We start from the raw sequence: 59,233 nt of genomic DNA, 5'->3' as shown, positions 1-59,233 counted from the left end.
TCGCAGGAATTCTGGAATTAATGTAAACCATGGGCTATCTGTTCATATGATCGGTACACAGAGTGTACATACATACATATGTATGTATGTACATATGTATTAGAGTACCCAATCATACAGATTACTTGATAACTTTGCATTGGCTTGACTTCGGTGGAGTTCACATAGATTGGGAGTAGTCGGTAGTCAGTTTTTGGTAGGTATAGAAGCCTATTCAAATACCATAGGGGCTGCTCGATTGTTGTCGCTTCTGTACTCGTACTTATACTCGTACCCACACTCATACTCGTACTCATACTCGTATTCGTATTCGAATGAAAGCGAATAATTAAATATTGGCATAGTCACACCTTGTTGACAATTATTGACAGGCTGATTGGCAAACAAATGAATACTTTGCCATTGCCGTTTGGAGCTGTCTGTCGTTAGAGGGGCGCGGCCCTGTGGGCGCGTCCATTCTGCGGCACGACAGTTCTCCAGGTGACTGTATAAGAGTGGGCCTGTGTGTGTGTGTGTGTGTGTGTGTGGGGAAGGTGGTTTAAAAGGTGGGTGGGTGTGGCAGCTACCGAAAGCGTGCGCCACAACCACAGAGGCACAGAGCCACAGAGCCATACAGCCTCAGCGGAAAAGAGATCCCAATCTCACATCATCCATCATGGGATACCCATCTGGCTAGGTTCAAGCACTCGGCGGCAACTGGCGTTGGCGTGGCGTCGACAGTATCTCCGTGGCTATCGCATACCATCAGACGTCGGGTATCAGCCATCATCTTATAGTCTATTGAGTCAGAGTCTATAGCCATTTGCATTTGCATTCGGATTCGGATTCTCATTCTCATTTGCAGTGAGTGCCATCAATTAATTGAGTTGGCCAAACCTTTGGCAAGGGGGCACCACCACTGGCACTGGCACTGGCACCCACATTCGACTCTAAGCCCGACATAAGCCCCCACTGCCAACTACCAACTACCAACTACCAACTGGGGCTATCAGCCAGATGATATCTTTAGTGGCGTTTTTATGTGTCACACCGAACACGCTCACGACATTTAAGCGGAGATGGAGATGCAGACAGAGCCGCTGTCTCAGTCTCAGTCTCAGTCCCAGCTACAGTCAAAGTCACAGCTCCAGTCAGCCAGCCACACTCATAATCATCAATTATCCGGAGCTTGCTGTGCCTCCTGAGTCTGAGGCTGAGTCTGCGTCTGCGTCTAGCTCTGGGTCTAGGTCTGAGTCTGAGTCTGAGTCTAAGTCCAAGTCCAAGTCTAGCTCTGGGTCTGGGTCTCACTCTCTGGTAATTGCAGCAAATATGCAAAGCATGTGTAAACTTTATTGATATACAATGTGAATAAACGTTTGCCTAACTTTGTTGTGATTGCAGCTGTCACTGCACGGCACTCACCGACATCAATTCCACTTTGAGTGCCAGACACGCGACTACGTGATACACTCTCGAAGCACTACGCAGCACCAGCAGCAACATTGATCCGAGCTTTCGTTCAAGCACAACTTCAATTCGATCACGAAATACCCAACATCCAATACCCAATCGAGTTGCAGATCCAAGTCGGGGTCTATACTTGAAGGATGGAACACGCAAAGCGCTACTTCTGAGTCCAATCGGTCTTGTATCTTATGTAGATCAACACTTCTCAACTGTTTGACAGGGTCTGAGCTTCAGTACGAGCCGATCACTTGGCTGTCAGCAAAGGAGAAATGTAGCAGAGACTTGTACGAGTACTCAATAATTGTAATTCGTGCCAGGTTGGTCGATGATTTCATCTTTCAACACTCGAATCGATTTACAGCTTGATCTATTTACTTTTATCACGTAAACAAACGTTGAGGGAACCAACTGTAAGTGAGATTTCTTAGAGCAGATCTGGCTCTATAACCTAGACAATATACAGAGCCATCCCACAGTCTCTCTGATATCTTTCAGAGGGAATTTGTATGTCCCTGAAATCTTTCTTTCGCAGCTATGAGTTGAAAATCTACAGACATTTCCTGGCTGTCTGTGTCACAGCCGATTTGCATTTTCTTCACTTTGTATTTGCGTCACCTTCCAGTGCACCCACCCACTGTCTCTACACTCCCACTTGGTTCGGCTGGGCTCTTCGCTGATTGTTAACTGATTGCATACAAATATGCCTGAGAAGGGGTCAAATCATGTTGACACTCGTGTCGCCGGCTAATTGCCACAACATGCTCTCCACAACACACTCAACGGGGCAGAGCTGGAGCGCCATTCGCCAAATGCTGATAATCAGCGCACAGAGGGAGGACACGACTGCGGATAAGGATAACGATAAGGATACGGATGCTCTGAGCCGTTAAGGATCACTTGTGACTTTCAAATTAAGTAGAAACATATCATTATCGATCACCATTTACCATGGGTATGATTTAAATAAAGAATGAATGAAACGATGAAATAGAATTCACTTTCACTACAACCAAAATTGCATTGTCAAATTTTGAATGTAACTAAAAAAAGAGTTCTCCTAAAACATCTTTTATATTAATTTATATACTAAATATATTTCCATCATGCATTTTCATGTAAATGTTAAAGTTTAACTATGCAGAAAACTTTGATTATTGAAAGGAGAAAACCATGAAAATGTCTTTTTAAGTTTATAGGAAATCTCCACCAGAGACTACTCCCATTGTATTTATCGTTGATTGTGGAACCAAACCATTTAGCATCCCACCCCACAGATTTCTACGTAAAATTAACACAAAAACCCAAATTCTCGATATTCCACGCTCCAATTTTGTTGTTTTTGTTTTTGTTTTTGTTTATGATTATTGGTCCACGCGATCTGACATAATAATACTCGAACTGTACTCTTGATGCAGGGAAAAAAAACAAACAAACAACAGATTGGGTAAAAAAACCAGACTAAATTTCAGTTTTATGAATTGAAAGCGAATATGGTGCGTTGAATCTGGAGCTGGAACGCGGCGGAGAGGGGCATGTCCAACCTGGACATGGGCATGGACGGGGACCTGGCTCTCAACCTAACCATACTCGTGGCGTAGACAAATTTGTAACTAATTATAAATGCAGGCGGCACAGCCAAAAATGGGATACGGTCCGTTCCAGTTCCAGTTTCAGTTTCAGTTGTACTCCCAACTTTACTTCGTTGGTGACTGAGGAAGGCGGGCGGCGGGGCAAAGGTGGGCGGACAGTTTCAAATGCCGAACGAAGCGGAATAAAATGAACCGAACTGAACCGAACCGGCATGGAGTGGTCATGAATGAAATCTTAGCACGCTGGATGTCGTATACTGGATACTGGATACTGGATACTGGATGGTGGATGGATGTCTGGTTGGTTTGTGGGACGGATGGTTGTATGGATGGATGGGTGAGTGGGCGTCTGTAGCTTCAGCTTTAGCTTTGGGCGTTGGCGTTGGCGTTGCCGGCAAAGTGTGAAACTAATTTGTCAGCATGACAATAGCAGCCAAAAGCCATAAACATCATAATAATATTCAATAAACATCAGCCAAATGCGCAAATTAACATTAACCGCCACCGATTTGGCCATGGAACGCAGCAGTCATGGAATGGCATGAAATGCAATCAAAGACCAAAACCCATAGACACGGAAGGGATGCAGAGATTACGAATGGAAGGTGTATAATACACCTTCGTTAATGGACATCAAATGATAATAATAATGACGGATAATGCTATTAAGCGCATGAGGCAATTCTGAATGAATGGATCGGATGTGGAGAGTACCACCCTTAGAGTGCACGCAAAAAGGGTATCGGACAGAGTGCAATACTTGGAATAACCGAAGAACGGAAGAGGGTATCGCACTGTCGGGATACTGGCCTAATGGATTTGAATGGCGACAGAGGCATGCCAATTGTATATTTAACCTTAATTGAATTATAAACGTTGCAGGCTAATAAAAACGATGATGTAAATTGCACTCGCTTGCATTTAACACCTTCAGCGCTGGAATTCCATCTATTTCGATGCCCTCTCCAGCCAGCCATCCATCATGCAGGTATTGTATGCTTCCGGAAAATAAATTAATTTAAATACAAATATGATGGGTAATAAATCTGGGAATATCCATATCCATGCAAATTAGATCAGGGCATTAAATCACTTCTCTTCCATCCATACATCTCTACATACATACATACATACATACATATGTACATACATACATATGTACATGTAACAACAGACACTCCATTCATGTATCCATCCATTCACCGACGTTGAGTCCCAGTGCTTACAGAGTATCTATTGCTTCGCCTACTGTTTGTATCAGCCAGCTATCGATTCTTGATTTATTTATGATACCAGGGAAACATGTTTCACTGCCAATTGCATGCAAATCGTATGCGATTTGAGCCAAACCAAAGAACAGAGCGCAAAGCCCCTGAACGGGGATCGAGTCCGATCCGATCTTGTCTGGCTGGGCCTCCACATGTCTCTGCTCTGCTCTGCTCTCCTCTCCTCTCCACTCCATCTCTATTCGCTCCCTCTCTATATACATACATACATACATACATATCTATGTGTATCCGAATCTGTCTCTGTGTGTGCCTCTGTTTCTGTTTCTGTTTCTGAACGATAGCCGCGGGGCTGTGCAATTGTAACGCAACAATCAAAATCAATTGCTATGTAAATAAAATTGCAAATTAAATTACAAATTGATTACCTCACTGAGTCATTAATTAAAAACTGAACAAAAAGAAGAGATAGCAACCGAAGGAGAGGGAGATGAAATGACATATATTGTGTGTACATATGTACACACATGTATGTACATGTATGTACATATGTACATACATATATGTATGTGATTCCGAAGTGAGGATCAAGGAAGTGATCGATTCGTGACGCTGAAAGCCAACAAGGACGAATGAAGATCCTGATGGGTCTGCATACATTTGCATGTATTCTGAACCATTCTCAGATGGCGATGTGTCATAGATATCTCCTACTTAAGTGGAAGAAATCACTTACCCTTTCTAGGACCTTTCCCAACCATCCTTAGGCTCTGATCGGATAGATCGTATAAAGTACCAATAGAGAATCAAAATGATTAGAACCGTTGTTGGAGAAATTACAGATCCAGGGAAACGGCTATTTGAAATGATAAAATATAAGAACAAATGCTGCCAGTGGCCAATGGCAGTGCGCAAGCCAACCAATGGTAAGAAATCCATTTAACAAATGCTCCAATTAGCATTGTGGGCGGCTATGAGGCTATAGGGTGGGGCCCCAGGGCAGGTGACCGGGCGGGTGGGGTTGGTCGTTTGGCTGTTTGGCTCTCGGTAATGGATAATGGATAATGGATAATAGGTAATGGATGTCAGGGGCACTGTGGCCCCAAGCCGATAAAACAAATGTCGCTCCCGGCCGAAGCCAATGTCAGGAAGGAAACTCTGATCTTTGGTCCATCGACGTGTGGATTCTCTGAAAGACCCATACACGAATCTGATGTAAAGGAGTTGTGGCCACTCCAAGTGAAATGCCTTGCTGTAGTTCCTCCTCTTCATGCACTTATGTATATTTAATATTTATCTCTCACAATCAATCAAACCCTCCAAGCGATTTTTGGATCCATTCAGAACCAAAGTTGTTAGCTCCCCGGAACAATTTTGAATGGTTAATGGTTGAAGGGTGATGACCTGGCCGCCAAGGGTATTACTGATCGCATCGAAACCTGAGCGTGATCAGTCGACTGGCCATGTCGACGTCATTGTTGTTTGCACGACATTTGGTTAAATTATGGCCAGCGCCGGGTGACCAAACGGGGACAGTTGCTTGCTCTGTATCTGTATCTGGCTCTTGCTCTGGCTTTTGCTCTGTCTCTGGCTCCGGCTCCGACTTCGGCTTTGGATCTGGCTGGGGCTGGGGCTGGGGCTGGTGCTGACTTTGGGGTTCAGATTGAAGCGGCTTCGATTGTGTTGCAGCCGTGCCCAGACGCTCTGTCAATCACCAGATGTGGGGGCGGTCTCTCCCTCTCCCTCTCGCTCTCTCTTACTCTCTGCATGTATGAGAAGGCGTGGTCGACCCCAAAAGCCATGCCGCGCATTCAGCTACTTGATGTTGTTGCTGTGGTTGTCTTTCATTAGTCGTGATTAGTTTCGAAAAGGAGCACAAAATGCACAAAAATTGGCAATTTGAGTCTGATGTTTGTTTTTTCAGTGTCTACCCTACACGGCAACGATTGCCTAAGGGGTATAATAGGCTGTTACACCCGGATGCCTCTTTTTGTTGCAACCATCCATGCGACAGGTGCCCCTACAATAAGTTGGAGAACTTTCGACTCACAATTTGGTTGGCCTTTCCACTAGACTACGCACTGGAAACGCTTAATCGTTGCACTAACAGCACTCAGTATCGCTCGGCCGCACCCCTGTTGGCTGCTGCACTCTTTTGCACACATTTTTGTTGTTGTCTCTTAATTCGAAGTCGCGCCACGCGCCACGCGCCACAAGCAACAAGCAACAACTGCAACACAAACACGCCACTTGGACTTGACAAATTGCGAGCAACGTTTACAATTGAAACAATTTAATCAAACAACAAGCCGGAGGAGCGGACAACGGTGGCAAATCAACTGAAATGCGACGCTGAGTTGCACATTTTGTTGTCCCATGGTACAGAGCAACCAGCGGAGCAGCGGAGCAGCGGCAGCAGAGTGGAAAAGAGTGCAAAATGCTGACAAATTATGTGGATCGAAAAATAGTTACTTAACCAACGTAGTCATTGCTTTTGCTTTAAAGACAAGTAGGAATATTAAGGATCAGAATGAACTAAACACGGGCCACAGCTTGCAGGTTAGAAACATTGGAGTCGGGTCACAATAATGAATGCCTCTGGCGCACCACAAAATATCAGCATTGAATATAGAAAGGAAGAGATTAGGAAGATGTACTCCTATGAGAGCACCACCAAGTGTAAAGACCAATAAACACCAATTGGAAGAAGCTAAAACGATCAAGCACGAAGTTACACGGATACATTCGGCATCGATGGGCACGGAACTTTTCGGGGTATTTTGGACCCCAGACTGTTAGCCAGAAGTACTCAGAAGTTTACTCATATTCAAGAACAGATTGCCTCCCTAATATATTAAAAGTGGTTTTACCTCACGAATCTCGGCACATTTTGCTCATGCATTATTTATGTTTCTTATATCGGTATACATGTACATATGTATGTAGATATTATCAGATTATTTGAGTTAACTAATTAAGTTAAGTAGTTAGGTAATTGAGCCATCAAATGAGCTGGTTCATTGTGGAGCAAGGAACTGGTTCAAGCTGCGGGATTAATAGTGGGAAATGTTTATCCGACACTTGACGCTGGCTGATCTCTCTCTTCATCAATTAGCATGAAGTATTGTAAGCCCTTTGATGCTCGTATTTCAAATCGTGAAGTCATGACGCATGTCAGCTGGATTGTCATCGTGTAAATGGAACTACAGATAAGCTATGGATCGTGGCACCTTCGCGGGAACCTGAGTGCGATGAAGAGCATATTTGAAATGCCGATGGCTAAACACATGTCACTGGGGGGTGCAGGCGGGTGCACAGCCAGCTCCTGCCACAGGGAGAGGCAGTGAGCGGCCGAACAGGTAATGATTAATGTGCATTTAATTGGCGGTTGAGCGAACGAGCACGAGCGCGAGGGCGAGGGCGCAGGCGAACCCGATGTCGATAGGGAAGAGGTCGGCGCGATAAATTCGATAAACTAAACTGTGGGCTGCTAAATGTTCCCATTTATTAAAGATGAAATATATAACCGACCGCAGAGCCAACAACGGAATCGTAATCGAGCAAACAATAAGGAAATGCCAGATCATCGAGGGCCGAAGCCTTACATACACTTGCAGATGCAATATTCCAAGGCTGGCCATACTTGATCTGTGTACATTAGCCGTACGAAGTTGAGTTTCTCTCCAACAAAAGCTATTGATACATGTATCTCGATATATATGAATGTATGTACTATGCTTATTCCACAGATCTTTGCTAGTATGCAGTGAGGCAATTTTAAGCGTACGTTTCTGCAACTCCATTCAAAGATATGCATGGAACCTCGGTGATTCGGAACTTCTTCGTTTCTGTGTTGTATGTGCAACGAACAACACTTCCACTCATGGCCGATGCCCCATCGAAAGAGTATAACTAGCAAAACGACAGCAAAATAGATAGATAAATAAATAAATAATAAATAAAGTAAACAGCATCGCAGAGATCGCGGCTCATTTGCATATCAACTTTTCACATTAAATTCAATTGAAAGCTTTTCTCACTTTAGCATCATTTTGAAATTCAATGAGCCACCGCCACAGTCACCGCCCCCAACCGAACCAAACCGAACGGGACAACACGAAACGAAACGAAACGGAACAGAGCGGGACAGAGCCGCGAGCCGCGAGCCGCGAGCCGGGGGCTAATGTATATATTGCCATTCGATTTGAGCACACAATTTATGATGGCATTAAGCTAATGTTATATGCAAAAATCGCTTAAATGTAAAATGCAAAAATATATAGTGTTAGTCGTAATTTACACGAAGCACAACATAACCCTGCCCCCTGCCCCCTGCCCACTGTACCACAGTACCAGTACCTGTACCTGTCCTTCCTTCCGTACAGCCATAAAGCCATGTACATATGTATGTATGTATGTATGTATATTCCTCCAGACATTTGAATAGGTAGATCGCAACGTTTATACGATGCCGTTTTAGAGAAATTTGATGGTAGGGAAACGGAGAACTACTGTTCTCCGAGATAGTATTTTCGAAGTGAGAACTCTCCTACAGATGCGATTTTGATATTCGGCCTTGCGGAGAGTCCGCCAAGTTCCCGACGAGGGTCAATTTCTTAAGGGCCATGGCAGACGGAGAACATTTTAAAACAGGAAGGAGAAAAGGGATGTAGGTACATTCAGAAAGCTACATAACTTAGCAAGGACACACACCTGAAAAATTAGCGTCAGATGGCGTGTTTTGTAGAAAACACATTACACTCAAATATCAAAAGCGTGTAGAGTTTAGCCAAGCTTTTTTTCATCTCGCTCTTTGTTGTCAACCTTTCAATGCTGGCTACTACGAAACTGTTAAGTCACATACTCCTACCGGATGGAGCCAGTATTCTATATAACTTCGATGTGTACTTATATGCATTTCTATGTATCTATCAAGATCCTAATCACCTATTAGATGTGGCCAGGGGCACTTCTCTAAATTGCATTTCTACACATTTTCTGCATAGCTGCATGTGACAAGAGGCGTTTCATGCGCTAAGAAAAATACTGGAAGACAAGAAAATAGTCATAATATTATGGAAAAATGCAAGGTGTGTCGTAGAAGCAAGGCTTATTAGAATACGGTATATAATACCGTTCCCTTTCCCTTTCTGAAAAAATAGAATTTCTGTTCTCTTTTGTGGGGCGCGCTATTTTTCAAATTCTTCAATGTTATCGGTATACATACATGTTAGAGGTGGAGAACTATCGATCGTGGACGATAGTAAATTTTAAACCATCGGTAGTTGTCGATAGTATCGTCGATAGTAGTCAATAGTCGCAATAAAAAAATTGTTTTTTCTTCGGCTGGTTTGTTTTTTGTTTTTGTTCTTGTACCGGTTTTCTCCTGTGTTAAGAAATTAAATTGAGGGAAATAGTTTAATAACAAGTAAATGCCGTTGCGTATTTGCGAGAGTGTGCTCTTTTATTATCTTTTTGTTTCGTGAGTTGTGGAATTGCGTGAATCGTGGATCGACCTTTGCGAACTTATCGTCGTAACAGCCGCAGCAGCAACAAAACCTAATAATAATTAAACCGCGTGTGTGCCCATTCCCCTGCCAATGTATGCGTAATCGTATCTGTGCGCTGTATCTCTGTCGAACCGAGTGTGGCTGTGAGTGTGTTTCTGTGTGCGGCAGGGCATTGCGAGGCCCCTGACGCCAAACGCCAAACGAGACAGATACACGCCGCACCGTCCAAGTGTCAACAGTCGAGTGCCTTGTGGCCAAGTGTGACCCTCCAATCTCCCATCTTCAATTTTCACCAGAGCCCCAAGAACCCACCAGGAAACACCCGATCCATGCATGACCACTGTATGAGGAAAAAAGTGCAAAGTGAGCAATTGGCGGAAACGTGATCGGCGGAAACTGGTGAGCCAAGTGCGCCAACCGTGTGCGACTCCTATTTTAAGTGGTGAAGTGCTTTCTATTAGATCACTCATACATAGTAAAACATTAAAAAGTGAAAAATTTGAGGTCTACAATACTGAAAAAATGTTAATTTACTGCTCGATGATTGATCAATGAAAAAAAGAAATACATTTCACTGTCTATTCGAGATCGAAGTAAGGATAATCCTTCTATAATTCTGATACAAACCAAAGCTGGAAATTCATAATTTTAATTCAAAAAGAGAGATCATTGAACGCAAGCTCAGATTAAAAGCAAAACCACTAAGAACAAAAACAATAATCAAAAACGACCCATTGACGTCTCGAGCCGCTTTCAAGGTCCCACCAAAACACTTGCGACAATCAACTAATCTACGAGCTACTACTTAGCGCCCATTCCATTCCTGCAATGGCTAGAACCTCTCCACGCTGAGGGAGACCTTGTATTTGGATAGAGAGAGAAGAGAGAGAGTGTGTGTGATATTGTGGGGAAACAGTGCGATTATACGAGTGTAAATTAAGTATAAACAGTCCATCGAACTCGATCGATTGCATAATAAAGATGCGCACGGGAGAATCTTCCAAATGAAGGAGAGCACACTGGGTGGGTGGTTGCCATCAGCTGGTGCGTCAGGTCGATCACACAGATCAGAATAGAGTAAAGCAGAGCAGAAGAGAGCACCTGGACAGGTGAATCAGTCTTTGAGTGCGAAAGAGAGAGTATCTCAGGTGAGGGGCAGCGTCAGAGAGAAGGTCGTGCGTCAATACCCATCCAATACAATCCAATCCGATCCGATCTAACTCGAATCCAATAGAACCGATTCTAAATTCTAATGAAGCATTCTGAGGCGGTGGTTGTGTGTGTATGTGTGTGTGCTGCTCCAGTTTACGTTTTGCCGGCCTTTGATTTGTAAACCAAATAGCTTTCCGCGCTGTTTGTTTATTTAATTAGCATTTTGCTGTATTCCGTCCGTAAGAAAACACCAGATTTACGAGAGACGACTCTCACCGCAAGGTGGCTCTCAATTGCCGCACGATCCAATTGTGCGATGTCCAATTTACAGCCGCAACATCGCAGCCACGATGCGATCATACAAACACACATACATACATACATGTGTACATATTTACATACCCATAATCATACTCGTACTCGTATTCGGATTCTTACTTTAGTAAACAGACACCCAAGCCCCCCGCCACTAAATGGCGAACCCAGCGTTTTTTTTTTTAAATCTCGGCTCAATTGTCCCCGTGGGTCTTGGAATATGTGTTTGCCTCAGACGGCCGAGCCAAATGGAAAACAATTCCAAGGAAATGCAAATATTTACGAGTCAGTGAGTATGTGTGTGTGCACATTCAACACTTGCTTAAGAAAATCGAAATTCGTATTGACCTACGCATATGTACATACAAATACATATATGCATGTATGCATGTATGCAGAAACGTTTGCATTTACAAATGTATGTGGTAGAAATGGAATAGAGTTTCACCGTCTCAGAGCAAATGATATTCCAAAATCGGGATAGTTCTATTAGTAGAGTTCTCAAGGGATTGTTCGCCTTTCTATGAATTGATACATTTTCCATAAGAGATCGCTTAAGGCAAAGGGGGTGAACAGTGTACTCTGCCAGATGAGTAATATTTCCTGTTTGCATTAGCGTGGGGCACGCGCCACCGCGGCCACGAGCCATCAGTTTGCCTTTCCCCTTCAAACGAAAATCACTATCAACATTTCCCTCTTTCTCTGGCACAGCGAATCAGAAGCGCATGTGCCCCGCTTGCTGAGGGGCCGAGTATACTCACACCGGAGCCCTCACCATGCTGCAGCATACGATGACCAAGCGTAAAACGCTTATAATTGCCTGCTTTGGTATTGCGCTGGGTCTCTGCATCGGCACCGTGCTGAAAAACTACCGCGCGCTGGAGATTGTGAAGCGGTGCAACCTGCGGCCGACGAACCTGAAGACACCCAACGAGATAATTGGGCTGGAGGATGAGGACACCATACAGAACTCGCAGCGGAATCTCGTGTTCGTGGGTGTGATGACGGCCAAGAGCTTTCTGGAGGGACGCGCGAGAGCCGTGTACGATACGTGGGGCAAGGAGGTGCCGGGCCGGATTGCTTTCTTCAGCTCGGAGGGCAGCTACTCGGAGGAGCTGCCAGTGGTGGGCCTGAAGAACGTCGACGACCGCTATCCACCGCAGAAAAAGTCATTCATGATGCTTTACTACATGTACGAGCACTATATCGACCGATTCGAGTGGTTTATTCGGGCCGACGACGATGTGTACATGGAGCCGGATAAGCTGGAGCGCTTCCTGCGCTCCATCGACAGCTCCAAGCCGCAGTTCATCGGCCAGGCGGGCAAGGGCAACAGCGAGGAGTTCGGCCTGCTCTCCTTGGAGTTTGACGAGAACTTCTGCATGGGCGGCCCGGGCGTGATACTCAGCAGTGAGACACTAAGGCGCGTGGCACCCCACATACCCACCTGCCTTAAGAATCTGTACAGTACGCACGAGGACGTGGAGGTGGGCCGCTGTGTGCAGAAATTTGCCGGCATTCCCTGCACTTGGAACTACGAGGTAGCCGACAACCTGCTATTCCTTCCGTGCTATTCCCGTGCTAACTTCTCTTGCTCCTTTAGATGCAGTACATATTGCGGCACAACTCCAGCGGTCGAAATGCATACACGGGCAAGCTGAAGCGCAAGGAGATCCACAACGCCATCACCCTACATCCCATCAAGCAGGCGCCGCTTATGTATCGCCTTCACTCGTACATACAGGTACGTACGACACAAGTTCCACACGTCACAGAGTGCAGTTTGGAGTTGCAATCCTCAATCCCACATTCTCCCCACCAAGCAGGGCCTGAAGGCGGAGGAGATGCGCCAGGAATCTCTGCTGCTGCATCGGGACATTAAGCGCATGGCCAAGTATCTGGAGGTGCCCGACGACAGCACCTATATGCTACCCAGCGTCTCGCCGGACAGCGATTCGGGCAAGAGACACTTTCAGGATCACAATATACTAGGTAAGTCACCATACTTGTCCGTACGTTCGAACACATGGTTTTGGTTTTGAGTTTCGCCTAGAGTCAGCTTGATTAATGCAAAGTCAAAGTCAAACGAATGCGGGATATGCATTTAGCGGCACACACAGATAGTTATTTGTATTATAACAGTAGGTATTTTGCTGCTCAATATCGATATTCCATGTACGGCAATATGTATCGCCATACTCACTATCGTTAGCAGCATGGGTTACCGCGAAACAGCTGTTTACATTTTCTTCATTACAGACTTTTTTATTATTATTTGAGAACGCCAAAACCAAAAGGAAAAATAAACTTAGAAAGATGTGTCGACGTTTCGCAGTGAATCCAGATCCGCCGCATAGCCCATGAGATGGGGCAGCAGATTCTGTTCCATGATCCCGCCGAAAAGATGCGACTGTGGGCCAATGGCAAAGACGGCCACGTCCTCGCCCGAGTGAACGCCCTTAAAGCCGGGAATGTAGCTGGGCGTTAGGGAAGCTGCAAGGGAGCAAAGAAGCAGAGCTCAATTATAGAAACAACGATAACAGAGAGGATTCAGATTCAGGTGCCACGTACTTTGAGTGAGGGTCTTGCCGGGATTTTCGCGTCTGCCGTCTTTGCCGTGGCTCTGCCACTTGCCGATGGCGTAGTTAAGGGTGCTGTACTGGACACCATTCAAGTCTTTCTGGAGCTGGTCCATTCCCAAGATGGGAGTGCCGCGCCTCGCGTACCCAGACATGGTTAGGGTGTGCGAATGGTCGGAGGTCACCACGATGAGCGTCTCTTTGGGATCGGTCAGGCGGAGGGCCATCTCAATGGCGGCATCAAACTCGAGCGTCTCGTCCAGGGCATACCCGGCGCGTGTCTCATGATGCCCGTGATCGATCCGGCCGGCCTCGATGAACAAAAAGTAACCGTCGGGAGGTTCCGACAGGCGCTCAATGGCCACGGCCGTCATCTCACTGAGGCTTGGCTGCTCCTTGTGGGCCTGGTGGGCCAGGTGAAAGCCCATGTGACTGTCGCTGAACAGTCCCAGTATGCTGCCATTGCAGCTGACGCAGTCGCGCAGCTCGCTGATGGAGCGGGCGTAGCAGCCTTCCGGATTGCCCGACTTCCATTGCTGCACCAGATCCCGGCCGTCGCTTCGCTCGAAATTGAACTTGCCCAGTCCACCGCCCAGGATCACCTTAAAGTGGCGGCCCGGCTGCTCCTCCACCAGCTGGCGGGCGACCTCCAGCTCTTCCCTGCGCTTGGCCACGTGGGCATAGGCCGCCGCCGGACTGGCATCAGTCACGCGCGTCGTCGTCACCAGCCCCGTGGCCTTGCCCGCGCGATGCGCCCACATGCTGAGCGACTCGACTGTCTCGCCGGAGGCGCTTTGGCCAACGGTGCCTTTGCTGGTCTTCACCCCGCACAAGTAGGCGGTTGCCGTGCAGGCCGAGTCAGGGGCCTGCTCATTGGTGCAGTAGGTCTTGCAGAGGCCGGAGTAGGGGAAGTCCTCGACAGCCAGTTTGCTCTCCTCGCCGCTGTGTCCCTGGCGCTGGCCATTCAGTATGCGCGCCGCCGTCAGCGTGGTGATGGACATGCCATCGCCCAGCATCATGATGATGTTCTTGGCCCTACGCCCATTCGTGACCGTGTCCTGGGTGCGCTCCAGTCGAGCCGCCACCTGAGCGCGCCCCTGCCTCAGCCAATACCTGGCTGTCAGCTCCTCCTCGGCTGCTTCTCCCATCGGCTTTGGCGCTGTCTGCTCCCTCCCCTGCATCGATAGCGGTGGGACATTGGCACATAAGGCTACTGGCAGCGACAGGAGCACCAGTAGCGACAGAGGCGAGAGAGGTAGCCGTATCTGGCCCGACTTTTTGGGTGGCATCTTCCAATAATTTTATTCGTGTACACTGTGAATTCAGTACTGACTGACTGCCTGCCAGTCAGACGTCAACCAATATAGTTCCAGGCAGACCCAAAACATCCAAGGCCTCCTGTCTTCCTTTTATACAGCGGCGTCATGTCAAACGTAGTCTGATTAGCATTCGCCCAGCATTCGCATTCAAACCGAACACTTATCATCCCATCGATCACTCGTTTGGGCGTTCGCTTTCCAACAGGAATCAGCCCCGAACTGAACAAATTTGTGCCTGGGAGCACGGACGATCTGCTGGACTGGTCGTTCATAGCACGCAGCCTCTACTCGGCCAGCTCGGCGAATCCAAAGCAGAAAATCGACTCGTCGATGCGCGAGGGACTCGAGGATGTCATCACCGAAGTTATGGAGAACATCAATAACTATTCCAGGCAGCGTGGACGGGTGATTGAGTTCCGGGAGCTGTTGTACGGCTACCACCGACTGGATTCCCTGCATGGGCAGGACCTCATACTGGATCTGCTGCTCATCTACAAGAAGTATCGGGGCAAGAAGATGACTGTGCCGGTCCGCAGACACCTATACGTGCAGCGTGCCTTCACGGGCATCTTTGTGAAGGAGTTCGATGAGGATTTCTACAATGTCACCCTACAGCAGAGTGAGTTTCGTTGTGCACACCCGCAGCCCGCATCTGCGTACGCCAAGCCAATAAATCTTTCTTAATTCGGGACTCCTTTCAGGTCTGCTGGGCAGCATCCTTCACAGTGGCATGGCGCGCCTGAGCAGCCACTTTACGATGGCCAGCGGCCTGCTGCCCCAGGCAGAGGACAAAATTGTGTTCGTGCTGCCGATCTCCGGACGACTGGGTACCTTTGAGCGATTCTTGCGCACCTACGAGCGGATATGCATCAAAGCGGAGCAGCACTGCGACCTGCTGGTGGTGATATTTGGGGCTCCAGAGGAGCTGGGCGATCACCTGCAGTTACTGAGCCATCTGCGAGGCCGTCACGTGTACCAGCAGGTGAACTGGATCCAGCGCAGTGGCTCCTTCTCCCGCGGTGTGGCATTGGATGTTGCCGCCCGCTCCTCCTACATCCAGCCCATGGACATCATTCTGTTCATCGATGTGGACATGGTCTTCGAGGTGGCCACGCTGCAGCGGGTGCGGATGCACACGCAGCGGGGGCGACAGGTCTATCTGCCGATTGTGTTCAGTCAGTACGATCCGCAGCGTCGCTCGGATGGCGGCCCGGGAGACTTGCCCCCGCCCATCGACGATGAGAACGGGTACTTCAGGCAGTTCGGGTTCGGTATATGCGCCATCTACAAGTCGGACATACTGGACGAGGACATCAATGGCTTCGACAAGGACATAACCGGCTGGGGTCTGGAGGATGTCAAGTTTCTCGAGAAGATTGTTCGCGTGGGCACCCGCCAACAAGGCTTCCTTTCCAACACCGCAGAGCTGCCACTGGACTATAACGAAGCCGCGGATCAGTGGCGTCGTCTCAGTGTATTCCGTGCACCGGACCCAACCCTCGTCCACGTCTACCACGACATCAGCTGCGACATCCAGCTGGAGGCCGCTCAGTACAACATGTGTCTGGGCACCAAAGCCAACTCTTTGGGAAGCACCAGGCTGATGGAGCAGCTTTTCTACAACAGCCGCGACAATTTCCGCTTCATCGCAGACTTCAACAGGCAGAAGCAGCAGCAGCAGCAGGCCAGATGATGGATCTCCATCCCTACACCTCCTGCTGCCATACATAGTATTATGTTTTACCTTTTAATCTTAACACCAATCAGATAATGGTTCCCCATCTGTGTTTTTGTGTGTGTGTGTGTGTGTGTGTGAATGTCCCATCATATCCTTGTAAGTGTTTTCCTAGTGTGTCTGTGCATGAGCCACCCACCTGCTGCCAGTGATAAGTCTATAAAGCCAAGACTAAGCAAAGAGCAGCAGCTAGATTCGTAACTAGGATACCGTTGATTCCGATTGACTTTTAGAAGCAGCGAATACCGAATGATTACCAACGATAATAAAATATTTTGTCTAAAAGCGAACAATTTTTATATAAATTAAAAAACCCTTTATAAATTATTTTAAAACAAAACTTTTCCACTTTAATTAAATTGAGAGGCACTCCTCGTGGATGGTACCTTCAAATGCAATAACTAATCCTATTCCCATATATCGAAAGCGAACAGAAGTCAGCAGAAGGTTTCTGGTTTCCATGTTTTTTCACTGTGTCAAAATCTGGATGCTATGAAACCGCAATTCATTTTTCAGTCGCCAAGTAACTAAAATTAATTGCGGTTTAATTTCTTCATTGTGGCTATAATAATGATCCAATCGGATCCCAATTTGGTGTTCTGATAGATATGGTCATTCCCTACGGAATGGCGTTTTTAGTTTTCTGTTATCTTCAAAATGTAGATTTGGGAGGTTTCACCCTTTGCCGGGGCGGAAGGGGGCGGGGCTCATTTTTGAAATACACTGGTTTCAGTGTGAGCATACAGCAGTCTGGTGCCAAAATTTGGTGGCTCTAGCTCTTATAGTCTCTGAGAACTAGCCGACAAACAAGACGGACGGACGGACAGACGGACAGACAGACATGGCTCAATCGACTCGGCTATTGATGCTGATCAAGAATATATATACTTTATGGGGTCGGAAACGTTTCCTTCTGTGCGTTACATACAACCGTTATCCGCACAAATACAATATACCCTATTTACTCTTCGAGTACCGGGTATAAAGAGATACCAAATCAACCTTCTTAGGCTCAGTCAAATGATTGTTCAACAATAAACGCACAGGCAGGAACACAAACAAATGCATATACCACAGTAGAGTTTTATGTCAATACATGAGCAAATGGGGTCAATGGTCAGTGGCGAGCTGTCGCAGCGACTGGTCATTTTGTCAGTGGGCATGTGTGTAAATAGGTGAGTGCTATAACTACTACTTAGATTGTATATCTATATATAAGACACGGGCTCTATGCCGAGCAGTGAGAGGGCCACATTGAGCACTTGACGCACCGCCATGACAAGGTAAATACGGGCATAGAGGACTGGCATCAGATGGTCCCGCATCTGCACGAGGATCCTCTTCTGGCGGTAGTAGCGACTGAAGAGGACGGCCAGGCTGTTGATGTAGCGCACCAACAGGTGCACGTCACACTGGCCCTGTTGAAGCAGATTCATCGTGGACTCGATCACCTCTGGGAAGGGCAGGAGGTGGCCATAGATCAGTTTCCAGTCGAGCTGCAAAACCGTTAGCAAAGTTGCGTTATTGTCATGGTGTCGTTCTCTTCATGGAGATTCAACTCAATACTCACATCGTCCTCCAATAGACTGAGATCGATGTCGGCCAGCGGAGGCAGTGGCTGGTAGATCCCCGCCTCCACCTGGGTATTGAAAGTACGCAGCAGCGTCTCCAAGCGGGCCGAATTGTACAGTATGTACGAAGCCCCCTTGGAGCTGCCCGATCCATTGCGCACCACCGTAGCCGCCGAGGCGTGACGCACCTCGAACAAATCCACAAGCACGGCAGCAGCGCCCAAGCGCTGGATAAGGGAATCAAAGTCGCCGCGCGAACTTCCCAGGCGGACGCCATTACGATGCATGGCCATGAGTATCATGTCCTTGGAGCGCAGTCTGTCCATGGAATAGAAAGAGATAGAAAGGATGGCATGACAGGTGATAGCGAGTAAGACTCACGCAACGTAGCTGTCTCTGTCCATTGTGGTAGCTGCCTTGCCGACTGGCTCCAGTACGGGTCCACAAACCAGGCATACGTGGTCTGTCGGCTGGGTGGGGCAGCGTTGTGTCTCCACGCTCACACGGAGTGTGTCATCAGATTGCTGATCTGGATCCACCAGGCGCCAGGTGGAGTAGGCCATTAGGCGACGAGTAATCCCGCTTAGCTGACGGAGACGATAGTGAGCTAGCTGCTCGGTCCCATCGTCGAGAGAAGAGTCCGAGCTCGGACTCTGATCGAGGCACAAGGTGGGGGCTTTTCCCGACTTCAAGTGGTGCCCATAGCGAGCGCCCTGCTTCAGCACCGTGCTCAGCACGTAAGAAATAATCGGACGACGCTGGAAACTAAACGTGCAACGATCCTTGTAGAGGGGCGTGATCTCCTGAAGGGGGAACACCCAGTCTTTGGAATACTCGATCAGACCCTGCATTGACTCTTCATCGGGCAACACTAGGCCATTCTTCTTGTCCGTGTTCGCGCTCAGCCGCATCTTCCGACCGTGCTTCCGACAGTAGGCTTCCCAATACTTGCTGATGTTAGCGATGCTAAGGTCTCCACGATCGGACACGTCCTCGATGTGAAAGCGAATGAGCACGCCGCATCGTTGGAACAGTACCGGAGAAATATAAGCATCCTTATCCTCTACAGCCGTGAAGAAGTTCATCAGCTGCTTGATGAGCGCGTTTAGAGGATGTTCAAAATGATGTTCCATCGCATACGATCTAGTGGAAGTTGCATAAAAATATGAGTGACCTGGGATAGAGGTACTTACGCTTTATCTTGATCTGATCCGCCGACTTTGTTGCATTTTCTTTTCTTGATTTTCAACGATGGTCGAAATCATCGACGGCTGGGCATATCGGCTTATCGCACTATCGCAATGGGAGGAGAGGTCACATAACAATAAAGCGACTAGTTCCACGGCACTGCTTTTTTAACTTTGTCGGGGTCCGTTTTGTTTGCCGCCATCTTAAATTGCAGCCAGCATAAATTCCGCGTTGACAGTTCCGCATGGGCAGTACACCTCAAAAGTCAGCGCAAAACTGCCTAAACATTGAAGTAATCCACAATAATGAATGATATTGGAATACAGAAAAAGATTCAAGAGGAAACATGTGAACAAAAATCAATACTATATAAAATCCTTCTAAAATATGAGTAATACTTATATTTTATCTCAGATTTTCTGTGCAGAAAAAAGTCCAGGGATTATATTATAACTTTTCAGAAATTGGAATCACAACAGGAACAAAGAGTGATTTGTCGACCGATGCGATACACACTTACCGATATAGACACTTATCGATGCATTGCATCAGGTACACAAATGTGCAAACGCCCATCGCTAAATTAAGAAAAGCAACAGCAGAGGTGTTTTGATTGGAACTGCGTTTTTGTGTAAAATTGCGTTCAGCAACTAATTGTTGCCATAATAAGCAAATGGCAAATAACCTGGAGTCGCGTGTGGTTGATCTCGACTTGGCCTGTCTGATCTGCCTGAACGAGGAGCCCGGCCACAGCTCAATTTACAGCCATGACTTGGAGCCGCCGCACACCTTGATTGCGGACAAGATTCGCTCTTGCACCACCCTGAAACTGGAGAGTTTGCAAATGCAGCGCTGGCCTGACAAGATTTGCGACCAGTGTCATAGCGAACTAACCGTCGCCTACCGCTTTTATGAAAAGTGCGTGCTGATCGAAAAGCTATTCCTCACTGCGACAAACAGCTCGCAATCCGTCGATGCAGACGAATTGGCCAGGAACCAGCAGCTGAAGCTGTATCTGGAACAGCACCACGTCAAGCTTCCCCCAAGTTTAAAAATCAAACGCGTTGACGTGGATGCAGAGACTCCTCTTGCCAGTCGTACCATAGGTCCAGCGTCAGCGGCACAGGGAAATGCAGGAGCCGGTGCCAGTGCGACATCCGCAACGGCGTATGGCCCAACTGCGAATCTGCCAGTGATCAAGGTGGAGTATTGTCAGGAGGGTGAGGAGAACACAGACTCCATGCCCCAGATACCAGAAGCATCTAGATCAATGGTCATGTCCTTAGACACCCTCATAGAAACGGTGCCCATGAAAGAGCAGCCGGGGGATACATCAGATCAGGAGGGTGGAAAAATGATCATCCCAAGTCATTGGGATTACGACAATGCCCCAGAACATTTCTATGAAATTACAATGGAGGAGACGGTGGTGGAACAGACACCGGTGTCGCCTCCTCCTCCACCAGCACCACCACCGCCGCCATCTCGGGCTTTCAACACGATCCAACGATCCAATATAAGCAAAGTAAGAAGGCGCACAGTCAACCGGGGCGTGCGCCAAAGATCTGCACCCACAGCTACTATCAGTACGCCCTCAACGCGCACTTGAAGCACCTCAAGACATCTCCGCTCATAAAGCAGCATGAAGCAGATCTGGATGGACAAAGGTGGTGGGGTGGAGCCCCACTCCTCCACGCCATCTACCATGAATGAGTATTATATATTTATATTTATATGTGTATGTCTGTTAAATGTATTGTATGTTTGTCTAAGCATTTATCTATGTCTGAATGTACTCAAGTTATTGCCCGTCGATTAGCCAAATGAGGAAAGAGTAAGCCAGGTTCGTAGATTGAAGAATTTTTTCGGTGCGAGAGCTGAAGGAAAGGATTATGGTTAGTGGTACCATCGACCATGGACCACCAGCAGTGCTCCCTCCAATTCCCAATTGAAGCAGCTCTAATATTACCGATTCTATTGGATATTCGTTTAGAAATACATATGTGTATATATAGTCTTATCTGATAAATACCTTCATATTGAAGAATAAAAGTATCGAAAAAAAACACCCGCCTTTCTCGACAGCTGACTGGGTGGGCCTTATCCAGTCTGTTCTTATCACTCGGACATATCACCATCGGATTCCATAGCTGATTAAGCTTCACAGTCGATCATTTTTCGGATTGAGCTCGACAGAAACGAAAGAAAATGTTATGGCATAAATACCGCTTGGAGAGTTCCGCATGGGCAGTACAGCTCAAAAACCAAAGGGAAGGATTCCCCAGGCTCCCAACAGCGCAGGCCGCAAGCAACTACTTCGCCCCTTTTTGTGTGAGAGATACCAACATTTATATAGTGAAAACTATAAGGTGAATTCGATTTGTTTGATTCAGTAATTTCAAGAGATATAAGAGATTAAATAAAATACACTTAGCTTGTTTGCGAGAATACCTCTTAAGTTTGAACATGCTCACGCCGGCGCACCGTCTGGCATACATTTCCATACATATGTATGTATACATGTACGTGAAAGGACGACCAGTGCGATACACACTTATCGATGTAGACACTTATCGATGCATGGCATCGAGACCATCGAGTAGCAGGCACATAGGTGCAAACGCCCATCGCTAAGTCAGAAAAAAGCAACAGCAGAGGTGTTTTGATTGGAACTGCGTCTTTGTGTAAAATTGCGTTCAGCAACTAATTGTTGCTATAATAAGCAAATGGCGAACAACCTGGCGTCACGTGTGGTGGATCTGGACGTGGCCTGCCTGATCTGCCTGAATGAGGAGACCGGTCACAGCTCCATATACAGCCATGACTTGGAGCCGCCGCATACCCTGATTGCGGACAAGATCCGCTGTTGCACTAACCTGCAATTGGAGAATCTCAAATTGCAGCGCTGGCCGGACAAGATCTGCGAGCAGTGCCACAGTGAGCTGACTGTCGCGTACCGCTTATATGAAAAGTGTGTGCTGATCGACAAGCTATTCCTCAGTGCGACGAACAGCGGTCTTCTCGTCGACGTCGATGAATTGGACAAGAACCAGCAGCTGAAACTTGATTTGGAGCAGCATCATGTCAAGCTGCCATCCAGCTTGAAAATCAAACGCGTTGAATTTGATTCAGACATTCCTCCTGCAAGTCGCACCGTGGTGGGAGCAGTCTCGGCAGCGCCTAGGGCAATTGCAGTACCAACTACAGGGTCTGGCTCGACATTAACTACAGCAGCTTTAACTGTAGCGGCAGCGACCAAAACGGCTGGTCCGAATCTTCCCGTCACCAAAATGGAGTACTTTCAGGGGGACAGGGAGGACTCAGACTCACTGGGCCTGTTGCCAGATGCCTCCGATTCACTGGTCATGTCGCTGGACAACCTCATAGAGACGGTGCCCATGAAGGAGCAGCCAGTAGACGCAGTTTTGTCGGATGAGGAGAATAAAAAGATGATCGTCTCACAACCCTGGGACGAGGACCCCCCGACCCCAGAGCATGCTTATGAAATCGAAACGCCACTATCTAAGGAGACTCAGGAGGAGCCACAGGATGAGCTGCCGCCACCGCCTCCGCCACCAGCTCCGCGGACATCACGCGCCCTCAACACGATCCAGCGATGCAATATAAGCAAACGCACATACAAACGCGTCACACCCATCTTTAAGAGGGAGGTCGACAACGATGACGACTACGTGCTGTTCGATAGCCAACAGATAGTCATTCCGGAGTCGCGTCTCCATGCGGAGCGTGCGCGCAAGATCTGTCATGTGTGCGGGAACACCTACAAGTATCAGCATGCCCTAAACGCACACATGCGGCGCCACAACAACGAGCGTCCCTATCCGTGCGAGGTCTGCCAGAAGGCCTTCATATCGAACGTGGAGCTGCGCCGGCATATGCGCGTACACACAGGTCAGAAGCCCTATGGGTGTCGCTACTGTGACCGCCGCTTCTCGGACTTTGGCAGCAGCAAAAAGCACGAGCGCATCCACACCGGCGAGCGTCCGTATGTGTGCGAGGTGTGCCATAAGGGCTTTGCCTACGCCCACGTGCTGACCGTGCATCGGCGCACACACACTGGCAAGAAGCAGTTCCAGTGTACGCAGTGCGACAAGGGATTCACCAAAAAGAGCTACCTGGCCGCCCACCTGGACCAGCACAACGGCGCCACTACTGCCGCACCAACAGCCAAGCGTCCGGCCGCCCGCAAGCTGCAAAAGAGCCATGTCCCGGAGACACTGTCTATCGGCCAGTTGATGCTTGGGGCCGAGCCGACCAAGGTGCTGGAGGAATGTATTGTCACCCACGATTTCATGTTCAATGAGGAGGACGATGGCGATGCCGACGATCACGATCTAGAGGCTGCCGGCGAAGAAGAGGCAATGGAGCTGGACGATGCAGATCCAGAACCGGAGCACGATGACTTTGACGATGTCGATGTCGATGTCGAGGTTTATCACCAGAGTGTGCGTTCCGTCAAGGATGACCCCTATGCGCTTGTCGGGGATCTGCTGGACTCCGAGGAGTTTGCTGACGATTCCAAATATCTGATTGACTAGTATTAGTATACGGCCTCGATCCCACCCCGCCCACTCTCACCCTAGTCGTTTTGAGGAAGTGGAAGGAGAAGTGAATGCGAATGCGAATGATGGAGATTTCTCTCTAGCAGCAGCTGTTTAAACACCAGCCCCAACTTTATGCCACATGAAGAATGAAGAATATGTGCCACGGCATCCAATTTTGGGGGGCCGCGTCAGCGGCGGAGAAAAACAACTGTGCAAACCTAGAAGAGTGCCTGCCGTAGGCCCCCCAGCAGTACGATTATGTGGTAGCAACTTCTCTATCTATTGTAGTTTTATTACATTCTCACATTCACATTTTAACATTCAGCGTAGATTTGCTATAAGTATAAGAGATGAGAAGACGTACGGGGCAGGGGTCTCCGTGCCGGAGATAGGTTAATTGTTCTAGAATAGTAGTATAGTTGCTGTGCTCGTCGTAGCCGCCCTTCACTGTAGTACCGCGCTGAGATGGCACAAAACTGAAGTTTTTGGCCACGTTCTTGAACCGGTTTGAATGTGTCCGTGGTTTGTTTTTGTTTTATGCTGCGGCTCTGCTGTGTCGCCTGGGGCGGCGGGGTCAACGCCACAAACTATGGAACGATACTTTAAGTTATTTGTTAGGCTAATGCAAAATCGAATTTTTTCTCGCCCTAGACATTGAAAATGTTCGTAAAAAAAATAGATCTATATATATATATATATATATATGTATGTGTATGCATGTATGTAAAAACGAGTGTTGCCTAACGAGGAATGGGGGGCAAGGGAAGTCTAAGGAAGGGAGAAGTCGGTTGGATTACAGATGGAACAATAAAACTTGAACATCGGTGTGTGTGTGGGGAGCTCTCAGGGCTGGGCTCTGGCTAATCCTCGAAGGTGATACGCCCGGGACCATGGTTCTTCATGTAGCGCCTGTAGGCCTTGTAGCGTGGATTCTCCGCCAGCTTCTTCTTCATCTCCTCGTCCTGTTCGGCCTTCCACGCTTCGAAATTGTCACGCTTCCACAGCTCCAGATGTAGATACTCTTCGATCTGTTTGTCGTCCTGCGCGTTGAACTGATGCTGGCCCATCTTCAGATAGCGCCGCACCAGATACAGCTTCTGCTCGCGTCCGTACGGCTGCTTGAGGATCGTATAGCGCCATAACCACTGGCCATGCCACACGATGAACGAGATCAGAGTGTAGGGGCAAATGAGCAGCTGAACCCAGAGCACGTCCCACAGCGTTGGCTTCGCATAGCCGCCCTGAACGTCCATCTTCTCCTCGATGACCTTGCGTATGATGCGCTCCAGCTCCTCCTTCTGGTCCGTTTTGGACATGCGATTCTTGCCCTTCTTCTGGATGCGCTCCTGGATCTCGTCGCGAGCAATGTCCAGCGCCTGGTTGCGGTACTTGGGCACCGTGGCAAAGTACTTGATGGCCGAGTCATAACGCTGCCAGCCGGAGTAGTATTGTATCACCGAGATGATCGACAGCACCACCACGATTACAATGCGCACATCCACCTTGGGCGCCACGCGGCGGCGGTAGTAACGATAGTAATGGGCATAGTATGCATCCGGGTTGTCCAGCATGTAGTCGTAATCATTGCGCGACTCCTCGTCGCGAAGGATCTCGTAGGCAGTGGCCAGGAGCTTAAACTGCTCCTCTGCTAGGGCCTTGGCCTCGACGCCGCGATGCAGATCCGGATGGTACTTGCGCGCTAGCAAGCGGTAGGCTTTGCCAATCTCCGACTTGGACGATTCACGTGTCACGCCAAGAACATCGTAGCAGTCCTCCTTGCCGCAGTACAGGCCCTCGAGCAGGCCCAGACACAGCGTTGGCAGCGCCACCAGGACAAGCAGACAGGCAGCTTGGAGACGCATGTTGGCAGGTTATGGCGTTGCTGTGCAGTGGGAGTGAGTTGCAGCGGTGGCAGGAAATGCTCGGCAACAGCTGTTTGTGGCTGCGGAGAGCGGAGCGGCAACGTCTCGTTACCGTCTGGGGAGGGGAGCAACTGGTGAGCCCGCTCGTTTTGGTGGGCACGTTGGTGCTGGCCGCTTTTGCGTCTGCTGCCCGCTTGCAGGTTAGAACTTTCCCTCCTACGGCTTTAAGCCCGCTCAAGTTGAGGCCAAAACGAATAGATTTAACTAGGAATGGGTATATCGATATACTGTGATATTTACGTTCAAGACGATATGAATTTCAAATTCAGCCAGAGGTTTTTTGCACGACCAGCTGCGCTCACATTGCCACCATCGATATAATATATCGCCTGGCCGCGTAAATAAGCGAACTTAGCGAATTATGATTCCCGTTCTTTAAGAGAGTATGGCGAAATATAGTTTATATCTACCTCTGCCGCATCAATTTTCTCATGTAAAACAGACAGCTGTGGCCTGAAATGTCGACTTAGTTCAACTTTCCTGAAAACTAATCGACTACCAACGCTCACTTGACAGACGTCGACTTGACTAGACCACAATCCATATCTTGCTAAATTAATCCATTGATAGCATAGCCGCAACGAATATAACGAGCCCAAAGGAAGTAGACTGGTAATTTACTCCAAAAGAGTAGTAACATAGATGGTGATTCCAAATTCCTGCAAAGCTTCGAAACACTGGAACCCCAAGAAGAAATTTTCAAAAGCAATCGTGCGGCTACTCCATAACTACATGTAAATGTAAAATGAAAGTAAATTTTGGTTTTCCTTCTATGTTGTAACCCTATTTTATGTGCAACCCATTAGAGAAGAAGCCTTATAATAAACTGAACTGTACAAAATTGATTGATGAACCGATTAAAATAGTACCTTTAGGGCTGAGTGTCCTAACTAGCTTTTAATATTGTTTCGAATATCAAAATTTAGGAATATGATTTTGATCGGTATATTTTCGGTATAATTTGCACATTAGAACGTATATTTCGGTATATCTTTGCGAGTCAAACGCTGAATATAATCGATGAACCCCCGGTCACACTGGTCAGAGCTGCCATGCGTATCCACGTTTCGTTTGCCGCGTTCATACCCTATACGTTACACGGTTAAACGGCTGGACTGGTAAGTGGCAAAACCATGTGCTCGGCCTTCCACCCATCCCAAAGCCCGGAGCGCTGTCCAGAGCTCATTCCACGCAATAGAGACACTGCAATTAACGTTGATTCTATGCTGCTTTTCATTGTGCCGCCGCCACAGCTAAAAGTTACGTCTCACTGCAATTGCGTTGTTCCATCGACAATTGGACAGCAATCATCTGCATCCACAGAGCTACGCAGCTGCCACAAAGCGCCGCCGCATCGGGAATTCATTGAACCTGTGTATGTGTGTGGTGTGTGTCTGTGGAACAGAGCAGCGCCCATACCTCCCAATAAACAACCAGCGGCATCGATTCTGCTTTGTTTAGCTTTTTTGTTCCTATCGGCCCTTGGCTCGCGGTAGTTTTTCCTATTTTGTTTATTGTTATCGCCGTCTTTGTCTGGCCCAAGTTAATCGGACGACCGTGCCACAGAGATGGATAACAGAAGTAGCAGCAGCAGCAGCAAGCCCAAACTCAATGGCTTTGTGGATGTAGGAGAATCATCCATTGAGGATCAGCTGCAGGACGGCCTCAGCTGCAGGGAGTTGTTCCAGAATGGAGATGGACTCACCTACAAGTAAGTGTCGGGCCACCACACAAATCTTTTAGTCAATCAATCAACACATCGCTGTCATCCCTGGCATCCTAATCCTAATCCTCTCTCAATGTCAATGTCAACATCCCCAGCGACTTTCTCATATTGCCCGGCTATATTGACTTCACCGCCGAGGATGTAGATCTTGGGTCGCCGCTGACCAAGAAAATTACATTGAGGGCACCGCTGGTTAGCTCGCCCATGGACACCGTAACCGAATCGGAGATGGCCATAGCCATGGCGGTGAGTACTGTCTCAGAATCTAGATCGGATTGGGGGCTCGACTCGGATTCGATCGCTCTAGCTGTGGTTGTAACTCAACACTCTTTTGTGCCTCTCTAACCGCTCAACCACTAACCGTTGACTACTCTGCTACCCGTCCTTGGCCTGGACTGCTTCTCACACTGATGGACTCTCACACTCGACACTGTCGTCCGACGCGCAGCTGTGTGGTGGCATCGGCATCATCCATCACAACTGCACGCCGGAGTACCAAGCGTTGGAGGTGCACAAGGTTAAAAAGTACAAACATGGCTTCATGCGCGACCCGTCCGTGATGTCGCCCACCAACACCGTCGGCGATGTGCTCGAGGCCCGGCGAAAGAACGGCTTCACCGGCTATCCGGTCACCGAGAATGGCAAACTGGGCGGCAAGCTCCTCGGTATGGTCACCTCCAGGGACATTGATTTCCGTGAAAATCAGCCGGAGATAATTCTCGCCGACATAATGACCACCGAACTGGTCACCGCTCCCAATGGCATCAATCTGCCCACGGCGAATGCCATTCTGGAGAAGAGCAAGAAGGGAAAACTGCCGATTATCAATCAGGCTGGCGAATTGGTGGCCATGATTGCACGCACGGATCTTAAGAAGGCTCGCTCCTATCCGAACGCCTCGAAGGACTCCAACAAGCAGCTGCTGGTGGGCGCCGCTATTGGGACGCGCGGTGAGGACAAGGCCCGGCTCCAGCTGCTGGTGGCCAATGGTGTGGATGTGATCATTCTGGACTCGTCTCAGGGAAACTCCATTTATCAAGTGGAGATGATTAAGTTCATCAAGGAGACCTATCCCGACCTGCAGGTCATCGGCGGCAATGGTAAGTTGCGCATCCACTAAACTGTCTTCATTAGTACATCCTAACCACATCATCGTCCTCAAATCTCTCCTCCCTTTGTGTGGCTTCTGCTCCTGGTCCCCCCCACCCCATCTAGTTGTAACACGCGCACAGGCCAAGAACCTTATCGAGGCGGGAGTGGACGGACTACGCGTGGGCATGGGCTCTGGCTCCATCTGCATCACCCAGGAGGTGATGGCCTGCGGCTGTCCCCAGGCAACGGCCGTCTATCAGGTATCCACCTATGCGAAGGAGTTTGGCGTGCCCGTGATTGCCGACGGCGGTATCCAATCGATCGGACACATTGTCAAGGCCTTAGCCTTGGGGGCCAGCGCCGTGATGATGGGCTCCCTACTGGCCGGCACTTCGGAGGCACCCGGTGAGTACTTCTTCTCGGATGGCGTGCGTTTGAAGAAATACAGAGGCATGGGATCACTGGAGGCGATGGAACGCGGTGATGCGAAGGGTGCGGCCATGTCCCGCTACTACCACAATGAGATGGACAAAATGAAGGTCGCCCAGGGTGTCAGTGGCAGTATAGTGGACAAGGGCAGCGTACTACGCTATCTGCCCTACCTGGAGTGCGGACTGCAGCATAGCTGCCAAGACATTGGAGCCAATTCCGTTAAGAAATTGAAGTGAGTGCTTAAACATAAAGCCAACAAAATCTCCATGGAGCTCCTGCATTGCAATATTCTTTACAGGGAGATGATCTACAATGGCCAACTGCGATTCATGAAGCGCACCCATTCCGCTCAGCTGGAGGGCAATGTTCACGGCCTCTTCAGCTATGAGAAGCGTCTCTTCTAACATATGGCCAGTGCTGCATCGGCCACGGGCAGCGGACTGGCTGCCCCTGCATCACAGCAACACCAACAGCAACAGAACCAGCATCGATCTGGGGCAGCCAATCCGAATCACTTTGCCCGACTGTACGATCGGAAATAATTTCGGAAGAGTTAAGAGTTGCCCTGTTCCACGCAGGAGGCATCCTCGAATCAACGACCCTATCCATACATACATGTGTATACCTACCTTATCCATCTGCCCGCGCAGACAGAAACCTAATCTTAAGTGTTTACAGACCACAATCTGTATAGAACTATGCACTCTATCTATATAAATGTCTATATATCTACAATATCTCGTAGCTATGGCCACAGAGCGCCTATCCCGTTTGTTAGTTGCATAAATGCACTGTTTATCGCACGATCGGTACAAATATTGGACATATGTATGTACTTGTATACTATATATCTACATCGGATCCACTATTCCGGTTTTGTTGTTTGTAATATATTGTGGCATGCATGCATGCATACATACATACATATATACTAGTACTGCAGCTCCTCTCATTGGGAACCATTTGTATTCCTTATGCCAAACTTATTAAATGTGAACTGAAACTGTAGCATAAATCCCTCTCATGTCTGCACTTATCTGCAAAAAGGCTTAATAGCAATGAAGCCCATTCCCTGTTTCTGAATTTTGGAATCGATTGAAATACATATGCAATATGCCAGATAATACTGCAATTTAAAGACGTTTCAATCAATGTGTTGCTAAAGCACAAACTGTACTTAGAGTCATCCATATAAATATGTATATTATCTTAAAAACCCAGGGAAACCCAACCGAAACAACTGTCTAAAGGGTATGCGGAGAGGCCAATATCAGCGGTGGACTAGAGATTTGCAAGCAAATCGCATGATCTGTCCAGTTATGTGGACATATTTACTCGAATTTGTATCTTCATCGGATATAATGCATAGACTGCTCGTGCTTTTGGATGTACTCGATGGGTTGCTCCCGAATAAAAAGTAATCCTGCCTATCGCTTCTATCTGTACATGCACATACCTTATAGGGTTTCCTAGCTAAACGGAAAGGTGCGAAATGTGCTAAGATCTCATATTAATTGGTGCCGAGATTACAGATGAAAGAAAAATAGATTTGAGCGGAATGTTTGAAGAGTAAGTAATGGTGCTTGATGGGTGCAAGAATTCCAATTGTATCCCGATATTTATTTCGTCATATTTAAGTACATAAATAATTAGTTTTGATTATAGATTGAATTTAGTAATAAATCGAAATGATTTTGATGTTGATTAACCCTTGATAAGGACACTTAAACAAAGCTAGTATAGTATATACAGTAAGGATGTATTCAAAAATGCCGATAAGAGCCGAAAGTATATATAGAACAGATAGAAAAATGAGGTAATATATCGGAAAGCAGATACAGAAGCGCTCTCTCTTTTCCTCTTTCGATCTTCCTCTCTATGTCTCTCTCTCCTCTGTCTGGCACACACGCTCAGGCAGGCATATCAAAAATATATATATATATATATGTATACATGTGTATGTATGCATGTATATATATTATTTGTTATATGTATATGGTATTACTAATAATGTGTATATTTGGAGCTAAGCGGGAAGGATCGGATGGGTATTTGGTTGGCTGTGGATCAACAGAATCAGCACCAGCTAGTGGGCGGGATTGTCAGGGGCAAGGCAATGCCACTTCTCATGGAAGTGGTCCGGCAATCGGATGCAGTCGTGCCATTGCTGGAGGCGTTCGCCCTTGCTCTGGGCCCCCAGTTGAACGCTGCCCAGGAAGTCGTTGCTCTTGCCCAGATCCTTGTCCCACACGGTCACAATGAGCATCTCCTTATTGAGATCGTGGGGACTTGCCTCAAAGTAGAACTCCTCGTTGTAGATCGGGTTCAGGGTCCGCCACTTGACGCTCGTCTTGTGCTTCTTGTTCTTGTGTGCATCCGGTTTGAGCTGACTGAAACAGAACAGACAATTGCCAAAGGATCGGAGTACAATAATCTTGAGGACTACTCACAGCTTGACAAAAGGATCGGAACTACCGTTGTTATCCATGGCCATAAGATTGATGCACTGCTTCACATTGACGACTAGCGCCCGCCGTTTGGTATTGTAGCACAGGGAGATCAGAATTTTGCCATTGGGCCACTCCTGGGCTATTTCCGCCGCGTTGCTGTACTTATCCTCCACGCCCAGCGGCACTGAGATCCGGTACTGTGATGTGCTGTGCACCTGCAATATAAATGGAAACGGAATGGGAAGGTAAAGCCGTAAGGATCTGTACATTTTCGCTAGATTTATCCGCTCGCAATTTCGGGCATAGAGTTCCGGTCCGTTCTTTAAATTAAATTTCAATTATTTCAGCTGGGCTGATTGGGCTCACTTGAATATTTTTTGGTTTAGGTTTTACTGCCAATTGCTCGGCGAAGAGGGCACGTTTCCTTGCCTGAACACTTGGCGAAATCAAGGTGAAAGCGAAAACCGGAATAATAGCTTCGAATTAGCCTCGTGGATGTGGCCCCTAGAAGCTTATCCATCGTGGACTCACCGTGGAGAGGCAGACCTTGGCCGCGCCTAGGAAATCGTGACCGTACTTGTCATCATCAAAGAGGGCCACATACAGCAGGGAGTTGCCGAGCTCCTCGGGCTCCACGCCGACAAACTGGAGGGTTTCGTTGAACTCTGGATTGCGGGTCTTGTGCACGGTCCTAGTGCGCTGCCAGCGCGTGTATTTGGTGAGCGCCTCGGGCGTGATAATGTTGAGCTTGCAGTATGGATCGGTCAGGCCAGAGGCATCCATGGCGGGCAGATCCCGTGCCCGCACCATTGTGCAGTCCAGGCTATGGAAGCTCTCCCGATAACTGATGGCTATCTCCAGCCAGCCGAGCAGCGGATCCCGACAATGCTGCTGCTGGGATTGGGCGTATTGCGATTGGGATTGGGATTGGGACTGGGAATGGGTGCCGGAATTACCGGAGCCAGAGCTTTCGCTGATGGACCAGGACGAGCTGACCGAGCCGCGGCGCAGGGAGCTGCTCTCACGGCGAATCTGGGCCACCGCCGAGCCGTTTGAGAGGCTGACGCTGTCGTAGTCGGTGCACTCAGACAGCCGGTGGCTCTGCTGCCGGCCGAAGAAGAAGGAGTTCGACAGCTTTCGCTCGCCGCCGTCGATGAAGCTCCGTATGGAGCCATATGCCCGCAGTCGGAAGCTGTCCTCTCTCTGCAGTCTGCCCATGGCCGAGCCCTTGGCACCTTCAACTCTACCGCTCCCACCCCCACCGTCCAGCTCATCCTCCGGCTCAGAGGGGCCGCTGCTGGAGCTGCTGTCGTTGACGCGTATCGTCAGCTTCTTGACCCGCGCCGTCCGCGTCGGCGTTCCGTGACAGCTGTGCACGGACCGCGTGTCTCCTACGATGACATAGAATATCGATATTAGCGGTGGTTTCAGTCGACTCCAGATGCAACCCTCCGATTAAATGTCGATTAGATATCAATGCAACTCGATAAGAAGCTGTAATAGGGAAACGGAGGCATGGAGAGCGAAATTCAGCGCTGCTCACGCGAAGCCATGTTCCGGTCTTAAGTTTCAGATTGATAATTCTGACAAAAATCATGAACCGTAGCGCTGTGCTGTCCGCAAGTTCTCTGATCAAACAATTGATTGCAAACTGTCTTAACTGATGGTCGAATCATTATACAGCTTTGATATGGGGGAAACATTGTTAGAGGGACTGGCAAAACAAAAAGGCAATTGATAAAAGCATAGTAGAGTTCTGGATTCGGGTTTTCAACATTGAACCATCCGAAGGACACCACTTAAATGCAAGTTTTCCTTTGGTATTTTCAAGTAAAATTATCTAATTGATTAACTATTTGTGGTTTAGTTAGCAAGCGACGCTTATTTGCAGGCTCCGCTTTGCACTCTGCACTGTCCCTTGTGCGAAGCGGGAGTGTAGAGTAAATGACGCGACTGGACATGAAACATCCCTACCTGCCATGGATGCCATCCCTCCTGGTGTTGGCGTGGGCGCAGGCGTGGCGTTGGCGCTGGCACTGCGCGGTGTGTCGTACCGGGGCAGGCCCTTGAAGAACCAGGCCCCCGATTTCTTCCACATCTCGCGAGTCTCCGAGCAGATGCGACAGAGCCAAATCTCTCGGGTTCGCTCGCTGGTATGATACCGGATATTGATATCCACGCTGCACTTGGTGCACACGGACTGGCGGCAGTCCTCGCAGATGATACGATGTGGTCGCAGCAGGCCAAAGGTGTCGCCGCAGAGCCGACAACAGTTGGGGCCCCGCTCGACTGCATGCTGCTTGATCTTCTCGACACGCTCCACCAGTCTGCCGACCCGCTGCCGCTCGGCAATCTCGATCTCCTCATTACGCCGTATCACGGATATGATGGCTTCCTGCTCCTCGGGACGCAAGGGTTCACTGGTCTTTGAACTGCTCCAGCCGGCTCTTAATCTGTGCGGGAGAGATGGAAAAATCGTTAAGACGGGGAGACCTTGTTAAATTGCCAGTTCGAAAAGTGTTTCAAGTGTGAAGAAAGGAATGGGTGCCCTTGCTAATGAGAATCGTAAGTTGCGGGATGGTAAATGCGGTTTTCATGTTCACCAGCCCCAGCAGCAGCTTGCCAGCTTGCCAGCTCGGCAGCTCGGCAGCCCAGCAGCCAGCAAACGGCCAAAATGTCAAGTTCAAAGTTAATTAGCCCGCCCATTTTTAGGAGCTATTCCCGTACCCGTAACCGGCACCTAGCTCGTGCTTATTATCCCCCACTTTACACCCCGTAGATGGAATGTAGATGGAGTAGTGTCGTGTGGCGCCATGCAAAAGCTTCATAAATATGTACATGTTTGTATGTACATACATACATACATAATTACATGTTTAGAGCACATTAAAGGAGATTAAAAAAACTAAAATAGGTAAATATCAAGCAAGTTATACTCGTACAAGGAGTATCTGTCTGTCGTATAGCTCTAGGAAAAGCTTTTAATGCTTTTTTATTTCAGTTCCCCTTCATTGCGTTTCGGGAGGTGTTCGGGATCCAAGAGCGTTTGTTATAGCCACTTTGGAATTACTTACACATGGCATTAAGATACAAAAAAAGCAATGCGCAACCTCAAAGTCCACATACAGACGCCAGCACAGCAACCAGCGCGTCCGGACATGCAAATCCGGGCGTAGAGGCTTTACTTTACCATTTATGAATTTATCGAATGTACGTACATATGTACATATGTATTTTTCGTATGCGTGTTGCCTTCACGATGGGTTTAGTGACTTGACTTCTGCTCTTGCCCTGTACTCGCACTCGTATGTACGTGCAACTGTTTGTGTGTGGCCATGTGCTCCAAGTCTGTGTATGCTGTAGCCCCATGTGAAAATGCCCTTGCGGGCTCCCTAACATCATAATTAAATTACAAATTCGCTTAGTGCTCCATCAACATTGGCTCGGACCAAAATAAGTGCCCCTCTTAGTAACTAAATCAATAGGAAACCGGATGCCAAATCAAATCAAACAATGTTCTAAAACTCTGTCGTGAGCCTCTTTTTAAGACCAGACCCCTTGCACTCAATTCTTATCGTCTCAGCTGTCATACTAAGCTGAGGCAGAGCTAAGCGTTTATGTTTCAGTATCTGATTGTCCCATTCGAAATCAGTCTTCAATTTCCAGGAGCTCAATCCAAAAGCTGTCTTTGTCGAATGGATAAGTATATGGCTTCAAACATGTGGAACACCATATTGAACAAAACAAAACAGACAAAACAAAGGAAAATTTGTAGAGCGGTTTCCTTTCTGCCCTTAGCCTTGCGTTTATTTTCTTACTATTTCTTTCGAGGGCACACATGTACATATGTATGTACATATGTATGTACGTATTACCTTTAGTTTGTAGAAACACTTTCTAGACACGCTGTAGATCGGTGTTGCCACGGTCTTCCATTTTCAGACACACTCTGTACTAACCCTGCTCGTCTTAGCATTGCTGATTGGCTTTCCCTTTATCTGTCTTTCTACGCCCTATGGCCATGCCCTTCCAGTTCCTGATGTTGCTCCCTTGAGCTGTAATTTGAATTTCAAGTACAGAGCCAAAGCTCTTCGTTTCTATGCTTCTATGTATATGTTCGCATGCGTGTCCGTTCCTGTCTGTCTGTGTGTACATACCTACATACCTACATACATACATATTTATGTATATGTTTAGGTGTAAGTGGAGTGTCAGTGTGAATGGTTACAATGTGGCGAACGAATGAACGAACGGAAGTGTAAATTGCACACTTGATACCTGCCCACCCTACCCAGCCTGCCACCTCCTCCCGCACGCACTCCACTCTATTTTACGCTCTGCTTCTTGTCCATGCTGTGCCATGTCTGGGGCTGTGGGGCTTGGTGGGGCTGGCTGCGTCCGTGTGGCGGCGTTTTTGTGTGTGTTTAATGCGCCCAAGTCGCATTTACAGTCAGCTGGGATTGATTTGAGGCATTCTCTTGCTCCTTCCTCTGCCTCTTCCACTGCGCCACCCACGACTGCCCCACGCAGTAGTCTACATATTCGTACCACCAGCATATGCTGGGGAGTTTGTATGTAATGTAGTAGGGAAATGGTCTCGTTTTGTTGATTGTGAATTCCGGGTGCGGTATGCGGCATGCGGCATGCGGCAACGGGCATGCGACATGCGGCATGGGCGTGTTGCTTAAATCATGTAAACGGCTCTGCCATACCCCAATTCCCACCCCCCGTCAATTGCAACACATATGAAGGCCACTCTGTCTCTGGACCAGTTTGTGTATGTGTTTGTGGGGGGCCCATAAACTTGAGGCGCGTCGCATCATACAAAATTAAACATTATTAAAAATTAATTAATCTGTCAGCGTGCAACAATTATTATTCGAATTGGGCCGCCACAGAAACCATGTGGATCCCATCCGATCCCCTCAACGATTTCCGTTTCAGTATCTACTCCACTTAGCCTTCACAGTTGTTTGTTCAGGGACATGGCTCCCGCGCTACATATCCGTCGTCGTCGTCTGGCAGTGTGTGCAGCACCCACATCTATTTCATTTGATTAGGCCACACTTGTGTGCTGTGTTTTTGGCCAATCATGCACACACACACTCATACACAGACGGAGTAAGAGATAATTAAATTACAACTAAAGCTTTTATGACATTTTGGTTGTTGTTAGCTCTAACACAAACGCAAACTCACACACACACAAACATGAAAAAAATATCATTTGTTGCTATTTTGCGAATGGCCATGAGACGAAGAAATTATAAGATGACCAATTGTTGCATTAGACTCCCAATTCCAATTCCAATGCCAATGTCACTTCAGCTTTAAGCCCAACTTAGCTTTCAGGCCATGCCTTTCAGCTGCTCTGTAAGCTCGCCTTTTGAGGCTTATAACGGTACTTACTTGGCACGCAAGGCCAGCTGTCTGTCGCTGGGACAGACAAACTTGTTGGCCGTGTTATTGCGGTTCTGGAAATCCATTTTGTCACATTATATTCGGGTGATAATTTTTGTTTTGCTGGCTCTTGTTTGTGGATTGCAATGAGTTTATCTCTCTTCCGCTCTGCTCTCGAATAATGTGGCACTCAATCAAAGTAAACAACGGGAATCATTGCCTCCAATAGGCGCGGCGCACTCACTCTATATCTATCTGCAGCGTAGTTATTTTTTGTCGCTGTTCTTTGTTATTTTGCGGCTCCGAACGAACGAAATTAAATGGCAACAGGAACGAAATGTAAAAGCTCCATGTGTGCGCTATCGCTGGTGTGCGTCGTCTGGTGCACAACAGCAGTGACAGCCGCAATTACAGTTACAATCGCAGCCAGGAATGGGGCGATGGGAGCAGTCGCGATGCGAAAGTATCGAAAGCAGTTGCGTTACTCCTTGGCTCGATGCGACCAGTGCCCACTTCACTTGAACGCACAATATTGGTGTTTTTACATTGGACACATTATGGAAGAGTCGATTTACAAGAGCTGTGAGCAATTCATGTTTTAGGACATATCTCAGTTAAAATATAAATATGTAAACATATATATTTGTACAAGGTGTAGCGCTTTTTCGAAAATGTCCACCCTGTTGCCCATTGAGCTATCACCACTAGCAGAAACAAGAAGTAATATATATTACTTGAGTCAACTCAACTATCGATATGTAGCTCATGCCTGTGTAAAGGCAAAGGCTCAGCGATGGGTGCATATTCTATGCACAGCCATCTCTAGGAACATGCGCATTGACACTCCGCCACCCGCTGACCCTTCGGCCTGTTGCACAGTGGAGTTAGCTAACGGCGGCCATATGGCCACGCGCAGGAAGCTGTCAAAGTGGCGCTGTAGTCGGTAGTGGTCGCGGGGGAGCCTCTTTCCGAAGGAGCTCTCGTAATATTTGCACACGAGCAGGCCAAAAGCAAAGCTCGGACGGATGAGAAAGGTTGAGGGGAACGGAATGTGGTAGCGAAGAAGTAAAGCACTTGAGCACGAACAGACGCACACGTGCTCGTTCGCTCGCTCCCGTTCTCGCTGTCCTTGATTTAGCTGCTTTTCCACCCTCTCTCACTCGCACTCCTACCACCTAACCATAATTGTATCGCATACTTTGGTGAGCCGACAGCAATGCCAGCCATGTGGTGGATCGAGTGGAAGGAGGGGGCATTGGTAGGTTTTACGACTTCACTCGCTTTTTATACCCGGTATTCGAAAAGTAAGTAGGGTATATTGTATTTGTGGGGAAAAGTGGAAGTATGTAACACACAGAAGACGACGTTTCCGACCCCATAAAGTATATACATATATTCTTGAGCAGCATCAATAGCCGAGTTGATAGAGCCCTGTCTGTCTGTCCGTCTTGTTTGTCGGCTGGTTCTCAGAGACTATAAGAGCTATAGCCACTGAATATTTCCTCCAGACTGTTGTATGTACTCATACAAGAAGATACAAGATACTGTGGCGTAAGAAGTGATGTAAATGTAGATGACAGATGTAGGAAAAAAATTAAAATGTCGAATTTCAAATATAAAAATTAAAAAAAAAAACAAGCCACAGATATGTACATATGTATGTACATATACTAAGTACCGGTTATTAAAGTTGTGACTCGTAAGAAGCGTCTCACACGTCCCTTCTCGTTTTTTTTATCCTATTGAATGTAGACAAAGAGTTTTCGGGAGCTGCGCCGGCTGTTTATCGGTGAACGCCACTAGCGGCAGAGAGTCAAGCGATTTCATTGCCGAACACGTCTCTTCGTCTTTATCTCTGTCTGGCTTTACGAACCCACTGCCCCCGTGCATTCTCTCTAAATTTATGCACTCACAACCACCCACTCCCTCAACCTATTCTACCTATGCCCTGAAGCTAAATCCTTGACCGTAAGCTACCCTCGTAGTAGGTGAACGCTGTAAGTGGTTTACCCCTTACAGAAGAGAAGCACAGTAGTTGAGCAGCATTTAGAAGGAGGAAGGAGGGGGTCCATGTGTCCATTTTAAATAAGTTCTGTCGACAGCTAAATGCAAATATTTCTTGTCGTTGGCATTTTGCACGTACTGCCATGCCCGAGTCCACTCTCTGCCCCTGCCGCTCTGTATTCACAAGCCGCTTTAACCAAGTGTTGACACTATACCGTTAGACGCTGGCAGTTGTCATCGCTGTTTTCCTTTCCCCTTGTCATTCACTTTCAGAGGGTTATACGACTTCTACCAGACGTTTTGCACTTGGAGAATGGGTAGTATTAATACACATATGTATATGTAAGTGCAAAGTACATATGCACAATGTACATACATATGTTCTAAAGTTCTCATCCAAAGCTCTACCGAATTAGATCATAATCGGATCCCTTTAGTATAGCAAAGATCGGTCAGCAAGGGTATTAAACGATTCGGTCCAGACACCAGTAGTATTTTCGTGTTATTATTTTAGCTCTTGTTTTTGTTGTTTGCCGGACAGGATTGGGCATTCAAAGCGCGTCCCAAAGCTCGTTTATTCCATCGTCTCCCAACCCAAGCCATGTCTTACCATACACCCATCAACGTGGACGCGGCATTGTCCTTCGAGCTGCCAACTTGAGTACACGTAAGACATCACGTGGGTGAGAGAGTAAAGGGAGAGACAGTTAGGTTTTCAGTCGTTCCCGTTGCCAGGGGGCTTAATCAAAGCCAACTGTTGATGACGGATCTGAATCTGGAAATTAAATCTCAGCCAAATGGAGCGGATATCTTAATGAAATCAAAGGAGTCCGCTTCATTAGCCAAAACGTCTGCCTGCGTTAACAAATGTTGACTCTTACCACGTTTATTTTAGCTTTTATTTATTTTTCAGCATTTCAGTAACCATTTTATTTTATTTCTGCTCTTCGTTTGTCTATCGTTTCAATGTCTTTTTGCAAAATTTGCATTTTATCTGCGACTAGCTAGAACCTCTCTGTCTGTCTCTCTCCAACTTTTTGTTCACTCTCTTTCATATTCCATAGTACAGTCACACACATATACATCCTTATGCAGCTTTCTACTTATTTTTTGTTGTTTCTATATTTGTTTTACATTTTTACTAGTAATTAAATTGCTCCTTGCGCTTTTTCACTTATCTTTTCTTACTTTTTTATCTTAAACTAAGTTGTCGAGCTCCGCCTCCGTTCTCTACAAACCGTATGCATATCCCATACGAACCGTACACTTCATAGTTGAAAATTTGACTAAGGCAAGGGCACGAACAAACAAAAAGGTACAATAAGTTAAGACTTCAATAGGTGAGTTTTGGGGGAGGAGGGTCAGGAAAATCTATCAACACAAGATATATTGGGCTTGCGGTATGGAATTTTGGTTGGAAGCCTCCTATTCGCGTAGGGCGCGCTGCTTGGCATGCTTCTTTAATGTGGCGGTGGGCGTGGTCGCAGGCACTGGTACTGCCTTGACCGACGCCGTGGTCGGGAGTGGACCCGTTGCTAATACCGGTGACGTAGTCTTTCGGTGCAGACGCTTGTGATAGCTTTGCCCCAGAGAGTTAACAATTGACACGACAAAATAGCACACCATTCCTATTACAAACGTCTCGAAAATCTTTGATAGCAGATTGCCTGAATCGGGGCCAATCCCGGCACCTTGGCCGGCACCACGCTGCTGCCGATGGAGGCGCTGCTTTTGGTTTTTGAGAAAAGCCTTAAAGGGCTCTTGCAGCTTATGACCGAAGTAGGGCAGCGAGGCCAGCAAATCCACTGCGCGCTCGATCAGCGTTTCATTAAAGGCAATGATCACGAAAATTTTCTGTATGTGCATTTTGATTATGGCCTTGCCGATAAGTGTGGCGCCAAAAAAGGTCCAGAATGGCACTAGGAAATGGCCGCAGGTGATGCCAGCCAAGTCAAACAAGGGATTGGGAATCTGCAAAGGATTTCATAGTCAGTACTTTTCTAGGATTTTCCATATATGTATGCGTGTCTGCATGTTTCCACTTACGCTTGCACAGGCCATGATGCCAAAGAAACCAATGCGCTCCACCACGCGCTCCATAAACAGCTTGCCCTTGTCCATCAGGCTGAGGTTCTTTTGGTTCCTCTTGGCGTTCAGGGCCTCAAACTCGGCCAGCTCCTCTGCATCGTCCGGATCGTAGCCGGAGAGTCGCGCCGCCTTGGCCATGAAGTAGGGCGGCAGTTCTCCTAGGGCCGTGCCAGCACCCCAAAGGAATGCCTCTAGTCGAACTTTTGACATGATGGCCCACAGATTGGGCACTCGCTTATCATACGGCTCCTCCGGGCAGATGATGCTGCAGATGAGTCAAAGAAGCGGAGCATGTCAATGAAGAACCACACATCACGATTGGGAGGAAACTCACTCATCTGGATAGGGAGGGCGCGGGAATTTCAGGGAATTGCACTCGTATGCGGCGAGCGTGACGCTGGCTATGTGAGGACCCAGATATAGAAGGAACGTGTGCAGTCCGGTGCCAAGTCCGACTGAGGAGAGCACGCCCAGACCCAGCCAGTAGACAAAGAACCAGGTGTTACGACGCACTAGCTCAATGGCCACCTGGTGTGGTCCATCTATTCTGTAAATTACACTAAATAAAATGCCTAATACTATCAGAGCGGCTAGCAGGAGACGTTGCTGCACCAATCTGAAAGGTTATATCGAGTGTGAGTATTGTTTTCCGCCTGAACATTCCCTGTGTCATTCGTCGTTACCTTGCGCTCCATGTGCGAAACAGCGCCAGCAGTTCGAGGCCACAATACCTGGACGTATCCAGGGGTCGACGCCAGAGCACCAGCTGCTCGCGCTCGATCCGCTCTCTTTCACGCTGTTTGTCTTTTTGGTTCTTCTCCTTTTTGCTCATTTGAATCTTTCCGTGTACATGCGACACCTGGGGTGACGACGTCGAGGTAGATGGGGAAATGGAGGAGCTTGATCCTGATCCCGATACTGTAGCCTGCATAGCGCTGCTGCTGCTGTTGGAGTTTTGGTTGAGTTTAGTATTGGAATTGGCCTTTAGAGTGCCGTTGGGCATCTGCTTTTTGTGGCTGTGTTTATTCGTGCTGCTACTGCCACTCGTGTGGCGTGTGCTTTGGGCATGACTTTTCGTGTTGGTGGCTGCTGTTTCCTTTTCCCTTTTCGAGTGTTGTGACATTTAAGCGGATTGCAAGCGGCTAAGAATGGGAAAAAAATAGATGCAAAAATTACCAATTTACTGCCAATATCACTCAAAACAAAAATTATTATTTTAATGAACTGATTTTAGTTGCAAGAATTTTTGTTAATTGCCTTCGATCATTCGATTTCGTAATTATGCTAGTCGTCGTGGCCTACTGCCATTTTTTTCAAATATTTACAGAAATACCGCGCATGCTGGCAATGCCAGATTGAAAAAAAAGGATGATTATGATATAATTTTCAACACTGCCTTTCCCACGGTCTACACTCTTCCCCGCTACATACACGCGGGTACAATTTTATTTCTAAATTGAATTAGATTGGTGACAATTTTCATCAGGTTGGCAGCCACGCAACAACCCACATACAAAAAGCACTTCACCATGCGCACGTGTACGTGACTGTGTACGTGTTCTTGTGAGAGCCCGCGGAAAAACACAACAACAACAATAGAAGGGAGATTATCATACGATACTCGGAGCACCAATAAAATGAATCCACATGCGCGTTTAACCGAACCGCTAAAGACTGTCTGTGCCACTGGCTTTTGTGCGGGCGGGTAGCGGTGGTATGAGGTTTGGGGTAGTAACTGTGCGATGCAGTGTCTTCTGTCTAATCAGCGTTTTTGCCACACCACACAATAAATTAAATTTTACACTCAACGCCGATTTTTTTGGTGGCCATGCCTGCAGCTGTTCTGCACTTCGAGTTTCGGCTTTTCGGGGTGGTAAGGCGGCCCAAGAGTGTGTTGCCAACCCCCTTTTGGAGCGACACTGACACCAATAACAAAGAAACGGCACAAAGTGTCTCAGGGGGATGGTGAGTGAGAGAAAAGACAGGGCAAACACACAAAAATCAATTGCAATTGCACAAGTGCAAAAACAACAATGACACGAAAACAGACGACCGAGAACCAAGCAAAAGCACCATGAACTAAAACTACTCCACTTCTTCGCTAATTTGTACGTCACGAGAAACCTCAGCAGCGGCAGCAACAACAAAATTTAAAAAATACGTACAGCAAGAAGCACTCTTTCGATTATCGGCTTTGTAACTAACTTTAAAAAACACTGACTAAAAAAAACTGATTAAAAACAAAACGGGGTGCTGTAAAGATTGTGGGTGGCTGCACTTCAGTGTGACCGCGAAAATATCGATAAAATATACCGTCAGGGTATTCAAAATATACCGTAAATATATCGCAGCCTTAAATCCTCGATTTTTATGTTCAATTTAATATTACTAGCTTGCAAAGACTTTCACCACTGAAACAATAATTTAATCCGATTGAAGAATCAATTTTGCCTCTAAGAAATACTCCTTTTTATTGGATTGTATACCTGATAATCTTATATTTAACAAATTTTTATTTGAATTTTTCATTCAAATTACCCCTCTGCAAGCACGGGAGCTTTGTCTTCAGTATGTAAATGTATGTCAATTATTAACAGAGACACATGTACATATGTTCACTGATATCATTGTTTTTCTGAAAATTGCACAAAGCGTTGGGGAACATAAGTATATAATATATATTTATATATATCGATATATTTCGACATTATCATTCATAATTCATTATTCATATTCATTATAGTTCTTTATCATCATTATCGTCTAACTAATCACCTATGGATGGTGTTTTCATTGATTTGATTTATTTTCCTTTATTTCAATAGTTATTATATTAATATTTTATATTTAGTTATTTTATTTATTTATTATTTAGTTATTTTTTATTTGGAGTTTTTTATTCTAGCGATCTTGCGGGAAACAAGGGAGATTTTACGCTGAGAAATTTGTGTCAAAAAACTAAGGTGTCGACAACAGGTAAAAACGTCACAAAAAATGCAAGGTGTGCAAATTAGAATACACCAGCGACTTCAATCCTCCATGTAACTGGACTCTCGCACGGTTGCATTTTAAAGGGGATTTTTTTTGTTTCATTTTTTGTATTTGTTTTCAGTATGTAAATGTATGTAAACTATTAACAGAGAAACATTTGGATGAGCCATGTTAACTGATAACATTGAATAATTTGAAAAATAGCGCGTGCAACAAAAGAGAAAAAGAAATTCACATTCTATTTTCTAGTGTTCGTTCGGCAAACAACTCTTTTTTGATTTTTGAGTTCAAAATTTTCGGTAACTTTTTTATAATATTCAACACAAAACTGAAGTACCTGGTCAATGCGGACTCATCTCTGCGACCAACCAATTTCGCAGTAGCGATTAAATATCAAAAAAAAAAAAAGAAAAAGAAATTTTATTATTTTTCTGAAAGGGAGAGGGATTGGGAACATAAGTAAATATTAGAATGAGCTCGGAGTGGTTTGGGGTGCAGTTCGTCTATCTTTACAACATAATTGGGGCTAGACTCCGGTTTATACATTGGAATTACTCCTTTCTTTTGCTAAGGAACGCCGGATAATGATGAAAAAATTAGCTTCCATAATTAGCAATTAATTCTTAATTGAAAATAAATAAATACTATAAACCATTTACGAGGCGACACCGATTCCGCCGCGGATCGGCGATTCTATTAACTTTTATGCTACGCCTATCGTTGCATCTGGTGTATATTTTCCCCCGCCGATCCTTTCTGTATACATTTAAACTTTAGTGTCTAAAGCCTCTACTGAAAAGAGAGTTAGGATCTCCTTCTTCAGAGTTATACAGTTCTTAACGAAACAATTATCGGCAAGGGTGTTGGCAATCGTCAACCAATGTAAATTTTGGGGCTCTTCTTTTGGACAGAAAAACTTAATTTTCCCAAGTTAGCTTAATATAAAACTAATTTTGGAAAAAAAATAGTCAATCTCATAGAAAACTGATTAAGCTGGGATGTACAAACATCCCTGCTCTTTCCCAACAAGCAGAATGAGGAATGATTAACTATAGTTATTGGATAGCTATTGGAGGTGGAATACAGGCATATTGCAGTTGCAGCCCTTTTCATTGCCACGGCGAGTTGCTTATTTGAATGCATGGATATCTCATTGGCATGGCCTCCTTCGCAGCTCGAAGTGGAAGCTTTTTATATTCTTTTGATTTTGTGTTGTTTTTATTTATTTAATAATAGATAATTACCGTAGACTTAAACCGAGAGAGTCCTATTCATAACCATACACACTAAATATGCACATCATTTGCTGCATTATTACACAAATTAAAGGCAAAAAAAAAAAACGTTAAACAAATTACACAGAAAATAGCGAATCAAGCAATGTATGTATGCACGGGTGCCATTGTACGGACCACCAGTACAGCAATGAAACGTAAATGAGAGGGGGGCTCTGAATAGATCGGGGGCCCGGGGGTTAATGGTAGAACAAAATCATAGTTTTAATCGGAAATACTAGGGTGTATAGAGTTATATGTATAAAATAAGGTTCACATAACAATTAATTTTTGTCGGTTTGCTCCTTCCTTCTTGTTCAGATCATTTTTTTTTTAAGTTCTTCTTGTTGCATTTTGTTTGTTTTTTCTTTTCCATTCGTTTAGCTAACTCGCGTCGTATTTTATAAGCTGGATGCTAAACATAAAATATATTTATTTATATATATGTATATATAGATTTCTGTATAGGGGTTCAATTCATCTTCTCCATTTCCTTTAAGCTTAGTAGGTGCCATAGACATTCTCATCGGAGTAGGCTATGTACAGAAAGTAGTCCTCCTCGTGGTGCTCCTGCGGAATAATTAAAGAAATTAGGTGGTCAGGTTAGTTGGGAATACAAAGAGGAGGGGTTCTTTGGACGTACCTGGTACAAGGAGCCCATGGTAGCCGATGTTGGTGGAATGACATTGTTCACAAAGAAGAAGAGGGCATCTTCGGGACGCAGATGGATGCGCTTGCGTATGAGAAAATAGAACTGGCCCACAGTCAAATCCGATGGCACCAGATACTTCTTCTTGTCCAGATCCCCGATGCGTGCCTTGGGTGCCTTCTCTACAATCACCTGCAGAAATGCAACAGAGGGGGAAAATGGAAACGGAAATTAGTAATGTGCGATGTTGAACAACAAGAAAAAAACAATCTAAACAAAGTACGTGCCCTTGAAATATTTCAAAAAACACATTTGGCGAAAATCAAGAAATTGTAATTGCATTTTTCAGTGTCGCCACACATATGGCGCACAGTATGCTCGACTACGTGATACCTCACAAACGTTTGGGGGGTGGCATCACACAATGAATTCCTCAATTATCTATGGGGTTAACTGGTTCCTCTCCCCCCACCCCCTCTTCAACCCATTATTGGGCACCCGAATTAAAGTTTAGCTTAGAACAGGAAGCATCAGCATAATGAATATACATACATATGTATTGTTGTATGGTATGTATGTACGCACATATGATTAGCATTCTAGCTGATTGTCAGTTTTCTCTGTCTTTCCTTTCTCTGCCCCCTTTGTTAGCCGCATTGGCCATCTGGTAAGCTTCATTGGCCGCAGCCAAGGTGTCGTGGATTTTATAGACGCATATGCTAGCTTAGATATAGATTTCGTTTTTCTATGTATGTACGATGTACACATATGCATGCATGTACATACATATGCATGTATATGGTCTGACCAACCAGCTGGCCTTGCCTCTCGCTCTGGCGTTCGGTCAGCTGTTATGTGATTTTGTGGCTGCAAAAAAAAAACACAATCAAACAAACCATAAACACATGCATATTTGCAGGCGATTTCTCTTAGAATATGAACATATTATAGACATGAATCTACATATGTACATATGTATGTAAGTACATGTTAGTAGCACACGGGATCCGTGTAGAATTGGGAGTACTTTACTTGATGCAATTGGTTCAGAATCGAAACAGAGATGCAGAGATTCGTAATCGAAACATAAGCTCAGTAGATCCACTAACACAATCGAATCAATGCAACGGATGGGGGAGGGCACCTTCAGGAGGGCTGATCGAGGAGTTTTCGCTGATAAGGTGGAATGGAATGAAAATTGTGAAATAGCAATAGCAGACATTGGAAAAGACTATGACTAATTTCTAGGCAGCAGAAAGAGGGTTCTGCTGTTGCGGTTGCTGCACAAAAAAAAACAATACCTGAAAACAAAAACATCAGACGTGTGGTTGTATTAGTAAGCGATTTGTTTTTTTGCGCAGTATTCGTTCGTTTTTGTTTTTGCAGGCAAACAAAAACCGAAAAAACAAAATCAAAAACAACTGGTTGGTGGATTGCTGAGAAGTGGAGTGGGGCGAGGTCTGATGCTGCTGCTTAGTGGGGGAGATGTATAGTAAGGCATGGAATAGTGGGAACAGAACAACAGCTGAGCAAGTGAAACAGCTAGCTGGCTTGCGCACACTCGCACACACGCTGAAAGTGCAAACCGAAAAATAAGAGAAAAAAATAAAGAACAAAGCAACTCGAAGTGCGTGTACGTGTGTGTGTGTGTGTATGACAATTTTGAATATTAATATTTTGCTACCAGTGTTTTGCACCTGCTTAATTGCATGTTATGCCTAGAAAATTCGATTTGGTTAATAACTGCAGATGTGCACATTTATATCTTATTAACACTTACCAACAACATCAATATGCGCATTATTGATTATTTCCCTACCAACAAAAAAATATGATACGAACGACGCAAAACAAACGCATACATACATACACAGGGGCACACTTGAGCACCACTTACACACACAACCACAAACACTTTTACATATTTATATTTATATACTTCTATTTTGAATACTTACGGGTACACGATCTGGATATTTACGACGAATCTTGTCGCCCTCAGCGCGACGCTTCTCAAAAGCATGTTCTTCCTTATATTGGAACTTCATGATTTTGACAAGTTTAGCAAAATCAGATAGAAGACGCAGTTTTCACTTTTTTTCTATGTCCAACAAAATTGACAATAACTATAGCTGTTTGACTGTGTGAGTGGAGTGGGGGTATGATTTTTCAGTTTTCGCTGGCCTTTTCGATTTGCAACCGTGTGTTTCGTCTAGTTCGTATTTTGTTGTGATCAGTGTGGCCGGGGATTTGTCGATAAAATAAACCGTCAGGGCTTCGAAAACATACCTAAATATACTTTTTCATTTTCAAAATATACCATAAATATACCGTAGTTTTAAATCAGAGTCCTCGAATTTGATGTTCAATTTAATATTACTAGCTTGCAAAGACTTTCACCACTGAAACAATAATTTAATCCGATTGAAGAATAAATTTTGCCTCTAAGAAATACTCCTTTTTATTGGATTGTATACCTGATGATCTTATATTTTACAAATTTTTATTTGAATTTTTCATTCAAATTACCCCTCTGCAAGCACGGGAGCTTTGTCTTCAGTATGTAAATGTATGTAAATTATTAACAGAGACACATGTACATATGTTCACTGATATCATTGCCAATTAGTGAAAGCGCGCGGAACAAAAGAGGAAAAGAAATTCTATTGTTTTTCTGAAAATTGCACAAAGCGTTGGGCGATAAGGGCGTTGCCAGACTCGCGGATGTCGTAGGGCTGCAAAACATTTCCATCGAAAACTTGCACAATAATTTAAAAAATTGTGGCATCGATGGTCTTGCAGCCCTATTTCAAGGTAAAAATCGCTGCACAGGTGGTATTTTGTTTGTTGCATCTATAAGTGAAGCGAGACAAACCGAGGCCCCAGATGCTGCGCTTACTCGTATCCAACTGCAGCCGCAGTGATCCGCTTAGGTAAATGGCATCGCCGGCAGGCATCCAACACCATGGCCATGGCAGAGCGCCTGTCAAAGGTTGCCTCGTGCGTGCTCGAGCCCCTTATGTCATCAAAATGAGTTTTATTTATCGCTATCATTGATTGTTTACAGCAGATGCCACCTGCTACCCCACCTGCCACTGCCACTACCACTGCCCAGGCGGCAGCTGAGCAGCCGCCTTCAGAATGCCACACGCCTCCTGCGACAGCATATCAAAAAGGATGTCCGGCTAACGCCAGCGCCAACGCCTCCTCCGAGCACATCGAATGCCAGCCGCTTGATACAGACCACACGCGCCCTGCTCTGGGGCGGTGGCAGCCTCACCCTGGGTCTGGGCGCCCGTGGCTGGTGGGCAGGGCGCGGGTCTGTACACTGCGAGGGTAGCCGCCTTATGCAGCACAACCTGGCGGCGAATGAGGAAGAGGAGCACAAGTTTGACTGGAAACGGCTCTGGTCGTACCTGGAGCCACATCTTTGGGAGCTGATCGGGGCTATAGTCGTGAGTATTACAGCTCCTGCAGTGGCCAATTCCAGTTTATATGCCCATGTCCAAACCATGTCCAGGCAGCCCTCATAGTGGCATTCATCAACATACGAATACCAAACATCCTGGGGGATCTGGTGGACACGCTGGCCCGCTACGGCAACACCTACGTGATGGACCCAATTCACAATTCGTTTGTGAGGGACGTGAGCAAACCGGCGACAAATTTGCTCAGCTTGTACATGCTCCAGTCGGGGTTCACGTTCCTGTACATTTACCTGCTGAGCCGCGTGGGGGAGCAGGTGGCGGCCAAGATGCGCCAAGATCTGTTCAAGCAAATCGTGCTGCAGGACATTGCCTTCTTCGACGAGAACCGCACGGGGGAGCTGGTCAATCGGCTCACCGCCGACGTGCAAGACTTCAAAACCTCCTTCAAGCAGTTCGTGGCTCAGGGACTCCGCAGCTCAGCTCAACTGATCGGCGGCAGCATCTCCCTGTTTATCATCTCGCCCCACATGGCCGCCATCGCCCTGGCTAGCGTGCCCTGCGTGGTCACTTTCATGTCCTATCTGGGCCGCAAGCTGCGTTCCCTCAGCAAGAGCTCCCAGGCCCAGGCGGAGCGGGCAACTGGCGTCTGCGAGGAGGCACTCTCCAACATCAGGACGGTTCGCTCGAGTGCCTGCGAGTACCGCGAGATGCAGCTCTTCGAGTCGGAGACGAACGAGGCCGCCCGACTCGCCCAGGAGCTGGGCTACGGCATTGCCGTCTTCCAGGGCCTCACCAACTTCTTCCTGAACACCCTCGTGCTGTCCACCCTGTTCATGGGCGGCCACCTGATGTCAACCGAGAGCCTCAAGCCTGGTGCCCTGATGGCCTTCCTCGTCGCCTCACAGGGCGTGCAGCGATCCCTCTCGCAGGGATCCATCCTCCTGGGCACCATGATCCGCGGAATGACCGCCGGCAGCCGGGTATTCGAGTTCCTCTCGCTGGAGCCCCAAGTGGACCTGCTGCGTGGCTATGTCATACCCCAGGAGCGACTCCATGGGGAGATACGGTTCGAGAACGTCTCCTTCTCCTACCCCATGAGACCGGACCATGTAAGTATCCAGTTATCCATCGAAAAAGCCTCCAAATAAATGCCATTATATGACTCGCTTCAGGTGGTGCTCAAAGACTTCACGTTGACCCTGCGACCCGGTCAGACGGTGGCCCTGGTGGGGGCTAGTGGGTCGGGCAAGTCCACGATAGCCGCTCTGGTGGAGCGCTTCTACGAGCCCACAACGGGCAACATCAAGCTGGACGGGTACAAGCTGTCGGACATATCGCCCTACTGGCTGCGGGCCAACGTTCTAGGCTTCATCGAGCAGCAGCCAATACTGTTTGGGACATCGATCCTAGAGAATATTCGTTACGGGAAGCCGGATGCCGGCGAAAAGGATGTTTACGAGGCGTCTAAGCTTGCACAATCGCATGAGTTTGTGACGGCTCTTCCGGACGGCTATAGCACGCATGTGGGCGAGCGCGGCACCCAGCTGAGCGGTGGACAACGGCAGCGGATCGCCATTGCCCGGGCCCTGCTCAAGAATCCGCGCGTCCTCATATTGGACGAGGCGACGAGTGCCCTGGACGCCACCAGCGAGGCCGAGGTGCAGAAAGCCCTGGACACGGCCGTGCAAAACCGGACCACCCTAGTGATAGCCCACCGTCTGTCCACCATCAGAAATGCCGATCTAATTGTAGTCCTCGACCAGGGACATATTGTAGAGGTAAGTAACCCCACGAACATTCGCTAAATACCCTTCTCCTGACATCCTCTCCTCTCAGTCGGGCAGGCACGGCGAGCTGATGGCCAGGCGGGGCCTCTATTACGCCCTGGTACGCCAGCAGGAGCGACGCGACATCCAGGAGCAGCAGGAACATGCCGTGGAGGCGGTTGCTGCCACGACGCAGGCGGCGGAACCCGCAAATGCACCCACACCCTCTACGGAGGAGGAGCGAAGGCCGAGCACGGCCCAAGGCTGAACTGAACGAGATGAAAATGATTCCCTGTATATTAATTTATGAATTTGTTAATATTTTTATTTTTTTGAATTCCAATTGACCAACAAAAACCCTGGCACGAGACGCTTACAATAAGTTCACAATAAAAAAACACTGAAGACAGTATTGTTTTTGTTACCAAAAAAAAACCAAGTATTTTCATTCGTACACATAATCGCTTTGATTTGAAGGTGGGAGTATTTCAAGTTTTTCAAAAAACTCGTTTAAACGATTGCAGAAAACGGTTAACAGAACAGAGCTACCCAGCGGTTTCACATCACTGATGTGACTCGTGACTTTAAAAATATTTCTACGGCTTTCGAACTATTTCGTGATATATGTAATTGAACTGGAGCATTGTACCATCTCTATCTGTCATCACTAGTTTCATTTTTGGTTTGTTTTTTTGTTTTTCTTGTTTGTGTCGTGGATTATTAAAAATTATAGCCCAAGCCCTCACACCTCCACCTCCCGAGACAGTAGTCTTACGATGTTAGCTGGATTGCAGGATTCTGAGCAACTAAACGGAGAATATCAACAAATGATCAAGTGCGTTAAATCCACAGCAGTGCCAATACATACGAGCAATTATGTAAGTGTGTGTGTGCGTGTGATATGTATATTATTATTAACAATAGACGCTCATGCGGGCAAAAAGTTGTTTAAAACAACAACAAAACGAGAAGATGAAGCATTAGTATTCCCGTTCCCCCACTCAGTTTTGAACATGTGTGCAGCACCTGTACACGTGTATGTGTGCGTGAATAACTTTGCACAGTGGTACGCATGCATTTTCCAATTGGTCTGCAAGCAAAACAAAACACAGAATGTTAGATGGAGCGCAAACCTACGTCAATTTTTTCAATTAATCAATGATCAATGATGTGATGGCCAGGAATATGCAGAATTATACCTTACTACCTGCAGGTATTCCTAGGTTCCTATCTGGATTACGCATTGATTACCTATGTCTATTAGTAGCTACCAATAGATAGGGACACATTTTCCACTATTTAAACCACAGTGCGTGGCTTTTGCTTTTGTCTTGCGTTTGGCGGCGCATTCGTCATTTTCCTTGGTTGCGGACTAAGACGAGATGGCAATATGCACACAATAACTACAGTTACCTTGCGCAGCTGTATGGTGTATCATTTTGATTGCAGATGCACTTATTCCCCGCACCCGCATACCAGAATTCGCTTTTGTGTCTCTCTCACTCATCCGCTCTTCTCTCTCTCTCTCTTACCATTGCAGTGCTAACGTAATAGGGAGAATAAATATACATACATAGCATTCCACATTCCATGCATCAGCATCAGCGCCATCGAGGGGGCAATGGTGCATCAGCCCGCGAAGCAGGATCACGGGGAGGAGGAGCAGGAGGAGGATCAGCAATGTCACAGTGCGGCAACTGTCACGACCAGCTGCTGCCCCACCTGGAGGAGCCGGTTGTGATGGCGCTGGGGCAGCAGTGGCACTGCGACTGCTTCCGCTGCTCCGTATGCGACAGCCACCTGCACAACTGGTACTTTGAGCGCGAGGGTCTACTGTATTGTCGCGATGACTACTATGCGCGCTTCGGTGATGCCTGTCAGCAGTGCACGGCGGTGATAACAGGACCCGTGATGATAGCCGGGGAGCACAAATTCCATCCGGAGTGCTTCTGCTGCACGGCATGCGGCTCCTTTGTCGGCGAGGGCGAGTCGTATGCGCTGGTGGAGCGATCAAAGCTCTACTGCGGCCACTGTTACGGAAAGAGATCGTGCCAGCCGATGCCGGCGGATGCCAAAGCACGGATAACGACAGCCGGCAAGCCAATGCATTCCATACGCCTCGTGGAGATACCAAAGGATGCCACTCCCGGACTCCGTGTGGATGGGGTGTCCCTCGACGATGGCTGTCCCTCCGTTCGGATCACAGAGTAAGAACTTCTCCCTCAATCCGCAATCTCTCTACAATCCCCTCTAGCTCATGATCCCATCTCCTATCTCTATCTAACTCGCATCTGTCCATCTCTTTCGAACACATGCTTGCATATGCCGAACAATAGTTTAATTTGTAATTTTTATGGCCGCATGGGCGAGCACGCCTTCGCGTGGCTGAGCTCCGTGGCGGATAATTGCTGCGGTGCAATCTATAGGTAATCTGTGGGCCGTCCTCCTGTGTGATCAACGCCCTCTAATCCCCCTTTGTGCTCGCTTTGTTCACAGGATCGATGTGAATCTGACGAATCTGCATATCGGGGACCGCATCCTGGAGGTGAATGGAACACCGGTGAGCGACTCTTCGGTGGAGCAGATCGACAAGCTGATACGAAGCAACGAGAAGATGCTCCAGCTAACGGTGGAGCACGATCCGGTGCAGGTCTGCCGCTCCTGCAGCCAGGCGGACATACAGAGAGCCTCCTCCACACTGGTCCTGCCGCTTAGTACATCGGCCTCCAGCGTAGAGGTGGGCGTGCGCGAGCGCGAGCGGGAGCGTCTCTACAAATCATCTGGAACTGGGCCCGAGCAGAGTGCCAAAGCGAGAAAGCTGCGGCAGGCCACTTCCTCAACAATGACAACGACACCAGCAGCAGCTGTGGCAGTGGCAGCAGTGGCAGCAGAGGCAGCCGGGGCAGGAATCCACACAACAGCACAGTTCAAGGATAAGGAGCGCTGCTCGAGCATGTCAAAGCTACTGGATGACCAGCACACGGCCCAACAACACTCCGCCCATCCGCAGCTGTACGATCTGTCGCGGACGCAGAGCTGCCGCGTCGTGCAGAAGCCGCAGCGCATTTTCCGTGCCTCGGATCTCGTGATTGGAGAGAAGCTGGGCGAGGGCTTCTTCGGGAAGGTCTTCAAGGTGACGCACCGGCTCAGCGGTGAGGTGATGGTGCTCAAGGAGCTGCACCGCGCTGACGAGGAGGCACAGCGGAATTTTATCAAGGAGGTGGCCGTGCTCCGGCTGCTCGACCACCAGCATGTGCTCAAGTTCATCGGAGTGCTCTACAAGGACAAGAAGCTGCACATGGTCACCGAGTACGTGGCAGGGGGTTGCCTCAAGGAGCTTTTGCATAACTCCAGCGAGTCCCTCAGTTGGCCACAACGCGTTTGCCTAGCCCGGGACATTGCCTGCGGCATGAGTTACCTCCATTCAATGAACATCATCCACCGGGATCTTAACTCGATGAACTGCCTGGTGCGCGAGGATCGTTCTGTGATTGTTGCCGACTTTGGTCTCGCCCGGAGTGTGGATGCACCGCGTCTGCCATACGGCGGGGCATCTGGAGCTGTTACTGGAGTTCCTGCTGCTGGAGGCAGCGACGCCATGTCGCCGAGCAGCACTTTGAGGCGAAGCAAGAGCCGACAGCGAAGGCAACGCTACACGGTGGTTGGTAATCCCTATTGGATGGCCCCGGAGATGATGAAGGGCCTCAAGTACGACGAGAAGGTGGATGTATTCTCATTTGGCATAATGCTCTGTGAGGTAAGAACAAGTTCCAAACTAAATGAGTCCATCGAATTCTGGAATAATCGATATCCTTTCTTCGCAGATCATTGGACGCGTGGAAGCGGATCCCGATTTCATGCCGAGGAACTCGGACTTTAGCCTTAATCAGCAGGAGTTCCGCGAGAAGTTCTGCTCCAGCTGTCCGGAGGCCTTTTTTAAGGTGGCGTTCGTCTGCTGCGACCTCAATCCAGATATGCGGCCCAGTTTTGAAACGCTGCACGTGTGGCTCGAGCAGCTGCGCCACCATCTGATCACTGAGCGACTGCCGCCCGTCCGCCTTCTGCACGAGATCGAGAACTTCCACGAGAACTACCTCAGCTCGGAGGACGCCCTCTCGCCCACCTCCCAACGCAGTCTGGACAACCTCGATGTGCTTGTGACGGCTTCTGCTGAAGCGCCCAAGGCGCCAGACATCGATGCAAGCAATGCGGACGATTCCTCGCCCTCGATCCAAGAGAAGGAGAATCTGGTGACTTGCGCTCAGGAGATACCCAAGTCTCCTCATCTGGGGAAGGATTTCTCGCCCAGCGGCGAGCGGCTGCGGGACAGCATGCGCGCCCGTCGCCGCCAGCGCTTTCTGGGTGCCCAGGAGGAGCGACGCAATGTCACCCCGGAAACCCACTCAACGGAGCGGGTTCTGAAGCAGGCCCTGAAGAAGTGCCGTCCCTTTGGGGAGAAGGGCTACCTCGTCGACCTGCGTCCCGGCGCGGAGCTGCAGTTACACAACGTTCGCGACCTCAACAACTACTCGGATTTGGACTCCAGCTGCGATACGAGCCTCAATTACCACGAGGTGAATGCTCCTACTCCTACATTGCCAGAGCCCAAGGAGGGGGCGAGCCAAGATGCTGAGGTAGTGATGTCCCCGCCTCGACCCCCGGCCCCAGAGCCAGAGCACCGCATGGCCATCGATGATATGCGCACGCGACTGCACCAGTGCCGCAGTAAGTTCGAGCACCTGGAGGAGGCGAGCCGTCGCAATTTCAGCCAATCGCAGAGCTCTATGCGCAACTTCTTTAAGACGCCGCCGGTAGCCCTGAAGATGTTTCAGAGGCTGGAGCACGAGGCGGCCGCCGCCGGCCTCAATGGCAACTGTCCCCCACCGCCACCACGAACCCAGCGCATTAATCAGACGCCTATATTTGGGCGCCGCAATCCGCTGCCAGCGCAACAGAAGCAGGTCCAACATGCCGATTCCCTCGAGAATCTGGCCACGAATACGTCCGGGCACGGCAAGCAGACACCGGCACTGGCACCCAAGCGGAGCAAGGCTGCCACCAGCAGCAGCCAGAACACCGGCCCCGCCGAGGTGCACGGACTCTTGGCTGCAGCTCCGTCCGGGTCTCAGCTTTTGTTCCATCGAGTGGCCAGTGACAGTAGTCCAGTAACGGTAGCTACAGCAGCTTGCCCAGCAGCCCCCCCGGATTGGCTTCCCAAGAAGCACAAAATGACTCTCCCCTTGCCGACCCAACGGTCCAGCAACCAGCGCCAGCCTTTGGGCAGCCACAAGACAAAGCTGCCCAAAAGCCCCTTCAGTCGTTCGTATGCACAGCCGCCACAAACGTCCCCCAGCCACTGCAATGCATCGCCAACGCGGCCCCGTCCGGTATCACCCAGCAAGCATTTGGCTCAAAGGCACACTGCGGCCACCGCCCAGCGCCTGAGCAACGGTACGAGTATACATTGAAGAGAAATTGTGAATAAGTCCTCTATCTCTCCCTATTTGTAATTGTCATCTTTTCAGTTGTTCCCGTTCATCAGCAGCAGCAGCAGCATCAGCCATCGTCGAAGACAACCCGTCTGAACATCCTCAGTCCGGAGAGGGTGCATCGTCTGGGGGCACGACTCAGCGACCAGAAACAGAAAATGCGGGAGGAGGTAACCACGGCAGCGGCAACAGTCGGCGGTGGAGGAGTTGGAGGCGTAGCGGCCACATTGGCGGATGTCAGCAATGGTCATGGACGGTCCGGGTCGACCGGTGTGGCAGGTGGTGCCGCCGGGGAGAGACGAAGAAGGCCACCGCCGCCACCGCCGGTGCGCAGTCATTTCAATACGCGCTGCTAGCTGTCACATACCTGTTATACAGGGAGAGACATGTGGAAATTGTAAGTCCTTAGCTGTGAGAAAATTCCGGTAAACTGTTATAAACAGTAAGTCGGTTCCACTTTTAGCCACAGCCACAACATAACTGGTCGAACTGTTATACGCACAAGACAGAAACACACGCACATACCATATAACACATTCCAACCGAATCCATAAATCAGTCAACGAAAAGCGAAAGAGGGGAAGATGAAACGCGTATAGAATTTATGCTCATTCAAAACTGAAAACTGTTCCATCATGCTCTCCGTCTTGGAATGCATACGAATCATAACGAAGGTTAAGTGCCTGCGCGATAAAGCGAAACAAAATCAAGATGCAATATTTACAAATTACTCGTTATAAAAACAGTTATATAGTGTAATATAGAATCGAATAGAAACCCCCAAACAGAACAACTAATGCTACTGCTTAAGATTTCGTAACAGGCTCCTCCGCACCGACTGTTACTAAACGAAAACAGCAAAAAAGAAAACCACTCATATATTAGGTTTAAGCTCATGTATCCTGTGAACCGATTAGCGAGAAAGAGGAGATGAAACGTAAACTTGTGCCATGCCCAGTGATACAATATGGAATCCTGGGATTGAGCGATGTGCGAAAGATATAATATTTACATATGTATGTACATATGTACATATGTATATGGCGAAGAGAGAACCCACCCAACAAAATGAAAAAAAGACATTAATGAGTACATTTTTTTTGAAAATTGTGGTTAAAAAGTGTTTTTGTATACATACATATGTATGTATATATGTACCAAACACTTAGATAATTCCATAGAGCCACTATGTATGATATCTATCCATACGTACATACATATGTATGTGTGTACTTTTATTCCATGTTAGTGCTTAAATCTAATTTATTATTTATCGATCGATTCTCCATGAACAATAATTAATAGCATTTTGTATTGAGAAACAAAAGTCTAACTTGTATTTAATATAATAATACTATTGTGTATGTATGTACATACATAAATATGTAAATATGAATTCATTTACATTTGTGTGTACATATATGCGAACTCTTTAGCTCAAAGAAGGCATCTTTAGATGTTAAGCCACATGCACATTGCTAACTGTTATACACACACATACCCATCATACATACATACTACTTAATGCTGTTCAAGGAATATGAAGGAACTGTTATACTACACTTGATATTTACATTATAAAACGCTTGTAATTAATATATGTATAGCTTCATTGCCATATATGTACATATAACATTCAAGTATTTATTTGTTTGTGTTTGTTATACGGTATAACAAGTATCAAAGCGCAATGATCGTAAATGTTTCCATTGTCTTACATACTCCTATAACACACATGATTGTTATACAGTATATCAGTTTTAGCACACGCTAAACACAATAATTTCTAACGTGCAAGTTGCCATATAACACTTAAGTGCGTGAAATGTACTGTTTTATAGTATAACAGTTGCTGCACAAATATTTACATACTCGCGCCTCAATGTTTCGACTAAAAACTTTATCTAGTATTTAATGATAATAGAAAATATTTGTGGCTATTTTTGTAAATGTATGTACATATAAGTATGTAAATACATAAATATGTATGTATGTAAACACAGTTGATAATTATAATGTATAATTCTGGAAAAACTCAAACGCCCACAACATACCATACATACAGCATTCCCTCCTCACTGGAATTAATTTTTATTTTCTGTTATTCAAAAAAAGGGAAAATTGAGAACATAATAAAAAAGAAAATGCAGAAACATTCTTTACAATCTTTAAACCATTTTTCCATTGCGTGGGTCCCTACACAGAATATACATACATACATATGTACATACGATGTCCGCCTTGACAAAATTAAGAACTGGAAGAGGGGAGAAGGCATGTTAAAATTCGATGCAGGTGTGATGGAAGTCCGCGATCTGTTTAAAATT

At 47.2% G+C, this 59,233-nt stretch overlaps 11 protein-coding genes and 1 long non-coding RNA gene across 19 annotated transcripts; 5 read left to right on the top strand and 7 right to left on the bottom strand.

Annotated features, from left to right (window-relative positions):
* Positions 1-9,633: 9,633 nt before the first annotated feature.
* Positions 9,634-17,126, top strand: LOC117903711 (chondroitin sulfate synthase 1). The gene is made up of 6 exons (XM_034816057.1): positions 9,634-10,170; positions 11,950-12,779; positions 12,842-12,982; positions 13,065-13,230; positions 15,342-15,755; positions 15,838-17,126. Exons 2-6 carry the CDS (start codon positions 12,015-12,017, stop codon positions 16,827-16,829), a joined length of 2,478 nt encoding a protein of 825 aa, XP_034671948.1. The 5' UTR covers positions 9,634-10,170; positions 11,950-12,014; the 3' UTR covers positions 16,830-17,126.
* Positions 13,505-15,288, bottom strand: LOC117903712 (alkaline phosphatase, tissue-nonspecific isozyme). The gene is made up of 2 exons (XM_034816059.1): positions 13,810-15,288; positions 13,505-13,731 (listed from the first exon to the last, which is right to left on the bottom strand). The coding sequence occupies exons 1-2, from the start codon at positions 15,104-15,106 to the stop codon at positions 13,547-13,549; spliced, it is 1,482 nt and encodes a 493-aa protein (XP_034671950.1). The 5' UTR covers positions 15,107-15,288; the 3' UTR covers positions 13,505-13,546.
* Positions 17,127-17,934: 808 nt separating the features above from the next.
* On the bottom strand, positions 17,935-19,788 carry LOC117903713 (DALR anticodon-binding domain-containing protein 3). Its single transcript, XM_034816060.1, has 4 exons — positions 19,636-19,788; positions 18,824-19,585; positions 18,442-18,760; positions 17,935-18,367 (listed from the first exon to the last, which is right to left on the bottom strand). The coding sequence occupies exons 2-4, from the start codon at positions 19,573-19,575 to the stop codon at positions 18,080-18,082; spliced, it is 1,359 nt and encodes a 452-aa protein (XP_034671951.1). The 5' UTR covers positions 19,576-19,585; positions 19,636-19,788; the 3' UTR covers positions 17,935-18,079.
* Positions 19,789-20,191: 403 nt separating this feature from the next.
* Positions 20,192-24,818, top strand: LOC117903715 (zinc finger protein with KRAB and SCAN domains 2). The gene is made up of 3 exons (XM_034816062.1): positions 20,192-20,600; positions 21,866-21,880; positions 22,621-24,818. The coding sequence occupies exons 1-3, from the start codon at positions 20,304-20,306 to the stop codon at positions 24,187-24,189; spliced, it is 1,881 nt and encodes a 626-aa protein (XP_034671953.1). The 5' UTR covers positions 20,192-20,303; the 3' UTR covers positions 24,190-24,818.
* Positions 21,469-22,116, bottom strand: LOC117903716. Of its 3 annotated transcripts, none has more exons than XR_004649522.1 (3): positions 22,082-22,114; positions 21,663-21,992; positions 21,469-21,604 (listed from the first exon to the last, which is right to left on the bottom strand). It is a non-coding gene; the product is annotated as an uncharacterized LOC117903716 (long non-coding RNA). The 3 variants fall into 3 exon arrangements; XR_004649524.1 differs by having other exon boundaries at positions 21,485-21,789; positions 21,857-21,953; positions 22,082-22,116; XR_004649523.1 differs by having other exon boundaries at positions 21,485-21,789; positions 21,857-21,992.
* LOC117903714 (dnaJ homolog subfamily C member 25 homolog) lies at positions 24,502-26,356 on the bottom strand. The gene has a single exon (XM_034816061.1). The coding sequence runs from the start codon at positions 26,055-26,057 to the stop codon at positions 25,056-25,058; it is 1,002 nt and encodes a 333-aa protein (XP_034671952.1). The 5' UTR covers positions 26,058-26,356; the 3' UTR covers positions 24,502-25,055.
* A 778-nt stretch (positions 26,357-27,134) lies between these two features.
* Positions 27,135-30,382, top strand: LOC117898156 (inosine-5'-monophosphate dehydrogenase). Its single transcript, XM_034807366.1, has 6 exons — positions 27,135-27,235; positions 27,371-27,828; positions 27,939-28,089; positions 28,292-28,943; positions 29,059-29,599; positions 29,666-30,382. The coding sequence occupies exons 2-6, from the start codon at positions 27,686-27,688 to the stop codon at positions 29,769-29,771; spliced, it is 1,593 nt and encodes a 530-aa protein (XP_034663257.1). The 5' UTR covers positions 27,135-27,235; positions 27,371-27,685; the 3' UTR covers positions 29,772-30,382.
* Positions 30,383-31,337: 955 nt separating this feature from the next.
* Positions 31,338-37,593, bottom strand: LOC117898135 (rabphilin-3A). Of its 2 annotated transcripts, XM_034807332.1 has the most exons (6): positions 37,227-37,593; positions 33,792-34,270; positions 32,349-33,208; positions 31,818-32,032; positions 31,457-31,757; positions 31,338-31,396 (listed from the first exon to the last, which is right to left on the bottom strand). In XM_034807332.1, exons 1-6 carry the CDS (start codon positions 37,301-37,303, stop codon positions 31,394-31,396), a joined length of 1,935 nt encoding a protein of 644 aa, XP_034663223.1. In that variant the 5' UTR covers positions 37,304-37,593; the 3' UTR covers positions 31,338-31,393. The 2 variants fall into 2 exon arrangements, with proteins under 2 accessions (XP_034663223.1, XP_034663232.1); XM_034807341.1 differs by lacking the exon at positions 31,338-31,396 and having other exon boundaries at positions 31,414-31,757.
* Positions 37,594-40,317: 2,724 nt separating this feature from the next.
* Positions 40,318-43,606, bottom strand: LOC117898165 (vacuole membrane protein 1). Its single transcript, XM_034807378.1, has 5 exons — positions 43,475-43,606; positions 41,993-42,451; positions 41,644-41,925; positions 41,268-41,574; positions 40,318-41,192 (listed from the first exon to the last, which is right to left on the bottom strand). Exons 2-5 carry the CDS (start codon positions 42,430-42,432, stop codon positions 40,647-40,649), a joined length of 1,575 nt encoding a protein of 524 aa, XP_034663269.1. The 5' UTR covers positions 42,433-42,451; positions 43,475-43,606; the 3' UTR covers positions 40,318-40,646.
* Positions 43,607-45,945: 2,339 nt separating this feature from the next.
* On the bottom strand, positions 45,946-48,462 carry LOC117898177 (gamma-aminobutyric acid receptor-associated protein). Its single transcript, XM_034807389.1, has 3 exons — positions 48,182-48,462; positions 46,218-46,415; positions 45,946-46,144 (listed from the first exon to the last, which is right to left on the bottom strand). The coding sequence occupies exons 1-3, from the start codon at positions 48,269-48,271 to the stop codon at positions 46,076-46,078; spliced, it is 357 nt and encodes a 118-aa protein (XP_034663280.1). The 5' UTR covers positions 48,272-48,462; the 3' UTR covers positions 45,946-46,075.
* A 489-nt stretch (positions 48,463-48,951) lies between these two features.
* On the top strand, positions 48,952-51,842 carry LOC117898120 (mitochondrial potassium channel ATP-binding subunit). Of its 2 annotated transcripts, none has more exons than XM_034807321.1 (5): positions 48,952-49,156; positions 49,294-49,678; positions 49,744-50,760; positions 50,824-51,429; positions 51,488-51,842. In XM_034807321.1, the coding sequence occupies exons 1-5, from the start codon at positions 49,110-49,112 to the stop codon at positions 51,683-51,685; spliced, it is 2,253 nt and encodes a 750-aa protein (XP_034663212.1). In that variant the 5' UTR covers positions 48,952-49,109; the 3' UTR covers positions 51,686-51,842. The 2 variants fall into 2 exon arrangements, with proteins under 2 accessions (XP_034663212.1, XP_034663203.1); XM_034807312.1 differs by having other exon boundaries at positions 49,291-49,678.
* Positions 51,843-52,074: 232 nt separating this feature from the next.
* LOC117898093 (LIM domain kinase 1) lies at positions 52,075-59,013 on the top strand. 4 transcript variants are annotated; one of them, XM_034807284.1, is made up of 7 exons: positions 52,075-52,295; positions 52,958-53,624; positions 53,754-53,843; positions 53,914-55,174; positions 55,242-56,868; positions 56,943-57,303; positions 57,370-59,013. In XM_034807284.1, exons 2-6 carry the CDS (start codon positions 53,008-53,010, stop codon positions 57,260-57,262), a joined length of 3,915 nt encoding a protein of 1,304 aa, XP_034663175.1. In that variant the 5' UTR covers positions 52,075-52,295; positions 52,958-53,007; the 3' UTR covers positions 57,263-57,303; positions 57,370-59,013. The 4 variants fall into 4 exon arrangements, with proteins under 4 accessions (XP_034663175.1, XP_034663184.1, XP_034663167.1 ...); XM_034807293.1 differs by having other exon boundaries at positions 52,075-52,252; positions 56,943-59,013; XM_034807276.1 differs by having other exon boundaries at positions 56,943-59,013.
* Positions 59,014-59,233: the final 220 nt, after the last annotated feature.

Source organism: Drosophila subobscura, chromosome A (assembly GCF_008121235.1).
Source record: "Drosophila subobscura isolate 14011-0131.10 chromosome A, UCBerk_Dsub_1.0, whole genome shotgun sequence".
NCBI classification, from domain to species: Eukaryota; Metazoa; Arthropoda; class Insecta; order Diptera; family Drosophilidae; genus Drosophila; species Drosophila subobscura.
Note: the sequence above shows the minus strand (reverse complement) of the source record. Positions and strands in the feature narration are given on the sequence as shown.

Coding starts and splice junctions, on each gene's coding strand:
- LOC117903711 (XM_034816057.1), top strand. CDS start 12,015: ATGCTGCAGCATACGATGACCAAGCGTAAAACGCTTATAATTGCCTGC. Junction 12,780..12,841: donor CCTGCACTTGGAACTACGAG/GTAGCCGACAAC, acceptor TTGCTCCTTTAG/ATGCAGTACATATTGCGGCA. Junction 13,231..15,341: donor TCAGGATCACAATATACTAG/GTAAGTCACCAT, acceptor GCTTTCCAACAG/GAATCAGCCCCGAACTGAAC.
- LOC117903712 (XM_034816059.1), bottom strand. CDS start 15,106: ATGCCACCCAAAAAGTCGGGCCAGATACGGCTACCTCTCTCGCCTCTG. Junction 13,732..13,809: donor CGGCAAGACCCTCACTCAAA/GTACGTGGCACC, acceptor GCTCCCTTGCAG/CTTCCCTAACGCCCAGCTAC.
- LOC117903713 (XM_034816060.1), bottom strand. CDS start 19,575: ATGGAACATCATTTTGAACATCCTCTAAACGCGCTCATCAAGCAGCTG. Junction 18,761..18,823: donor GACAGAGACAGCTACGTTGC/GTGAGTCTTACT, acceptor TTCCATGGACAG/ACTGCGCTCCAAGGACATGA. Junction 18,368..18,441: donor TCAGTCTATTGGAGGACGAT/GTGAGTATTGAG, acceptor ACGGTTTTGCAG/CTCGACTGGAAACTGATCTA.
- LOC117903715 (XM_034816062.1), top strand. CDS start 20,304: ATGGCAAATAACCTGGAGTCGCGTGTGGTTGATCTCGACTTGGCCTGT.
- LOC117903714 (XM_034816061.1), bottom strand. CDS start 26,057: ATGCGTCTCCAAGCTGCCTGTCTGCTTGTCCTGGTGGCGCTGCCAACG.
- LOC117898156 (XM_034807366.1), top strand. CDS start 27,686: ATGGATAACAGAAGTAGCAGCAGCAGCAGCAAGCCCAAACTCAATGGC. Junction 28,090..28,291: donor AGATGGCCATAGCCATGGCG/GTGAGTACTGTC, acceptor TCCGACGCGCAG/CTGTGTGGTGGCATCGGCAT. Junction 28,944..29,058: donor GCAGGTCATCGGCGGCAATG/GTAAGTTGCGCA, acceptor CACCCCATCTAG/TTGTAACACGCGCACAGGCC.
- LOC117898135 (XM_034807332.1), bottom strand. CDS start 37,303: ATGGATTTCCAGAACCGCAATAACACGGCCAACAAGTTTGTCTGTCCC. Junction 34,271..37,226: donor CAGCTGGCCTTGCGTGCCAA/GTAAGTACCGTT, acceptor TCTCCCGCACAG/ATTAAGAGCCGGCTGGAGCA. Junction 33,209..33,791: donor AGGGATGGCATCCATGGCAG/GTAGGGATGTTT, acceptor ATGTCATCGTAG/GAGACACGCGGTCCGTGCAC.
- LOC117898165 (XM_034807378.1), bottom strand. CDS start 42,432: ATGTCACAACACTCGAAAAGGGAAAAGGAAACAGCAGCCACCAACACG. Junction 41,926..41,992: donor TTTCGCACATGGAGCGCAAG/GTAACGACGAAT, acceptor ATAACCTTTCAG/ATTGGTGCAGCAACGTCTCC. Junction 41,575..41,643: donor CGCCCTCCCTATCCAGATGA/GTGAGTTTCCTC, acceptor ACTCATCTGCAG/CATCATCTGCCCGGAGGAGC.
- LOC117898177 (XM_034807389.1), bottom strand. CDS start 48,271: ATGAAGTTCCAATATAAGGAAGAACATGCTTTTGAGAAGCGTCGCGCT. Junction 46,416..48,181: donor AATATCCAGATCGTGTACCC/GTAAGTATTCAA, acceptor GCATTTCTGCAG/GTGATTGTAGAGAAGGCACC. Junction 46,145..46,217: donor CCATGGGCTCCTTGTACCAG/GTACGTCCAAAG, acceptor ATTATTCCGCAG/GAGCACCACGAGGAGGACTA.
- LOC117898120 (XM_034807312.1), top strand. CDS start 49,110: ATGCTGCGCTTACTCGTATCCAACTGCAGCCGCAGTGATCCGCTTAG. Junction 49,157..49,290: donor AGCCGCAGTGATCCGCTTAG/GTAAATGGCATC, acceptor GATTGTTTACAG/CAGATGCCACCTGCTACCCC. Junction 50,761..50,823: donor ACCCCATGAGACCGGACCAT/GTAAGTATCCAG, acceptor GACTCGCTTCAG/GTGGTGCTCAAAGACTTCAC.
- LOC117898093 (XM_034807293.1), top strand. CDS start 53,008: ATGCATCAGCATCAGCGCCATCGAGGGGGCAATGGTGCATCAGCCCGC. Junction 53,844..53,913: donor TGCTGCGGTGCAATCTATAG/GTAATCTGTGGG, acceptor CTTTGTTCACAG/GATCGATGTGAATCTGACGA. Junction 56,869..56,942: donor CGCCCAGCGCCTGAGCAACG/GTACGAGTATAC, acceptor TCATCTTTTCAG/TTGTTCCCGTTCATCAGCAG.